Source organism: Diabrotica undecimpunctata, chromosome 7, assembly GCF_040954645.1.
Source record: "Diabrotica undecimpunctata isolate CICGRU chromosome 7, icDiaUnde3, whole genome shotgun sequence".
In the NCBI taxonomy this organism is placed as follows: Eukaryota; Metazoa; Arthropoda; class Insecta; order Coleoptera; family Chrysomelidae; genus Diabrotica; species Diabrotica undecimpunctata.
In genome coordinates, this window is record NC_092809.1 from 1 (window position 1) to 55,964 (window position 55,964).

Genomic DNA, 55,964 nt, shown 5'->3' on the forward strand with positions numbered 1-55,964 from the left:
ACACTTTTAATTTTCACGAAATTTTCAGCAAATACAGACATCCATTTGGAAATTTTTCTCACGAACCGTTAGATGTAGGAAAATTCTGGGTATGGTAGAAGAACGAGCGGCCCATTTTATCTAGGAAATGTTCATTCGCTTGACTCTCGGACCAAAATTGACGCCAATATAGCCGATTAACGAAATTGATAAAAATCCATTAATCTAGTTTTTTCGATTTTCCGGCAAAACGGTGCATAATTTCTGGTAACGTGTTTAGATTTTTTTAATCAGCAGGCCACCCTTAATCGAAATAATTAAAATTTTAAACAAAATATACACTTTTAATTTTCACGAAATTTTCAGCAAATACAGACATCCAAGTGGAAATTTTTCTCACGAACCGTTAGATGTAGGAAAATTCTGGGTATGGCAGAAGAACGAGCGGCCAATTTTATGTAGGAAATGTGTATTCGCTTGACTCTCGGACCAAAAGTGACGCCAATATGGCCGATTAACCAAATTCGATAAAATCCAAGGGTACCCCCTTTTAACATTTTTTCTAAATTTTCCAAAAAAAAAATTTTGTTTATTGTTTCGGTACATGCACTTGGTCCAGCTTATTGCAAGCATGTGATTTTTTCTGTTCCCTTAACCCCAGTTTGCCGGAAAAGAGGAAAAATCGAATTAAAAATCTACAGTTTTTTCCATTTTCCGGCAAAACGGTGCATAATTTTTAGCCACATGTGTAGATTTTTTTAATCAGCAGGTCACGCTTAATCGAAATAATTAAAATTTTAAACAAAATATACACTTTTAATTTTTACGAAATTTTCAGCAAATACAGACATCCAAGTGGAAATTTTTCTCACGAACCGTTAGATGTAGGAAAATTCTGGGTATGGCAGAAGAACGAGCGGCCAATTTTATGTAGGAAATGTGTATTCGCTTGACTCTCGGACCAAAATTGACGCCAATATGGCCGATTAACCAAATTCGATAAAAATCCAAGGGTACCCCCCTTTTAACATTTTTTCTAAATTTTCCAAAAAAAAAAATTTTGTTTATTGTTTCGATACATGCACTTGGTCCAGCTTATTGCAAGCATGTGATTTTTTCTGTACCCTTAACCCCAGTTTGCCGGAAAAGAGGAAAAATCGAATTAAAAAATCTACAGTTTTTTCCATTTTCCGGCAAAACGGTGCATAATTTTTAGCCACATGTGTAGATTTTTTTAATCAGCAGGTCACCCTTAATCGAAATAATTAAAATTTTAAACAAAATATACACTTTTAATTTTCACGAAATTTTCAGCAAATACAGACATCCAAGTGGAAATTTTTCTTACGAACCGTTAGTTGTAGGAAAATTCTGGGTATGGCAGAAGAACGAGCGGCCAATTTTATGTAGGAAATGTTCATTCGCTTGACTCTCGGACCAAAATTGACGCCAATATAGCCGATTAACGAAATTTGATAAAAATCCAATAATCTACAGTTTTTTCGATTTTCCGGCAAAACGGTGCATAATTTCTGGTAACGTGTTAGATTTTTTTAATCAGCAGGCCACCCTTAATCGAAATAAGTAAAATTTTAAACAAAATATACACTTTTAATTTTCACGAAATTTTCAGCAAATACAGACATCCAAGTGGAAATTTTTCTCACGAACCGTTAGATGTAGGAAAATTCTGGGTATGGTAGAAGAACGAGCGGCCCATTTTATCTAGGAAATGTTCATTCGCTTGACTCGCGGACCAAAATTGACGCCAATATAGCCGATTAACGAAATTTGATAAAAAATCCATTAATCTAGTTTTTTCGATTTTCCGGCAAAACGGTGCATAATTTCTGATAACGTGTTTAGATTTTTTTAATCAGCAGGCACCCTTAATCGAAATAATTAAAATTTTAAACAAAAATATACACTTTTAATTTTCACGAAATTTTCAGCAAATACAGACATCCAAGTGGAAATTTTTCTCACGAACCGTTAGATGTAGGAAAATTCTGGGTATGGCAGAAGAAACGAGCGGCCAATTTTATGTAGGAAATGTGTATTCGCTTGACTCTCGGACCAAAATTGACGCCAATATGGCCGATTAACTAAATTCGATAAAAATCCAAGGGTACCCCCTTTTAACATTTTTTCCAAATTTTCCAAAAAAAAAATTTTGTTTATTGTTTCGGTACATGCACTTGGTCCAGCTTATTCCAAGCATGTGATTTTTTCTGTTCCCTTAACCCCAGTTTGCCGGAAAAGAGGAAAAATCGATTTAAAAAATCTACAGTTTTTTCCATTTTCCGGCAAAAACGGTGCATAATTTTTAGCCACATGTGTAGATTTTTTTAATCAGCAGGTCACCCTTAATCGAAATAATTAAAATTTTAAACAAAATATACACTTTTAATTTTCACGAAATTTTCAGCAAATACAGACATCCATTTGGAAATTTTTCTCACGAACCGTTAGATGTAGGAAAATTCTGGGTATGGTAGGAGAACGAGCGGCCCATTTTATCTAGGAAATGTCATTCGCTTGACTCTCGGACCAAAATTGACGCCAATATAGCCGATTAACGAAATTTGATAAAAATCCATTAATCTAGTTTTTTCGATTTTCCGGCAAAACGGTGCATAATTTCTGGTAACGTGTTTAGATTTTTTTTAATCAGCAGGCCACCCTTAATCGAAATAATTAAAATTTTAAACAAAATATACACTTTTAATTTTCACGAAATTTTCAGCAAATACAGACATCCAAGTGGAAATTTTTCTCACGAACCGTTAGATGTAGGAAAATTCTGGGTATGGCAGAAGAACGAGCGGCCAATTTTATGTAGGAAATGTGTATTCGCTTGACTCTCGGACCAAAGTGACGCCAATATGGCCGATTAACCAAATTCGATAAAAATCCAAGGGTACCCCCTTTTAACATTTTTTCTAAATTTTCCAAAAAAAAAATTTTGTTTATTGTTTCGGTACATGCACTTGGTCCAGCTTATTGCAAGCATGTGATTTTTTCTGTTCCCTTAACCCCAGTTTGCCGGAAAAGAGGAAAAATCGAATTAAAAAATCTACAGTTTTTTCCATTTTCCGGCAAAACGGTGCATAATTTTTAGCCACATGTGTAGATTTTTTTAATCAGCAGGTCACGCTTAATCGAAATAATTAAAATTTTAAACAAAATATACACTTTTAATTTTTACGAAATTTTCAGCAAATACAGACATCCAAGTGGAAATTTTTCTCACGAACCGTTAGATGTAGGAAAATTCTGAGTATGGCAGAAGAACGAGCGGCCAATTTTATGTAGGAAATGTACATTGGCTTGACTCTCGGACCAAAATTGACGCCAATATAGCCGATTAACGAAATTTGATAAAAATCCAATAATCTACAGTTTTTTCGATTTTCCGGCAAAACGGTGCATAATTTCTGGTAACGTGTTTAGATTTTTTTAATCAGCAGGCCACCCTTAATCGAAATAAGTAAAATTTTAAACAAAATATACACTTTTAATTTTCACGAAATTTTCAGCAAATACAGACATCCAAGTGGAAATTTTTCTCACGAACCGTTAGATGTAGGAAAATTCTGGGTATGGCAGAAGAACGAGCGGCCAATTTTATGTAGGAAATGTGTATTCGCTTGACTCTCGGACCAAAATTGACGCCAATATGGCCGATTAACCAAATTCGATAAAAATCCAAGGGTACCCCCTTTTAACATTTTTTTCAAATTTTCCAAAAAAAAAATTTTGTTTATTGTTTCGGTACATGCACTTGGTCCAGCTTATTCCAAGCATGTGATTTTTTCTGTTCCCTTACCCCAGTTTGCCGGAAAACAGGAAAAATCGAATTAAAAAATCTACAGTTTTTTCCATTTTCCGGCAAAACGGTGCATAATTTTTAGCCACATGTGTAGATTTTTTTAATCAGCAGGTCACCCTTAATCGAAATAATTAAAATTTTAAACAAAATATACACTTTTAATTTTCACGAAATTTTCAGCAAATACAGACATCCATTTGGAAATTTTTCTCACGAACCGTTAGATGTAGGAAAATTCTGGGTATGGTAGAAGAACGAGCGGCCCATTTTATCTAGGAAATGTTCATTCGCTTGACTCTCGGACCAAAATTGACGCCAATATAGCCGATTAACGAAATTTGATAAAAATCCATTAATCTAGTTTTTTCGATTTTCCGGCAAAACGGTGCATAATTTCTGGTAACGTGTTTAGATTTTTTTAATCAGCAGGCCACCCTTAATCGAAATAATTAAAATTTTAAACAAAATATACACTTTTAATTTTCACGAAATTTTCAGCAATACAGAGATCCAAGTGGAAATTTTTCTCACGAACCGTTAGATGTAGGAAAATTCTGGTATGGCAGAAGAACGAGCGGCCAATTTTATGTAGGAAATGTGTATTCGCTTGACTCTCGGACCAAAATTGACGCCAATATGGCCGATTAACCAAATTCGATAAAAATCCAAGGGTACCCCCTTTTAACATTTTTTCTAAATTTTCCAAAAAAAAAAATTTTGTTTATTGTTTCGGTACATGCACTTGGTCCAGCTTATTGCAAGCATGTGATTTTTTCTGTTCCCTTAACCCCAGTTTGCCGAAAAGAGGAAAAATCGAATTAAAAAATCTACAGTTTTTTCCATTTTCCGGCAAAAACGGTGCATAATTTTTAGCCACATGTGTAGATTTTTTTAATCAGCAGGTCACCCTTAATCGAAATAATTAAAATTTTAAACAAAATATACACTTTTAATTTTCACGAAATTTTCAGCAAATACAGACATCCAAGTGGAAATTTTTCTTACGAACCGTTAGATGTAGGAAAATTCTGGGTATGGCAGAAGAACGAGCGGCCAATTTTATGTAGGAAATGTTCATTCGCTTGACTCTCGGACCAAAATTGACGCCAATATAGCCGATTAACGAAATTTGATAAAAATCCAATAATCTACAGTTTTTTCGATTTTCCGGCAAAACGGTGCATAATTTCTGGTAACGTGTTTAGATTTTTTTAATCAGCAGGCCACCCTTAATCGAAATAAGTAAAATTTTAAACAAAATATACACTTTTAATTTTCACGAAATTTTCAGCAAATACAGACATCCAAGTGGAAATTTTTCTCACGAACCGTTAGATGTAGGAAAAATTCTGGTTATGGCAGAAGAACGGCCAATTTTATGTAGGAAATGTGTATTCGCTTGACTCTCGGACCAAAATTGACGCCAATATGGCCGATTAACCAAATTCGATAAAAATCCAAGGTACCCCTTTTTACCATTTTTTCCAAATTTTCCAAAAAAAAAATTTTGTTTATTGTTTCGGTACATGCACTTGGTCCAGCTTATTGCAAGCATGTGATTTTTTCTGTTCCCTTAACCCCAGTTTGCCGGAAAAGAGGAAAAATCGAATTAAAAATCTACAGTTTTTTCCATTTTCCGGCAAAACGGTGCATAATTTTTAGCCACATGTGTAGATTTTTTTAATCAGCAGGTCACCCTTAATCGAAATAATTAAAATTTTAAACAAAATATACACTTTTAATTTTCACGAAATTTTCAGCAAATACAGACATCCAAGTGGAAATTTTTCTTACGAACCGTTAGATGTAGGAAAATTCTGGGTATGGCAGAAGAACGAGCGGCCAATTTATGTAGGAAATGTGTATTCGCTTGACTCTCGGACCAAAATTGACGCCAATATGGCCGATTAACCAAATTCGATAAAAATCCAAGGGCATTTTTTCTAAATTTTCCAAAAAAAAAAATTTTGTTTATTGTTTCGGTACATGCACTTGGTCCAGCTTATTGCAAGCATGTGATTTTTTCTGTTCCCTTAACCCCAGTTTGCCGGAAAAGAGGAAAAATCGAATTAAAAAATCTACAGTTTTTTCCATTTTCCGGCAAAACGGTGCATAATTTTTAGCCACATGTGTAGATTTTTTTAATCAGCAGGTCACCCTTAATCGAAATAATTAAAATTTTAAACAAAATATACACTTTTAATTTTCACGAAATTTTCAGCAAATACAGACATCCAAGTGGAAATTTTTCTTACGAACCGTTAGATGTAGGAAAATTCTGGGTATGGCAGAAGAACGAGCGGCCAATTTTATGTAGGAAATGTTCATTCGCTTGACTCTCGGACCAAATTGACGCCAATATAGCCGATTAACGAAATTTGATAAAAATCCAATAATCTACAGTTTTTCGATTTTCCGGCAAAACGGTGCATAATTTCTGGTAACGTGTTTAGATTTTTTTAATCAGCAGGCCACCCTTAATCGAAATAAGTAAAATTTTAAACAAAATATACACTTTTAATTTTCACGAAATTTTCAGCAAATACAGACATCCAAGTGGAAATTTTTCTCACGAACCGTTAGATGTAGGAAAATTCTGGTTATGGCAGAAGAACGGCCAATTTTATGTAGGAAATGTGTATTCGCTTGACTCTCGGACCAAAATTGACGCCAATATGGCCGATTAACCAAATTCGATAAAAATCCAAGGGTACCCCTTTTTACCATTTTTTCCAAATTTTCCAAAAAAAAAATTTTGTTTATTGTTTCGGTACATGCACTTGGTCCAGCTGATTCCAAGCATGTGATTTTTTCTGTTCCCTTAATCCAGTTTGCCGGAAAAGAGGAAAAATCGAATTAAAAAATTCTACAGTTTTTTCCATTTTCCCGGCAAAACGGTGCATAATTTTTAGCCACATGTGTAGATTTTTTTAATCAGCAGGTCACCCTTAATCGAATAATTAAAATTTTAAACAAAATATACACTTTTAGTTTTCACGAAATTTTCAGCAAATACAGACATCCATTTGGAAATTTTTTTCACGAACCGTTAGATGTAGGAAAATTCTGGGTATGGTAGAAGAACGAGCGGCCCATTTTATCTAGGAAATGTTCATTCGCTTGACTCTCGGACCAAAATTGACGCCAATATAGCCGATTAACGAAATTTGATAAAAATCCATTAATCTAGTTTTTTCGATTTTCCGGCAAAACGGTGCATAATTTCTGGTAACGTGTTTAGATTTTTTTAATCAGCAGGCCACCCTTAATCGAAATAATTAAAATTTTAAACAAAATATACACTTTTAATTTTCACGAAATTTTCAGCAAATACAGACATCCAAGTGGAAATTTTTCTCACGAACCGTTAGATGTAGGAAAATTCTGGGTATGGCAAAAGAACGAGCGGCCAATTTTATGTAGGAAATGTGTATTCGCTTGACTCTCGGACCAAAATTGACGCCAATATGGCCGATTAACCAAATTCGATAAAAATCCAAGGGTACCCCCTTTTAACATTTTTTCCAAATTTTCCAAAAAAAAAATTTTGTTTATTGTTTCGGTACATGCACTTGGTCCAGCTTATTCCAAGCATGTGATTTTTTCTGTTCCCTTAACCCCAGTTTGCCGGAAAAGAGGAAAAATCGAATTAAAAAATCTACAGTTTTTTCCATTTTCCGGCAAAACGGTGCATAATTTTTAGCCACATGTGTAGATTTTTTTAATCAGCAGGTCACCCTTAATCGAAATAATTAAAATTTTAAACAAAATATACACTTTTAATTTTTACGAAATTTTCAGCAAATACAGACATCCAAGTGGAAATTTTTCTCACGAACCGTTAGATGTAGGAAAATTCTGGGTATGGTAGAAGAACGAGCGGCCAATTTTATCTAGGAAATGTTCATTCGCTTGACTCTCGGACCAAAATTGACGCCAATATAGCCGATTAACGAAATTTGATAAAAATCCATTAATCTAGTTTTTTCGATTTTCCGGCAAAACGGTACATAATTTCTGGTAACGTGTTTAGATTTTTTTAATCAGCAGGCCACCCTTAATCGAAATAATTAAAATTTTAAACAAAATATACACTTTTAATTTTTACGAAATTTTCAGCAAATACAGACATCCAAGTGGAAATTTTTCTCACGAACCGTTAGATGTAGAAAAATTCTGAGTATGGCAGAAGAACAAGCGGCCAATTTTATGTAGGAAATGTGTATTTGCTTGACTCTCGGACCAAAATTGACGCCAATATAGCCGATTAACCAAATTTGATAAAAATCCAATGGTCTACAGTTTTTTCGGTTTTCCGGCAAAACGATGCATAATTTCTGGCAACGTGTTGAGATTTTTTTAATCAACAGGTCACCCTTAATCGAAATTATTCAAATTTTTAAATTACTTGTTTTAAAAAAAATTTGTTCTTGCCGAATAAACTAAGAAATTTTAAAGAATCGACCAAAAGAAATGGAACAACTTCTAGAACGAAATCCTACAACATACACAAGTTTAAACGATAGGAAATAAATTCACCATTTCAATAACAGTAGGCTAAGTAAGAAAAAACTAAAAAAATAATAAATTCAATAAAAGAGGAAAAAAGATTTGGACTATAAGGAAAAAAATACAAAAATTATCATGTTCAAAATAGTGTCAAAATTGACTTAAGTACCTGGGTGTAAAATTAGATAAAAAGGAAAATAAGGAACGGGGATTAGAGGCTACAATGGTAATAGGAAACAAATAGAATGAATTTGACATTGCTATCGTTAATAAAATCCAAATATGTCTACATACTATACAGCTATATATGGATGCGAAATATGGGTGCTTAATAAATCATAAATAGAGCTTTTAGAAGGATGGAGAAGGAAAATATAAAGCACAATATTTGGAGGTTTTAAAATAGATGATCTCGTTGTCAACCATTTTTCCATCCACTCCTGAATGTAGGTCTCTCCCAATTGCTTCCATCTTTCTCTAGCTTCTCTAGACAACGAACAATTTCAAATTCAATTAATTTCTTTTCGACATAAAAGAAAGCTATGTACCAAATTTCCACAGTCTACGAATACGAAAAAATTAAGGGGATTGAAAATGGAAGAAAATATCTTGTTCATACCAAAGAAATCAAATAGACTTCTTTCTGCATTAAGAGGATGTTTTGTACTAAATTTGAGGACTCTTTTATATTTTCTTCAGGACTTATCTTTCAAGGAAAACAAAGGACATGAGAATAAAATATTTACAAGAAGGAGAAACCGATCTATTGACCCCAAATTCAATAAAATTTGTTTCTTGCATTAAGAAAAATCTATATATTAAATTAGATTTTGAAGACTGTATTACTTTCCTTGAGAAACCTTCCTCTAATAAAATTAATTTGTAAGATAATATAATAAGGAGAACAAGAAAAAGAAAATACCGATGTGTTCCTTATGCAGTTAAGTCTCTTTCTACATTAAAAGGATATTTTGTACCAAATTTTAAGATTTTATGGCATTCTATAAGACTTATTTTTCAAGAAAAATAAATGACTTGGGGATATTAAGCAGCAGAAGACGATAAAAAGGACCTATAGAAAGACTTAAAATGTAACACATGTATTTCCTAGAATAAAAGGAAGTCATGTACTAAATTTCAAGACGGGAATTTTTTTGTTATGACAACCTTTAAGAAAAAGAAACTACATGAGAATATGAGAATGAAAAGGAGAAGATGAAGAGTTATTGTTCCTAAATTTAATTGAGTATTTCCTTTCACTAAAATAAAGTTTTGAACCAAATCTAAAGATTCCCGAATATTTCTTTAAACGTTAACTTTCGAAGAGAAGAAATAAAATGGAAAAATCAGAAGAATAAGATAAAAAAGAGAAGACTCCAAATTCAATACATTTATTTTCTAAATTAAAAGGAATACAAAAAGACTGCAGGACTTTTATTTTAGAGCTTTAAGAAACGAAAAACTGCATAAGAATATGAGAATCATACTACTTAAAACAACACCTGTTGACCTTATAATTTATGATATTGACGATAGTAAATCTGACAATATTAAAAACATTACAGGTGATCCAATTTGAATAATAGCTTATAAAGATTTGTATATCTTATAATAAAATAGCAATTTTTAAAACAGACATAAAATATATATGCAATATGTATAAATATCTATTTGTGTCACATTTTTAGTAGTAGTACAATTTCAAACATATTTACGTACTTTGATAATAAAAATGATACATTAATACTAGTTAAATTAAATAATTTACCTGATTTAAACTAAAAATTTACTTTTTAAACACTCACACACCTCTCTCACTTTCTTACAGCGTTATACAACCTATGCGTTTATTCGTATACTAATGACGAAAAAATTACAAAAAAACCTTTGCCCATCATTAGCATATTTTATGAGTGCCTCACAATACCAGGTTTTTGGAAATGGCGAGTGCGCGCGCATGATCTACCTTGACGTAACTGAAGCAGCCGTTGATTGTTCGATTTTAAATTGATTTTTATAATAATGTATTTAAATGGTATTTATGAATATGAACAGGGGCGTGACATAAATTATTTAATATTGGTATTTAGATACTTATTGGCGGCATTAAGTTATAGATAAAAAATAATATGAAATAACTATAATAATATAAAGTGTTTAATTGTTGGCGTTATTGTCACTTGAAAATAGACTATTATTCAATATCTTTAGATGTGTATTTCGTTAATATAATATGATTTTGCATAGATTTTAGTAATAAAATTAAAAATAAGACTGATACATAACACATAATTTTAGTTTTAATTTCTAATTGACACATCAACCATAAAAGATTATGGTTGATGTTACATTCGAAAATCTTGAATTTGTTTTAAAGTTAGGTTTCAAATGTAACACCATAGTATGCGGTGATTTTAATACTGATACAAAATAATAAGTTTCTGTTGTAAACAAACTAAAAAATGTCCTTCCTTCTTTTAATATAAAATTTTTAATCTGATAAAGTGACCCACTATGGTCACGGATACGAGCTTTACGGCGATTTAATATTGTTTTGAAATGTTAAATTAAGTTTGATTTGGGACAGGTGAGTCAAAAGTTGTGTACAAAAAAAAATTATTGGAATCCAGAGAGGACAGGAATCAAATGTCTGGTGTTTTAGTTACAAATATGACTTTTAACACTTTTTTAAAAATTTTATTTCTCCTTACATGACGCATAAATCTATACAAAGTAAAATATTAGATTTTTGATAACAGCTTGCAGTCTTTGAGAAAGGTGAAAATATTTTTAGTTTCACTGTCTTTTCCAAGAGCACTGTTTAATGTTGATGGTATTTTATATATTTTGCGTTGCACATCATACTTGGGGCACTGCTATAAACAATATTTTACCATTAAGAGACTTTTACACATGTCACACAGAGGTTTATTAGCATGTTTTAGTAGATAGTCGTGTGTCAACCGAGTATGACTAATCCGGAGGCGAGTGGAGGTTACTTGTTCTCTTCTATTGTTAAATTTTGGGAGTTTTTGATGATTAATATCAACTTCGTACAGCTTGATTGGGGAGTTCTTCCATGTATCCTGCCAGACTGAATTAATGTTTTCTTTAAAGAATGCTTTCATGTCGGTGTGAAGAGATTTCGTATTCTCTTCTGCGTTTGGGTTAGTAGGTGCATTTTTTACTATTTTGACTACAACCCCTTTTCCTTCGATTCCAGTATGTAACGGTACCTATATAAAATTACCTTTAATGTTCATATTTTCTACATATTTTAGTTCCTATTTAGTTCCTAACTATCAGAACTAATGCTTTTAGTATCGAATAGAGTTCAGCAGAGAACGTTGTTATATATGAAGGTAATTTGTAAGCTTCTGTATAATCTGATGAGTAGATTGCTGCCCCAGTTTCGTATTCCTTTTTAGTGGCATCGGTGTAAACTTTGAAACAGCTACCATATTTGCTTAATACGTTAAGAAATTCTTGATTCATTTGACTTGCTGGCGTTTCTGATTTGTTTAGGTGCAATAATCTGGTGTCAGTAGAGGGAAGTCGAATTGTCCAAGGAGAAGGGGTTTGAATTGAGGAGATATCGTAAGTGTCTGGAAATTGGATACCTATTGTTAACAAGTAGGTATGCAGGCGGTAATAGAAAGATAACTGGATTATCTTGATTAGACGATACTGCCGCGGCATACGAAAGACTTGGAGATTGTCTTCTAAACGCGAGTTGAATCTCTCTAGTTTCCCAGTATAGGGTTTGTATTGTAGTTGTGTGGTGTGTATCCCAGTTTGGGGCGTACTAGGACCTTGTAGATATGTAGTAATGTAGAAAAGTCGGCGCTCCATTTTTTGTTTGCGAGTGATCGTAAGAAGTTTATTCCAAGCTGACATGTCTCTTTTAAATATTCTAAATGTATCTTCCAAGTTAATTTTTGGTCAAAGATCATACCAAGGAATCTAACTTCGTCTAGATATTTAAGCTGTCCTCCATTTAAATATAAGTTCTTCGGTTGTATTTGGTGACTTTCCGTAAATCATACTGCTTTGGTTTTGAGGGTATTGAACTGAAGACCACTTGTGAATGACTATTCTTCAATATGATTTATGTCTTTTTGGACATGGTTATGGATGTTTGTTAGGTTCTTTCCTCTACAAAGAATAATTAAATTATCTGCATATAGCCTAGCTTTTATAAGATGTTTAATTTTTGCGGTAATAGAATTTATAGCAACAAGAAACAGAGTACTGCTAAGGTTTAAGCCCTGTGGTATACCATTTTCTTGATTTTTTGTTGAGGAATATACGCCGTCTACTCTGACTTGAAATTGTCTATTTTTTAATAATTTTGATATGTATTTGAGTATATTACCCCTTATTTTCCGTTCGCTGAGGATTTTTAAAATTGATTATTGCCATACTGAATCGTAGGCTATACTAATGTCGAAAAATATTCCAATACAGTGTTGTTTAATTGCGAAAGACTCATGTATTTCCGATTCTACATCAATAAGGTTGCCTAGAATAGAACGACGCTTTCAGAAGCCACTTTGTTCTGGTATAATTAATTTCTTTGATTCCAGATACCACATGAGTCTGATATTTGTTATGTTCTCTAGCATTTTGCCCATATTACAAGTAAGAGATATTGGCCTATATGTTTCGGGATCTGACTTTGATTTACTTTGTTTAGGAATAGGAAAATTTGAATAGAACTTTGAAATTTTAAATAGGAACTTTTATTTTTTGTTGCAGATTCTCTTTCCTCGTAAAAAAATAAATAACTTCATACGAATTTTTTTTCCAAATCGATGATAAACTGCGCTACAACCGGAAAAAAAAATTATCCTGTTACCATAGGAAAAGTATGAATAGGGTTTAAAATCTGGAGAAATACACTTCCCAATAAAAAATCAAAAAACACGTATTTAATATTGTTTAAAAATCTATCGAATGACATTAAACTCTATTCCCACCCCCACTCCCTAGGGGTGAAATGGGATGCAACTTTAAAATTTTAAATAGCAACCCCTATTTTTTATTGCATATTTTAATTCCTCATAAAAAAATTATTGACATTTGTACAAAACTTTTTTTCAAATTGTTAATAAATAACGTCTCAATTACAAAAAAACAAACATCGAATTGGAAATAATCTGATATTATAAATTAGTCTTTACAACCAATATTTGCCGAATGTTAAAAATTATGAATAGGGTTTGATATCTCAAGAAGTACACTTCCAAATAAAGAAACCAATAAAACACTTGTGAAATAATTTTTAAAGCTCTATCAAATGACACCAAAAACTACCACCCACCATCACCTCCTGTGGGTAAGAGGGGATGCAAATTTAAAATTTTAAATGGGAACCCCTATTTTTTGTTACAGATTATCTTTCCTCATAAAAAAATAAGTAAGTTCATACGAAATTTTTGTTCAAATCGTTGATAAACGAAGCTACAATCGAAAAAAAAGATTTATCCTGTTACCATATTAAAAGTATGAATAGGGTTTAAAATCTGGAGAAATACACCTCCCAATAAAAAACCAAAAAACACGAATTGAATATTGTTTAAAAAATCTATCGAATATTATTAGTCTCAATTACAAAAAATAAACATCGAATTGAAAATAATCTGATATAAATTAAACAAACATGGAATTGGAAGTAATCTGATATTATAAATTAGTTTTTAAACCCGATATTTGCAGAATGTGATCGGTGCTGGCGTCTAAAAATTATGAATAGGGTTTGATATCTCGGGAAATACACTTCCAAATGAAAAAACCAATAAAACACTTCTGTAATAGTTTTTAAAGCTCTATCGAATGACACCAAAAACTACCACACACCATCACGCCCTGGGGGTGAGATGGGGTGCAACTTTGAAATGTTAAATAGGAACCCCTATTTTTTGTTGCAAATTTTCTTTCCTCATAAAAAATAAGTAACCTCATACGAAAATTTTTTTCAAATCGTTGATAAACGGCGCTACAATCAGAACAAACAGATTTATCGTGTTACCATAAGAAAATTATGAATAGGGTTTGAAATCTGGAGAAATACACTTCCAAATAAAAAATCGAAAAACATGTATTTAAAATTGTTTAAAAATCTATCGAATGACATTAAAAACTATTTCCTACCCCCACCCCCTGGGGGTGAAGTGGGGTGCAACTTTGCAATTTTAAATAAAAACTCCTATTTTTTATTGCAGATTTTAATTCCTTATCGAAAAATAAGTGACTTTTGTACAAAACTTTTTTTCAAATTGTTAATAAATAACGTCTCAATTACAAAAAAACAAACATCGAATTGGAAATAATCTGATATTATAAATTAGTCTTTACAACCAATATTTGCCGAATGTTAAAAATTATGAATAGGGTTTGATATCTCAAGAAGTACACTTCCAAATAAAGAAACCAATAAAACACTTGTGAAATAATTTTTAAAGCTCTATCAAATGACACCAAAAACTACCACCCACCATCACCTCCTGTGGGTAAGAGGGGATGCAAATTTAAAATTTTAAATGGGAACCCCTATTTTTTGTTACAGATTATCTTTCCTCATAAAAAAATAAGTAAGTTCATACGAAATTTTTGTTCAAATCGTTGATAAACGAAGCTACAATCGAAAAAAAAGATTTATCCTGTTACCATAGGAAAAGTATGAATAGGGTTTAAAATCTGGAGAAATACACCTCCCAATAAAAAACCAAAAAACACGAATTGAATATTGTTTAAAAAATCTATCGAATATTATTAGTCTCAATTACAAAAAATAAACATCGAATTGAAAATAATTTGATATAAATTAAACAAACATGGAATTGGAAGTAATCTGATATTATAAATTAGTTTTTAAACCCGATATTTGCAGAATGTGATCGGTGCTGGCGTCTAAAAATTATGAATAGGGTTTGATATCTCGGGAAATACACTTCCAAATGAAAAAACCAATAAAACACTTCTGTAATAGTTTTTAAAGCTCTATCGAATGACACCAAAAACTACCACACACCATCACGCCCTGGGGGTGAGATGGGGTGCAACTTTGAAATGTTAAATAGGAACCCCTATTTTTTGTTGCAAATTTTCTTTCCTCATAAAAAATAAGTAACCTCATACGAAAATTTTTTTCAAATCGTTGATAAACGGCGCTACAATCAGAACAAACAGATTTATCGTGTTACCATAAGAAAATTATGAATAGGGTTTGAAATCTGGAGAAATACACTTCCAAATAAAAAATCGAAAAACATGTATTTAAAATTGTTTAAAAATCTATCGAATGACATTAAAAACTATTTCCTACCCCCACCCCCTGGGGGTGAAGTGGGGTGCAACTTTGCAATTTTAAATAAAAACTCCTATTTTTTATTGCAGATTTTAATTCCTTATCGAAAAATAAGTGACTTTTGTACAAAACTTTTTTTCAAATTGTTAATAAATAACGTCTCAATTACAAAAAAACAAACATCGAATTGGAAATAATCTGATATTATAAATTAGTCTTTACAACCAATATTTGCCGAATGTTAAAAATTATGAATAGGGTTTGATATCTCAAGAAGTACACTTCCAAATAAAGAAACCAATAAAACACTTGTGAAATAATTTTTAAAGCTCTATCAAATGACACCAAAAACTACCACCCACCATCACCTCCTGTGGGTAAGAGGGGATGCAAATTTAAAATTTTAAATGGGAACCCCTATTTTTTGTTACAGATTATCTTTCCTCATAAAAAAATAAGTAAGTTCATACGAAATTTTTGTTCAAATCGTTGATAAACGAAGCTACAATCGAAAAAAAAGATTTATCCTGTTACCATAGGAAAAGTATGAATAGGGTTTAAAATCTGGAGAAATACACCTCCCAATAAAAAACCAAAAAACACGAATTGAATATTGTTTAAAAAATCTATCGAATATTATTAGTCTCAATTACAAAAAATAAACATCGAATTGAAAATAATTTGATATAAATTAAACAAACATGGAATTGGAAGTAATCTGATATTATAAATTAGTTTTTAAACCCGATATTTGCAGAATGTGATCGGTGCTGGCGTCTAAAAATTATGAATAGGGTTTGATATCTCGGGAAATACACTTCCAAATGAAAAAACCAATAAAACACTTCTGTAATAGTTTTTAAAGCTCTATCGAATGACACCAAAAACTACCACACACCATCACGCCCTGGGGGTGAGATGGGGTGCAACTTTGAAATGTTAAATAGGAACCCCTATTTTTTGTTGCAAATTTTCTTTCCTCATAAAAAATAAGTAACCTCATACGAAAATTTTTTTCAAATCGTTGATAAACGGCGCTACAATCAGAACAAACAGATTTATCGTGTTACCATAAGAAAATTATGAATAGGGTTTGAAATCTGGAGAAATACACTTCCAAATAAAAAATCGAAAAACATGTATTTAAAATTGTTTAAAAATCTATCGAATGACATTAAAAACTATTTCCTACCCCCACCCCCTGGGGGTGAAGTGGGGTGCAACTTTGCAATTTTAAATAAAAACTCCTATTTTTTATTGCAGATTTTAATTCCTTATCGAAAAATAAGTGACTTTTGTACAAAACTTTTTTTCAAATTGTTAATAAATAACGTCTCAATTACAAAAAAACAAACATCGAATTGGAAATAATCTGATATTATAAATTAGTCTTTACAACCAATATTTGCCGAATGTTAAAAATTATGAATAGGGTTTGATATCTCAAGAAGTACACTTCCAAATAAAGAAACCAATAAAACACTTGTGAAATAATTTTTAAAGCTCTATCAAATGACACCAAAAACTACCACCCACCATCACCTCCTGTGGGTAAGAGGGGATGCAAATTTAAAATTTTAAATGGGAACCCCTATTTTTTGTTACAGATTATCTTTCCTCATAAAAAAATAAGTAAGTTCATACGAAATTTTTGTTCAAATCGTTGATAAACGAAGCTACAATCGAAAAAAAAGATTTATCCTGTTACCATAGGAAAAGTATGAATAGGGTTTAAAATCTGGAGAAATACACCTCCCAATAAAAAACCAAAAAACACGAATTGAATATTGTTTAAAAAATCTATCGAATATTATTAGTCTCAATTACAAAAAATAAACATCGAATTGAAAATAATTTGATATAAATTAAACAAACATGGAATTGGAAGTAATCTGATATTATAAATTAGTTTTTAAACCCGATATTTGCAGAATGTGATCGGTGCTGGCGTCTAAAAATTATGAATAGGGTTTGATATCTCGGGAAATACACTTCCAAATGAAAAAACCAATAAAACACTTCTGTAATAGTTTTTAAAGCTCTATCGAATGACACCAAAAACTACCACACACCATCACGCCCTGGGGGTGAGATGGGGTGCAACTTTGAAATGTTAAATAGGAACCCCTATTTTTTGTTGCAAATTTTCTTTCCTCATAAAAAATAAGTAACCTCATACGAAAATTTTTTTCAAATCGTTGATAAACGGCGCTACAATCAGAACAAACAGATTTATCGTGTTACCATAAGAAAATTATGAATAGGGTTTGAAATCTGGAGAAATACACTTCCAAATAAAAAATCGAAAAACATGTATTTAAAATTGTTTAAAAATCTATCGAATGACATTAAAAACTATTTCCTACCCCCACCCCCTGGGGGTGAAGTGGGGTGCAACTTTGCAATTTTAAATAAAACTCCTATTTTTTATTGCAGATTTTAATTCCTTATCGAAAAATAAGTGACTTTTGTACAAAACTTTTTTTCAAATTGTTAATAAATAACGTCTCAATTACAAAAAAACAAACATGGAATTGGAAATCATATATGATATTATAAATTAGTTTTTAAAACCGATATTTGCTTAATGTGGTCGGCATTGGACTTTAAAAATTATGAATAGGTTTTGATATCTTGAGAAATACACTTCCAACTGAAAAAACCGATACAACACATATGTAATAATTTTTAAAGCTCTATCGAATGACACCAAAAACTACCACCCACCATCACCCCCTAGGGGTGAGAGGGGGTGCAACTTTGAAATTTTAAATGGGAACCCCTATTTTTTGTTACAGATTATCTTTCCTCATAAAAAAATAAGTAACTTCATAGGAAAATTCTTTTCAAATCGTTGATAAACGAAGCTACAATCGAAAAAAAAAGATTTATCCTGTTACCATAGGAAAAGTATGAATAGGGTTTAAAATCTGGAGAAATACACGACCCAATAAAAAAACCAAAAAACACGTATTTAATATTGTTTAAAAATCTATCGAATGGCATTAAAAACTATTCCCCACCCACACCCCTGGGGTTGAAATGGGGTGCAACTTTGAAATTTTAAATATCAACCACTATTTTTTATTGTATATTTTAATTCCTCGTCAAAAAATAATTGACTTTTGTGTGAAACTTTTTTTCAAATTGTTAATAAATAACATTTCAATGACAAAAAAATAACATCGAATTGGAAATAATCTGATATTATAAATTAGTTTTTAAAACCGATTATGCCGAATGTGATCGGCATTGGACTTTAAAAATTATGAATAGGGTTTGATATCTCGAGAAATACACTTTCAAATGAAAAAACCGATAAAACACTTGAGTAATAATTTTTAAAGCTCTATCGAATAACACCAAAAACTACCACCCACCATCATCACCTAGGGGTGAGAGGAGGTGTATGAAATTTTAAATGGGAACCCCAATTTTTTTTACAGATTATCTTTCCTCATAAAAAAATAAGTAACTTTATACGAAAATTTATCTCAAATAGTTGTTAACGGAACTACATCGGAAAATAAAGATTTATGGTGTGACCATAGGAAAATTTTGAATAGGGTTTAAAATCTGGAGAAATACACTTCCCAATGAAAAACCAAAAAAGACGTTTTTTGTTGTGTTTTTAATGCCATTAAAAACTATTCTCCACCCCCACCCCATAGGGAAGAAATGGGGTGCAACTTTGAAATTTTAAATAGAAACCCCTATTTTTTAGTGCATGTTTTAATTCCTCATCAAAAAATAATTGACTTTTGTACGAAACTTTTTTTCAAATTGTTAATAAATAACGTCTCAATTACAAAAAACAAACATCGAATTGGAAATAATCTGATATTATACATTTTAGTCTTTAAAACAGATATTTGCTGAATGTGGTCGGCATTGGACTTTAAAAATTATTATAAAAAATTATAATAGGGTTTGATATCTGGAGAAATACACTTCGGAATGAAAAAACCGATAATACACTTCTGTAATAATTTTTAAAGCTCTATCGAAAGACACCAAAAACTACCACCCACCATCACGCCCTGGGGGGTTGCAACTTTGAAATTTTAAATGGGAACCCCTATTTTTTTGTTGCAGCTTTTCTTTCCTGATAAAAAAATAAGTAATAAAAATTTTTTTTTCATTTTTCTTGAGAGTCTGTAGTTTGAGTTTTGTGGACAGTTCTACTTTAAAACATATTTTCAACAAAACTTCTGAACTTGTCAACAAGTATATGCGAATTTGAAACTTATTTGTATATTAAATTGGGCTTTATTATATATTTCTTATTATCAGCAATAAATAATATTGATATGACTATATTTAAAAGAATTGTATAATAATATAAAGAATATTTTACAATAAATGTTAACCACTTACCTTTTAGAAGATCAGAAGAGTATTTAAATAAGAAAAATCACTCCAGTATTGATGCCATTTTGATACAGTTTTGTCTATATTTTCTGAAATAAAATAATTAATTATGATATTTAATTTATGACATTGTAATGAGAAGAATTGTATACAGAGAATACGGTTAACTTGAATTTTAGTGCAATGAACATAACCTATAGATATGTTTGACCTTAAATGTAAGCTTAATATACGGCAGTGTTGCCATATACTCAATTATTTCACACTCTCACATATAAAATTATGGGCAAGATTATTATATGAAATGAAAATTTAAAATTGAAAAATAGATATATAATTAAACAAAAACGTGAAATATATATATATATATATATATATATATATATATATATATATATATATATATATATATATATATATATATATATATATATAATTAAAAGCATTAAAATTAATTATACCTATAAATATTTACATTTAAAATACTTACATAATAAAAACCATTAAAAGTATGCTTAAGGTAAAAATTAATAGTTTGGAAACTTTAAAAACTACAGAATAAAGTAAAGTTAAATGAAAAAAAAATTAGGTTAAACAAAAGAATACACTAAATATTTAGCTATATTTAAAGTAAAAAAGGTATTTGTTTACATTAGTGAGGGTCCCTAAAAATGCGAATTTTTGTTGGACTTAGCCTGAAAAATAGAAAAAAGGCAAAATTTTCATGTTTACGTCTACGGAAACATACAAAAAGTGAAAAAATGTAACAAAAATTGAAAAAAAATCATAAAAAGTATAGGAAATCAAAAATTAACAAGAGAAAAATGTTATCAAAAGACGAAATAGCCTTAGTAGTTACATAAAATTTATAAATCAATTGTAAATACCAATCATTTTCCCCGTTAAATTATCCAAAAATATAAAATATTGTAAAATGGCCAAAATTCATTTATTTGGAAAAATAAGTCAAGCGCGTTTGCGCACAATATACAATATTCTGCGCAGGTTCAATGTTGCCACATATATATTTGTTTTTTTCGGAGTAAATATATTGAATTTAAATTTTAATAAGAGACTCCATATGACTTAATATTGTTTTTTTTTTGCAGAGTAAATATATTGGATTTAAGTTTTAATAAGAGTATACTACATATGAGTTAATATTGTTTTTTTGCGGAGTAAATATATTAAATTTTTAAGTTCTAATAAAAGTGTACCACATATGACTTAATATTGCTTTTTGTGGAGTAAATATATTGAAATTAAGTTTTAAACACTGTTGTCAGGTTGCAGAATTAGTGTTTTTGTAAAAATCATTATTGACTATTAAATAACAAAATAAAACCTAATCTAAACTAATCCAATCACATCTAAAACTTTAAATTAAAAAAGAAGTTAATAACTAATGCATCCAACAAAATACAAGATAAAACGAAATACTCACCAGTTTAATGGCAACGGCATGGGAAAACGGAAATTGGACTCATAAAGGCCGATTCACATTAGACGTTCAGGTCACGCTCCGCTCAAGTTCCGCTCACGATCAAGAATTGTGTACACTATTCACAGTAGGCGCTCAGGTGACGCTCCGCTCACGATCAAGAATTTCGGTATACTATTCAATTTGGCGGGACTCAGAGAATAGGCACAGTTCTTTGCATATATAAATTTGTTTAACATGTTTAAAGATTTTTCTAACAGTGATTTGGCTGTCATTGCTTTATGTTTGGACGAAGAAGAGGTTCAGTCAACCAATAAACAGCCAAGAATATGGGTGCACAATATTTTAAAAACAATGAAAACAGAAGGGAAGTTTTTTACTCTGTATAAAGATCTCTATGACGATGAAACTAAATTTTTTCAGTACTTTCGAATGACAAAACATAAATTTTATTGTACCGTATCAAAATACAGTCTATCTCCCTGTTTGTACAATTCCTTACAGCAGCGCACCAATTCAATCAACTGTTCGTCATCCATCGAGTTGCGAAAATCGTACCTTCACCTGACTGTTACTAATTCACACTTCCCTGCCGCTCCACTCCACTCAGATCATGTCACGATCAAACTATTCTCCTGGAGAATCGCCGCGGTCAAAAGAGCGGGACGGAACATGAGCGTTGTGTTTACTGTGAATAGCACCATTTAAGATGCGTGTAAGAATACTTGACCGAACCTTGAGCTGAGCGTGAGCGGAGCGTGACCTGAGCTATAATGTGAATCGGCCTTTAGTATTTTTGCAAAACTCGTTATCAGTATAGTATATTAAGTAAGTATAAGATTAAAAGATTGGGACAATAAGATTTAAAAATATTTGAATAAAGCTTTTGAAATATTTGTTACTAATATTTTATTCCTATATTATTTGTTTGACATTACAAGTTATGTACTTTTGTCAGGTCAGATAAATATTTAAAACTGATGATGTTGCCAGGGTAACTTTAAAACACACGCGTTTTTGAAAGTTGAATTTAAACACGCTACGGCGTACTTTAAATAAGCAAAATGGGGTACCAATAAAAAAAAAATTAAAACCCAATCTTAATTAATATAATCACATCTAACTATGTAAATTAATAAAGAAGTTAATAACTAATGCATCCAACTAAATACAACATAAAACGAAATAAACTATAATCTATATGTAATAACATAAGTGAATAACAAATGAAATACAGTTATACGAATCCCTTAGAAACAGAAAACGGAAATGATACTCATTATCATTATTCCTTTATTATTGTACTTGAGACGCTTGAGAAATAATATTTTCACAATAAACAAAATATTTAAAAAGTGTGGCAACATTGGATCAAGAAGTATGTACTACGCACACGCACATCATTGACAGCAGCTGTAATGGCGGCGGCATCTTGAAATCTATGTCAAAATATCAGTTTTTTAAATGCGAAATACAGAAAAACTATAGCTCAGCGTAAAAAAATGTATAGATTGAAAAGTGAATAAAAAATAAAACATAATCCACTGTCCAAATTTCAGACTAATCCGACTATCCTCACTAATGTAAGTAATTACCGTAAAAAATACTATTTTATGAATGCTTTTTATTATGAATTCAAAAATTGTGGCTTCTCATAACAAAACATTATATAAAAATTAATGGGAAAATCCCAGTAGTTGGCTGTATACCATCGTTTAAAAAACTTATACAGAAGTAAAACACTTCACATTTACCTAAGTATATACCTAAATACAAATGTGAAGCATTTTACTTCTGTATAAGTTTTTTAAAACATTATATTCGTCAAAGTATCTTTCTATTTTAAACACTCCTATACTTTATACAAAAAATGTGGCAACACTGTGACGCACAAACATATAGTTGGATGCCAAGGTTATGTTCATAGCACTAAAATTCAAGTTAACCGAGAATACTTTACAATAAATTTTCACCACTTACCTTTTAAAAGATCAGAAGAGTATTTAAATAATCACTCATTGTTAATGCTATTTTGTTAAAGTTTTGTCTTTTATAACTAGATGTTCCTAAATAAAATAATTATATGAAAAAACCGAAGCATATTATTAACTTTATAGTACATCTAATATAGTTTTATACCATAAAATAACTCCCATAATTTAAATTTAAAATAAAATTGAAAATTACCGGCCAGTGCAAGTCTCCGAAAGAAAACGAACTATATCTTAGCTTGTACGAGAAACGAATGCCTGTGCCCTGTGCCAAAACGCGCAAGTACAATTTCTTGAAATGTTACTGATACTGGATTGTTTTGACAGGTTTTAGGTCATGTGTACCGATTCATATTGCATATAAAAACGTGTTTTAAGTAAACAGGTAGTTGAAAAATATTATTTTTTATTTTGTAGAGTATTTATTATACATGGCGTCGTTAGATTGTTTTATTTAGGGAAATTTAGTGTTTTATTGTTAAAATAAATGAAAATAAATAAAAAAAGATAATTAAATACATATAAAAAATATGATTTTATATAAAACTATATTTTTATATTAGAATTATTGAATCTATTTTCTGTTTTGTACTTAGTGTATGATTTAATCATCCATACATGTATAATAATTATGTATATAATTTATATGCTAAACTATAGCCCACTGCTTTAACAGTTTTCTTTTGTTTCTTTCTGTCTTGTGCTAGTTTTTTTCAATATTATACCCTCAACAATTTCAGAGCTTCTTTTACTGCCTCCATTCATTTTATTCAGATGCGTCCTCTTTTTCTTTTAGATTCCAGTGTTTATTAATTCTTTGGGGATTTCTGTTTTCTTTCATTCTAGTTATGTGTCCGAACCATCTTAATCTTTTAATTTTAGCAAGTATCGGTTTTTGTGGTTGTCTATATTTGCGTTAAATACATTGATGTATTTGATGGTATATCGAATCTTTAGTGAGGATGTTACTTTCTCGTAAAATTTTCTCCAAGATTAGAAAATACAGTTTGTAGAGGACACATTTGTCGTAGACCTCTGTTAATATTACAACTGTTCGACGTATGTAACTTTACTTTTGGTATCTCTGAATAAGCATTTATTTAATCATGCTCTCGGAAATGTTGAACTGATTTAACCTTCCACGGCTGGCGCTTATAATCTGGACACTGCAGCTGGCGCGCGGAGTATTTGTCCACATATATTTTTGGCAAACCTTTCGGCTTAAATTTATTCTAGTATCTTCGGAAATGATTTAAGTAGATGTTAATCAACTATTTGAAAATGATAAAATACAGCTTGAGCATTTATTCTAAGTAAAATGTTTACAATTTCAAAAAATATGTAATATCGGGAACACATTCTGAAAAAAAATTATTAAAAATCACAACAACTGATTAGAACATAAGTTTTAATGTTTGTTAAGAAAATACATGTGTATATATATATATATACAAGGTGGTCCAGAATTATGTACATTAATTTCTAGAGCTCATAGTACGTCCAAAAATAAGGGTACTTCTTTATGTACACTTTTTTATAAAACTGAATAATAAGGGAGATACAACCCTTTAAAGGGGTGAATTGAAATTCTTATTTTTTCAAATATCTTCCAAACGGTTTTGAATACGGAGTTCATATTTTGGGAGTGATTATAAGACATTAGGATAATTAAACTCATGTCACCACCTACCACATCCTATATTAATACAGGGTAGTTTTGGAGGGTAAGTGGGGGTTATTGCGTCACATGTTTTTTAATTTTTACATATTTTAAAAATTGTTTCCTTAGACTTTTTTACGCAAAAAAGGTGCTCTTGTAATATTTCGATAGATATCACTGTTTTCGATTTATTTAAACTCGAAGGTATACATGTATTTTATTGTAATCGTTACATTTCTTAATATTCATCAAGTATGCTTTGGAATTGACACTCGTGTTAGCAACAACACTTTAATCTCAAGTAATCTATGAATTGTCAGTGACGTTTAATAACAATTAAATTATTTTATCTACACTTTTATTGTACTCGACAGTGAAATTTGTTTAACACGTCTCTTTTGCTATATTTTTAAATTTGTTTGCCCGCAATATGGCACACTATTCAAATTCTGAGATGACAGACATACTTTTAGTATTAGGGGAATGTTCGGGAAATGCTGCTGCCGCTGTAAGACGCTACAGAGAAAAGTATCCGAACAGAAATATTCCCAATGCCAGGACTTTTGTAAGTACTGAACGACGACTGAGAGAAACCGGTTGTCTTCAAAGAAGGAATACAGATGCTGGTCGTCGTAGAGAAGCAAGAAATGTTCGCGTTGAACAGCAAATATTAAATGCTGTAATAAATGACCCCACAATAAGTACACGCAGGTTAGGATTAAGAACGAATATTTCCCATCAAAGTGTTTTAAGAGTTCTGCATGAAGAGCAATTACATCCTTACCACTATCGACAAGTGCAAGAATTTTTACCTGACGATATGTCACTTAGAGTTGATTTTTGTGAAGTATTGCAAAATAAAGTTCAAACTGCACCAAATTTTTTAAGCAACATTCTGTTTACAGACGAGGCCACATTTACAAGACAAGGTATGTTCAATTCTAGAAAAATATGCACTTCTGGGCTGAAGAAAATCCAAGGGCTACAATGGAAACTCACTTCCAACACACGTTCGAGATAAACGTTTGGGCAGCTACTTTAGGAAATAGTTTCATAGGATACCACATCTTTCCCGGAAATTTAAATGGTTACAATTTTCTAGACAATATTTTACATGATATTTTGGAATATATTCCATTACAAATACGAAGAAACATGTTTTTCATGCATGATGGTGCTACACCACATTACAAAAGAATTTGTAGAAGGTGGTTACATGAACATTTCCAAGATAGGTGGATAGGCCGGGGTGAGGATGCACCGATTCATTGGCCTGCTCGTAGCTGTGATCTTAATCCAATGGACTTTACAGTATGGAGTTATTTGAAATCAAAAGTGTATAACACTCCAATTAATACAGTAAATGAGTTAAGAGACAAAATTGAACAAGTATTTACCGATTTACAAAACGATCCATTAACATTAAATGGATTAATGCGTTCGCTAAATAAAAGAATTAGATGATGTATTCAACAAAATGGAGGACATTTTGAACAGTTGTTGTGAAATATTATTTTCGCCATTAATTAAATGTTAAGTATTAATTAAGTTTTCCATTAATTTGTAATATTATTGCTAACACAAGTGTCAATTCCAAAGTATACTTGATGAATATTAAGAAATGTAACGATTACAATAAAATACATGTATACCTTCGAGTTTAAATAAATCGAAAACGGTGATATCTATCGAAATATTACAAGAGCACCTTTTTTGCGTAGAAAAGTCTAAGGAAACAATTTTTAAACTATTTTTTCAAAATATGTAAAAATTAAAAAACATGTGACGCAATAACCCTCACTTACCCTCCAAAACTACCCTGTATTAATATAGGATGTGATAGTTGGTGACATGAAATTAATTATCCTAATGTCTTATAATCACTCCCAAAATATGAATTCCGTATTCAAAACCGTTTGGAAGATATTTGAAAAAATAAGAATTTCAATTCACCCCTTTAAAGGGTCGTATCTCACTTATTATTCAGTTTTATAAAAAAGTGTACATAAAGAAGTACCCTTATTTTGTATATATATATATATATATATATATATATATATATATATATATATATATATATATATATATATATATATATATATATATAATGGTTGTAGGGATCGCCCAACAATGTAGCAAAGACATAACATAAATTTTGTTGGAAAGAAAGCCATAAACCTTGTAACTAGAATTAGAAGCAAAAGAGGTGAGGAATGTAACAGGTACAAGTTAAACGCAAGGAACTTGAAAGAATATAGTTATCTGAAAAGAGAAACCATACAAACACATATATAGAAAATGTAAAGTATAGTAGACATATATACACAGAAGATAAGAATGAAGCAGTGATAAAAAATGAATAAAAAAAAAGAACAACAGGAAAGAATGGTTTACCGAAGCTGTAAAGGCTAAGACTATGTATAACAAGTATGTTATAAAATACTAGTCGAATGCATAAATGCATATGAAGAGAACAAAAAGAAATACCCTGGAATGGCTAAGTTTTGAAGTAATAAATCAGTTACAGACCAATTTTGTTTTCTTTTCAAAAGAAATCCAAACTACCTGTTATGATTAGAAAATTCCTTTGTATGCCGTTTTTATAGATTTCAAGCAATTCTATGACACAATAAAAATAAGACAAATTAATCCAAAGATAGAATTCGGCATACCAACAAAGCTTATGCGGTTAGTTAAAATAACGTTCAGGAACCCCTATTTTTTGTTTCAGATTTTCTTGCCTCATAAAAAAATAAATAACTTCATATGAATTTTTTTTTCAAATCGTTGATAAACGGCGCTACAATCGGAAAAAAAAGTTTTTTTTGCAACCCATTTCACCCCCAGTGGGTGGGGGTGGAGAATAGTTTTTAATGTCATTGGATAGATTTTTAAACAATATTAAAAATTTGTTTTTTGGATTTTTATTTGGAAGTGTATTTCTCCAGATGTCAAACCCTATTCATAATTTTCCTATGGTAACACAATAAATCTTTTTTTTCCGATTGTAGCGCCGTTTATCAAGGATTTGAAAACAATTTTCGTATGCGGCTACTTATTTTTTTATGATGAAAAAAAATCTGCAACAAAAAATAGAGGTTCCTATTTAACATTCCAAAGTTGCACCCCCTCTCACCCCCAGGGGGTGATGGTGGGTGGTAGTTTTTGGTGTCATTCGATAGAGTTTTAAAAACTATTACAAAAGTGTTTTATTGGTTTTTTCATCTGGAAGTGTATTTCTCGAGATATCAAACTCTATTCATAATTTTTAAACTCCAATGCCGATAACATTCGGCAAATATCGGTTTTAAAAACTAATTTCTAATATGAGATTATTTCCAATTAGATGTTTGTTTTGTGTAATTTAGGCGTTATTTATTAACAATTTGAAAAAAAGTTTCTTACAAAAGTCAATTATTTTTTGATGAATTAAAATCTGCAATAAAAAATAGGGGTTGTTATTTAAAATTTCAAAGATTCACCCCATTTCACCCCTAGGGGAAAGAGAGTCTAAGAAGCCTTTTATTATACTTTTTAGGAAAGAAAAGCCTACTTACCATCCAGCAGGAAGATTCTTGTAAACGGTGTCCAAATTTAAATAGTTTAGGAACCTTCTTGTATTGTTTTGCCCAGGAAATCTATGTAAGTACTTTTTTAATTTTCTTCCTTTGTAGTTGCCCCTTTCCAGTGTCTTTTATTCACGACCCAGCTCTCCAACCAAACCAAGAGTAGCTGTTCGCAAACGTTTCGGTTTGTTTGCTTACCCTATCTCCAGCCCAGTTATTTCTGTCCCCAGTTTCAATCCCCTATAAATGATACCCAATGTGGTATGCAAATATAACCGCTACAATCTTGCCGTTTCCACATTAGTTTGGAGCAACCTCAGCTCCCGAGTCTTGTTTCTTGTTTGCCATGTCTAAGCCTTGGACTTTTTCACGTTCTCTTTCGTACTGTTTTCACTCGCGCACTCTTCTTGGAACTAGTATTCGTGATTCCTACTGTCAACCAGTCGGTTGAACTTTGGGCATATTCTTGATTTTTGCTACATTCCCGATCACGTCGCAGTTAAGACATCTGGTTGTTTCTTCCTTGCACTCCAGCGCTATGTGACCCTCTTTGCCACATCGGAAGAAACAGCCTCTTCTGTTCTGCTCCTTGCAGTGCCATTGTTTGTTTCTAAAGGCGAGACATCACAGGCACCTCGGTATTTCTACCCTCAATTCTATTACCCGGCAGGATTTATAGTCTACCTTTATTCTTTTTATTTTCAGGGTCTTTTCAGCCGCGTCTTCATCCACGTTCATCACGACAATCATCATCCCTCTTACTCCGCCTCGTGTCTCGGTCCAAATTTTGAATGATGTCACAGGCCCGCTATTTGCCAGCTGCTTCTTATATGGCCTTTTGGATCTCCTCCTCCGTTGCATTGGGTGGATTTCCTGTACCAAGATTCTTCTCTTCACGGTGTCCCCTTTTGCCATCGCTCTCGACACGAATGTATTATCAGAGATGAGTTTCTTCACTTCTTCCGCCTTTTTATGTCGATGTCCTTTCTTCCCGTCACTTTGTTACTTCTGTCATTAGATCCACAAATGATTTTTCTTTGCTTTTGCTAATGATTACCACTCCATTTTGTTCATTGAGCTTGGTGTTGATGTTAGCCCACCTTCTTGTTGTTTGTTTACCTATCATCACATTCCTTCCTCTTGCAGCCCACTCCAGAATTCTCCTCGAGGCCTCAACTCTGTGCTATCGGCGTGTGGATTCACACATTTTCTCTTCCTAGCTCCTCCATCTTCTGTACTAGTCTTCTTCGCGTTTTCAGGAACTTCATCTGCTCAGGTTCTTCCTTTATTTTATTTCTTCCGTCCTTCTGTCTGTTTTCTCCTCCCTTCATTTCTTCCTCTCTCTTGATTTGCCGTTTCTCTCTTTCTTCCCTATCCTTCCCGCTGCTTCTGCTTGCACTTTTTTATCTCCAATTTCTTCCTTTTTTCCACTTCGCTCCTCCAGCTTTTCTTCCTCGAGTTTCATCGCTTTCTTTCTCTCCCCCTCTTCTACTGTCTCCCTCATTCCCGCTGCTCTCTCTTCCGTCTCTTCCCACGAGTTGGGTCATGCTGATCGGTTCAGTGGGGCAGTGCGTGCTTAACAAGCCAAGGCTATATTCCCCTCGGGTTTGCCATCTCCCTTGGGCATCCCTTGTAGCCCACTATGTTACCCCTGGGCCATACACCCCTTTGTAACGATGTGTATATTAGGATTATGCATAGCCGCCTGCTCTACGCATATACGTTTGGCTCTCAGGACGTATAGGACGGGTAGGGGGAGTGTCATATGATAGTTGGGAGTATTTACTACCACACAGGGACAAGATAGGACTTGGTAATGGTCAGCGGACAGCTGCTCCAATTTGTCGCCTTTTACGATGAGCAGTAGAAACTGTGAAGGTATTCTACTAGAACGGCCCGCCTTCACACGAGGAATCAAACTCAGACTGCTTTCCCAAAAACAACTTTTAGTACCTAAATTAAAATAAAAAGTAGTATGGTTGGTTTTAAACACTTAATATTTATTATTATTTTAGCCTAAGAATGTATATATATTTAGCGGCATAAAGTTGCATCAATTTGTGTTAAAGAAGGCGCGATCATCTTCAGCTTTCTTCTGTACATTGGATCTTCGGCAACTGGATTCTTTTCCAAATATACTGTCGCCAGGTTCTTTAGTGCTGACATTTTCTCCACTGTTGTCCAATCAGATACTTCATTATTGTTCATCTGAAATTTAAAAAAAAATGGTTTATGGAAAATGGAATTCAGTGCCCTTGTCTGCGAGAATTGTGAAAGAACAAATTTCTATATTAGCAGAAAATGTGAAGGAACAGGTTATTGTTGCATTAAAACAGGCTAAATATTTTGCTATTCAGCTTAAGGTGCAGATAATTTTAAAGAGGAATTGCTGTTTTGTTCTCCTCTCGAGTTGAGAACTCGTGGAATTAATGTCTACAATAAAGTAAATGAATACTTCAATGTACAAAGTTTAAAATAGGAAAACTGTATTTCTGTATTTTTGGATGGAGCTCTAGCTATGCTGGGTCATATTAATGGTTTTTCAGCTTTCGTAAAAAAAATAACCCAAATATTGAAGTTATTCACTGTATGATCCATCGACAGGCCCTTATGGTCAAATATTTAGAACCTACACTGAAAGCCGTCGTGCATGATGCCAACAAGATTGTAAATTTTATCAAGGTACATGCACTAAACACGCAGCTATTTCGTGAATTATGTCAGGACGGTGAAGCTGAATATACGGACCTACTTTATTATACAGAAGTAATGGATGGACTACAGATAAATATATGGACTCTCAAAACTAAAGAAATTTTTATGATTGATCAAAAAAATATTCTTGCAGATAAGTTTAAAAACTCTTCCTGGGTTGCATGTCTCGCATATTTAGCGGACATTTTTGAGAGTATAAATATATTAAACAAAGAATTTTATTATCATTTCAGCCAAAGAAATAGTGTCAGCGTTTGGATTAAACCTGCAATATTGGAGACAGAAAGTAGAACAGAACAAGATAGCTTCTTTTTCAAGGTTAGCTTTGTTTTGGAAGATAACGAAAATATTACTTTTGCTGATATCAAGGATACAATTGTAAGACATCTTATCAAACTCAGAAAGCGGTTTTCAGAGTTACTTTCCAGATCTTGATACACGTACTGTCAGTTGGATTGTACATCCTTTTGAATGTAAAATTGCTATGATACTAGAAGAACCTTCAGGTTTGGCAGAAACAATTCTTGAACTTCGATCTAATACTGAAGCATATATTCAATTTGAGAGTAAACCAAATCTGTCGTCTTTTTGGATGTCAAAAGCTGCAAATGCTTTCAAAATTGCACATGAAGAGGCGGTTAAAAAACTGTTGGCTTTTGGAACAACATATTTAAGAAGAGAAATCGATTAAACGCCGAAGACTGTATTCAAATCGCTCTTACATCAAAAAGTCCTAATTTTGAAGCAATTGTATCGAACATGAACAACATCATTTCTCCAAAGCGTGAAGGAAGAATGTTTTCAATTATTCTTTTTTTTTCTAATTTTTTTAATTCTAATTTTTGTTTGTACCACCAATATTATTATTATCATAATTTGTTACAGTATCCCAAATTGTCAACCCTCAATTGTACCGCAATGGGTTTCAATTTGTTATATACAGTGTATATTAAAAATATTTTATTATAGTTTTTTACAACCAAAACTTTACATGTATATCTAAAAGTATAAACGCAGCGATTTTGACACTTGCATGTGTATACTTTTGGATGCACACGGCGGTCAAAGTGTTAAGTAATAACCAATAAAGTTCTAGTGTACTCCTGCGTAGTCAATGCTATTAAAACAATAACCCGTCAATCCTATTGAATTTCGAGAATATTAAAAAATTGAGAAATATCTAAGCACTGTTAATAGAAATGTTAAATGCCACAATAAAACTTACCCAAAATTCGGCCAATTCAGTCAAGTGTGAAATATTGTCAATCGACTTGATCTTATTTTGGGCCAAATCTAATGTTTCTAATTTTGTATTTGCGTCAAGATTTTCTATTTTTTCAATACCATTTTCGGATAAATACAGTTCAGACAACTCTTTTAAGTTTTCCAAATTTTCTATAGCAGTTAGTCGATTGCTCTGAAGACTTAAGCATGTCAAGTTCTTAAGGCTGTCCAGGTTTTTAATTTTAGTAATTTTATTTTTGCCAAGATATAGCTGCCGAAGCGAAGTCAATTCATCAAGATTTTCAATGTCCTACAAATATATTGTTTAAAAAGAAAATGTAATAATAGAAATTAAAAACTATACCAAAATTTGACTACATCTATATAACTTTTTGATGATTTTTTAATAACTTTTTCCTCGAAAATATAGTAGAAATAAGTAATCATAAGTATGGCAATTAAATGTACACTCTGGCAAGATGTAAACTTCTAATAAAAACTAGTGATAATGCTAAAGAAACTCTAGATCGGTCATACAGAGTGTCCCATTACTAACTGAATATTTGCTAAGGAGTGATAGGTGACATCAAAACACAAATTTTGAGTTTAAAATACTTTTGCATTATAGAAGTCAGGCCATGTATTCTGTGGCACTATGAATACAAAGCCATTTAGAAAAGGAAGAACTATCAGCTGTCACTAATTTTGATGTGAATGAAGGAGAATTTTTTTTTCCACCATACAGTATGTGCTCTCTTAATTGAATTAATGGTTCACATACAACTTGGAAGGTGAGTTGATCATGGGCAGTGTCTTTTGTTACCAGATATAAAAGGTAACGGATGTATCTTGGAATTTCACAGGTATTCCAGGTGGACATTCGATGTAAATATCAGGATCGAATTGTTTTCTAATGCCCCTTTGTCCGATTCTTCTCGATCGACGATGATAAATGGTTGAAGTGTGGAGTAAAAATTATAGTTTTACTGACAGCTACTGATAAGTACACTCTAGTTGTTGATTAGGTAATAGACTGTGCTCAAACGAGCTCAAATCCACAATTTATAATTTCACAAATAATGTATACCTCAGGTTAATGCTTCTATCATACTAACAAACTTTGAACTATGAGCTTGCAATACAATTCAATATAGGTCGTTTGTCGTACGATCGTAGCGTCCTCCAGGTTCTCTGGGGTCTCTGGACGCTCTATGGCCGCCGCTCTTGAGGAGGATCTTAAATTCTTTGGTTCCATTCTCGTGTTCGTGGAAAATGACACCTGAACTAATTTTCTCATCTATGAAGTGACAGCCGAACTAATTTCTCACTACCAAAATGACAACGTGTTACGGTAATATAACAAAATCACTAGTTTACAGATTTTAATTGTAATTGTATCTTTAGGTACAGTTAATTTAAAGATTACGGAAGTGTGGATAATGAACGTTTGCTTAAAATAAATCTTTTTGGATAGTTAATCATTTAACTTAGTTATTTTGTACTTAACTTCAAAAATTATTAGGCAATACCAGAATTTAGGCAGGTTATCAAGTAAGTTATGACATGGATTCATTTAAGTACAATTATGAATAATGTACTACTTTCTTTGAGAATTTTAACTAGATATCATTAAAATAGAATGATTACAGTTCAAGTACATAATCATAAGTTGAAGGTTTAAATAGTTATGATAACTGTACCTAAAAAGTATAATATATGAATATTATGAATTTTAACATCGTGACATACCACCTTAAATTTTACTTATTTCCCTGGAGTAGTAAGCCGTCTCCGAATGAATGCGAGTCCAATATTGCAGTGCATTGGGTATACATATTACTGTTTTCGCCTGAGCGTAGCTCTAGCAACGTAATCTACGCTGATTTATTATCAGGTTTAACTTGATATGTAAAAAATAATTTATGTGAGAACAAATACTTACTCTTATTTTGTTATCTCCTAACTCCAGCAAATCCAAACTTGAAATGTTACTTAAATTTTCAATTTTTGCGATCTTATTTGATGAAAGAAAGAGTTTCTTCAACTTGGCCAAATTTTCTAATCCCTCTATGGCTTTTATCCTGTTGAAGGATAAATCGAGAATTCTGAAAATGCAAAATTTAATATTTTACTCAAATATGTATCAACAGTATTAAAAATGAATTAGTGATTGCAAATAAAATACCGGTTATTTATAACGCAGCTTTTGCTTACCGCAAAATTAAATTTTTGTAAAAATGTATCTATAATTTGTTGTTGTTTATAACTATCTTCTTCTTCTTCCTTCTTGTATGTAGGCTTTAAAGCCTATTTCTTCTTCTATATTAACCTCCTAAATTGTTTAAATTATCGCACCATCTACTTCTTGGTCTGGCAATACTTCTTCGTTCATTTGGTGATTTATCCCGTGCTATTCGTACTAACATATCCTCTGCCATTCTACTAATGTTTTATGTAAGTATTTTCATACCTGTTATTACTAGTAGTCGTCTCGTTTTAGATGTGTCAGGTCTTGTCTCCGCCGTGTATGTTAATATAGATCTAATTGCTGCTTTATAGATTCTTGTTTTTGTGTCTTGTCTGAGGTGTTTGTTCTTCCAGATTGTGTCATTAAGAGATCCCACCGCTAGACTTGCTTTTAAGCTTTTTTGTCGTACTTCTTCAACATCTTCGTAACTATTATATCTATTCCCAGATATCTAAACCTTGCTTCCTGCTTTATATCTTTCCCATCAATTTCGATTTTACATCGTAGTGGTTATTTAGATGTTGTCATACATTTGGTTTTTTCTGCTGATATTATCATATTGTATTTCTTGGCTGTTATATTGAAGATGTGTGTTAATCTTTGGAACTCGTCGTCTGTCTCGGCGATTAATGCGGCGTCGTCTGCGTAACATAATATTTGGATTTCTTTGTTCGCCTTTCTGTAACCATAACCTTTACTTACTGCTTGTATTATTTCGTCCATTATTATATTAAAGAGAAGTGGGCTTAACGAGTCACCCTGTCTGACTCCGCTTTATACTGGTATACACTGTGTTACTTTTCCATTTATCTTTGCCTGTATTCGATTAGGGAAGTAGATGTTTTCGATGGTTTGTATAATATTGATTGGTATGTTTTTTTATACAGTAGGTGTAAGACGTCTTCGACTTAAATGTTATCGAAAGCCTTTGTCAGGTCTGTAAAACATAGATACGCTGGTTTATTGTACTCGATGGTCTTTTCTGTGATTTGTCTTAGTACAAATACGGCGTATAGTTCATAACTATAATTTGAATATTCTCCAGTTGAAAAAGTTCTGGAAAATCCAGGAATCCTTTTAGAATGAAAAATAGACGTTGAAAATCCCCTATTTTTCAACATTTTATCCTAAATATCTCTAATACAAGTCTCATACAAACGACCAAAATAGATACAAGAAAAATTGTTTGTAAAAAAATTCTTATCAAAATTTGCTGTGCAATTAGTTAAGAAATTTTCCAGGTCGTAGAAATGAAAATACGATAAAAATATAAAAACGACATTTTAGAAATTTGCTTATGGTGTCTTTAGTGTCAAAAAAATGGGTAAAGTTAAAGCCACGTACGAACACCGCTTTGCCATTTAATGCTGATAATTTTACATATTACTAGTAGACCAACTAAGCGAAGATATCGTTTACAACATCTTTATGTATAAAATTTGAATATAACATATAACATAAATAGAACCTACGGAATATAATATATCGTATTCATACAGTGAATTTACTAACAAATATGTTTTAATGATCTTTGTTTAATTTTTTGTGTTTTAGTCCAGTCACAGTATATTGCTAAAGAATAAAACAATATACTGTGGTCCAGTCGTCAGAGATTTGACCCCTAAAAATCATAAGCACAAGCTGAATTTTGCAGAGAATATCAATTTTGGGACCCCAAAAAAGATGCAAAAAAGTTTCCCTTGGGCTTCCCTCAAGAACCCCCCTCTTAGGGGGGTAATAACGCAAAAAAAATCGATTTACCAATAATCTGTACGCCATAGAACAAAATGTTTAAAAAAAATGTGGTTGAGATGGTTGTGAACAAAAATGTTTATTAGCACTTTTTGCGTAGAATGAGCCGTTCTGTCAGAAACAACGCTTGAACCGACCGACGAGTTTTTGAATGTGTCAGTTCCTCGCGAGAAATCAACATTAGATATTTTTCTTATAAACAATTTATATATATATATATATATATATATATATATATATATAAACTTTGTGACCATTGCCTGCAAGATAATTATTTTGCATATTCAGAAAGCCTGCATTTTTTTACAAGTTTAAAAGAAAAAGTTGACCTAGGAAAATTTGGGACGGAGTTAGTCCCTTTTTTTAATTGATAGCAGCTGTGTTTATAACAACTAAGAGATCTTATTACGGTCATCTGAAAGAACATACCTTAAAGTATTCATGTGCAAAATTCGAATAATATTGCATTTAAATGGAATTGTCCACAAAGCTTCAAAAATGTGGTCCTCAAAATCGACCAGTTTTGAAAATCGGGGAGCGGCGAAGGGGGAAGGAACTGTTCACTGCATCTCTGGTTCTTGCTTATACACACTTTACACTACATGATTTATCATGTGATTTGTCATATGATTTGGTCATAAAGTGAAATTTACATGTTTACACTGTGTGATTTGTTATATGATTTTGTCATAAGCATTGTCATGTGGCTCGTCATAGCTTGTCACAGGAGAATAGGACGGTGCCTATTCCGCATGATAAAATCATATGATTTTCGGTAATAATACGGGTAACACCAACATATTTAAATATCGCGCCTTATTCTTATGTCAATTCAGTAACATTCCCTTACCCAGAGACAACATTATTTATTTATTTTTTGTTTGTTGCATTGATATTGAACCTGTTATCGAATGTATGCTATTGTGTCGTATTTTTCCTTTATGATTTATTTAGTTTATGTTATTCTTAGTTTATGTTATTGTTAGTTTAGTGTTTGATAGTCTTCTTAGTCATAATTTTAGTTTAGTTTCTTTATTATTTTTTTTTAATTTAATTTAATTCGACACTAAATTTGATATACCCTGTCCACGATTTTTTTGTAAGAGCCACTTGCAAGCCCAAAGGCGTCTGATCTTTTTCTTCTTACTGCTGTACACTGTACGCAGTTGTTGCCGGTGTATTATTATTAAAAGTCGGGAAGCCAATGCAATCAAAGATTTATTTTCCATTATAATGGTTTCAAAATCTAATAGTTGATACCTATACTGTGTCTAATATCTCTATGACCATAAACAAAAAAAAATCAATAAAACCTCACTCATTGTCACTCATATAAGTCATAACTTATCATGTAATGTAAACACGATTTTTTAAAACATCATAGAAACGAGGAATCATAACAAATCTCAAATGATATTGTCATATGATAAAATCATGTAGTGTAAAGTCTACTTTAATGATTTCGACATTCCTTTTTTTAATGTGTATGTACTTTTTGCATACATTACGAATATGTATAAACAATTTTTTTTGTTTTTTATTTCTTTTTTTTTTTTTCATTAATATTTGAGTTAATTTTATTGTAAAATATAAATATTTATGATTAATATATACTTCTTAAATAAACTTTGTAAATAATTTAATAATAATAGACTTTATGAAAAAAAAAACAAATTATTACAGAAACAGAAACTGAGTATTACCCAATTAAAATCTTATTATGTAGTAACAACAACATTACAATTTATTAAGTACAGTTCACATTATATTTACTAACTGCCTTGTTATTGCCTACGTACTGAATCTACTTGTAACTTTCATAAATTTCAGATTTACCTAATGAATAAAACACTTCAACTCAAATTAACACTTTAAAATCACTTTTTTTAATCTCTATTTTAGTTTAACAAATTGTAGCAATTTTTAAATATTAAAGAGAAAGATGAGTCACTAACCTTTCACTAATGGAAATACCATTTAAAATTTTGCAAAAACTGATGCAATATCAACTAACTCATAACAAATATCATGTTATTAATTTCTATTAAGTAATTATTACACAAAAAACTACTTACTCCAAATTTACTAAACATCCCAAATTCTCAATTTTTGTGATTTGATTGTCATATAACTCCAGCTCAATTAGAGTTGTAAGGGTATCCAGGTTTTCAATCTTTGTAATTAGGTTCCATCTTAAATACAGCCTTTCAATGCATGTAAGTGGTTCAAAGTTTTGAAGTTTATCAACCCTGCCATGATTTAAGTCTAATTCTAAACAGTCTGGGTCAATTATTGTTATATCATTCACTGTTGGACCTCTATTACCTTCATTGTGATCTCCATCTGCTGCATTGTTTGAAGTGGTAGCTGAAACAAATCCAAATAATCGATGAGTGTTACTGAAGTTTAGTACACATTCCACAATATTTTATCTTCCTACTACAATCTACTTCATAGAATATAACATGTTTTCTTATTGTAGCTACTACCTTGATTGCCTTCTGGTTGGTTTACATTTGTTTCTTCTTGACTAGGTACAGGCATAATTAAAAAATAAGTTGTATATCTGGATACCTGATTTTTTTACTTTTGATTGTATAACAGCATTTGATCACTCATAACCTGAACTTGAATATTCTGTCAATTTAATTAAAAATTCAATCCAATAAATTTCTACCTTATTAATCTGCATAAACGATTTTCGTAAATACAGATGAATTTGTTAGAATTAGAATCGATAAATCGAATACACACCCTGGTTCATGAAATCGAGAATTACTATTCGTTTATGTATAATTGTGTATATTCTTTGGTAGAGGAGAGAGAGGATGCAGTGCAAATAAATAAATAAGTATCTACATAATAAAATATTGGAAAATGGTAAGAAAAACTATTTGGACGAATAATATGCGAAATTAAAATTCTTATCTCGCCAGAGTTAACGGAATTTTAAAAAGCTACTAAATAAACTGCTACCTAAATCTAAATCTTAAATTATTTTGTTGGTGTATTAATAGTTGCATAACTAAAAGCAGAATATATTTCACTACCCGTGTACCCATTCATATTATTTTCTTTAAAGATTTATAAATCATTAATTTTTTAATTTATATAAACATATTTGTGTTTAATAAGTTAAATTTTTAAAATGTGTCATTTTGAATAACATCAGTTCAGCTGACTATAAATACTGATTTAACAAATTTAGTCTACTGCATGTGCATATTGTATATGTGCAAGACCCAATGAATCAAAGTGTATCCATAACATAATTACCTATCCTATCTTTTTGCTCGATGCCTAAGTTGGGATGGTGTATTCTGTGCCTCTAAATCTCAACATCACCAAAAATATCTTTTACTCCCAAATTTGACTTAAATATCGCTCTAGCCTACCCATCTCTAAAAATATTTCGATTTATGAAAGTATAATCGAGTAAGTAAGGTAGAGAACAAAGAATCAAGAATCAAGTACATTTCTTTTTCTTGGCCTCTGGCTAATCGTTGCTTGGTCACTTGGCCGCTCCCTCGGCCAGGGACCATAATAAAATGAAAAAAGAATAAGATATCTTGTGTATTGTGATTTACTGTTAATTTAAGGTTAATTCTTTTACATGGGTGGATGTGGATATCTATTCTGATTAAAGAAAAAATGGAAAAAACTCGTTCTGTTATTGTTAAAAATTATGGAGGATATGATTCCTTATCGGTAAGTTGCTTTTAGAAATATATTTGTAGATGATTTATATATTTTACTATAACACAAATTCCCATGTCGACTATACAATTAAGAAAAAAATAGTGAAAGTTTTTTTTTAAACACTAGTTCTAGTTGCACTCGGAACATCAAATGGGCAATAGCATTGGCGCTTTTGTTCCTACTATATCCTTCCTGTATTTTATTTAATTATCAACAAAAGCTTTTGTTTCGTTGCCAGTATCATAAACATTGTTCACATTATCATTCCAAAGATGAACACTGATAGTGCTACATTAACTATCATAACTTGATTTTGCCAATTTTGTAGTTAGGTCATTATAGTTCTAAGTCATCGAATAGTTTCTAATATCTAAACTTTAGCTATTAGTTTTGTGTTACTCCCAGAAATTATTAAAGATATTTCTTCAAAAAATTAATGTTTCATACAACACCTTTGGTATTTGTGTACTAAGGGAAAACAAATTTTTGAGAAGTAACTGTTTTAGATTGAACCATTTGATCTATGTCCATTAGATGGAAATATAGAAGTTAAAGTTGAATATGGAGGCCTGAATTTTGCTGATATATATACAAGAAGAGGATTGGTTGCTGACAAAGAACTGCCTTTTGTTTTGGGCATTGAATGTACAGGAGTGATAACTGCTATAGGAGAAGATGTAAAAGACACCGGTTTTGAGGTTGGTAAATAATAATTATATGTGAAATTTATTCAGAATGATTGATGTATGTATTTATTTAAAAATATATATATGATTAAAAGACAAGCCAAATGCATTTAAAAGTAGTTGTAAATATATCAAATAGTATTAGAATGTGTACAATAAATACTAGGAAGTTATATGTGACATTAAATTATTTTAAATATTGATAGATATTCAACTTTATATAAATCTGGAATATAATTGAATTATATAATATATATTTACCAAGTCTACTTTAGCCAACATATGATGAAATAAATAAATAAACTAATAGGATAACAATTATAAGTCGTACAAAATCTCATTCTATTTTTTCCCGTTTTGGCTAAAAGAGCTAAAATAAAAGTATTATGTTTAGGGATATGTGATGGAAAAAGTCTGCTTATAGATGGAATACTAAATGATGCATGAACAAAAATAAATGTTTTTATTTAACACAAATTCCTGATTAAAATCTCTCTAGTCTAATCACTTGTTGATGTTGACACTACTCTCACTTACAAGTGGTGCCAACACATAAAAATATACAATACAAGATTATATGGACTGTATTCTTTTTTGTGTAACCATCAATACTATTTTTATAACATCAACATAGGATCCATTTGAAAGTTTACCATTTAATAACATTAACTAAATTCTTTATGACCTTTTTCGGGTGCATTGATGCAGTACTACCTGTTATACACCAAGTACATGGTTCAATTGAAAATAAAACTCTAATATTAGCAAAAACTTATATGAACTAAAAGAAAAAACAGTTTCAAAAATAAAATATAATACACTCAGTAAACAACAAAAATCTTGTTCAAAAATCAAAATAGCGGCACAGTATGTAATCTGTTTGTGCTCCGTCAAGCTGAACTCTCTCAATCATAGGCGTGGCCAGGGATTTTAGTGTGAGTTCCAATGCTGAAAATTGCTCCCCCTCCCATATATTTTTTAATTTCCAACAATGATATTTTCCTGTATGAAAAACAGTTTACAATTTTTTAAAATAAGTTTTTAAAAAATTAATCGTTAGAACAGTAAATTTTTGAAACAAGTTACATTTGTTTTTATATTAAATTATTGAGGGACCATAGGAAAAATTTGGGTGGCCACAGTCACATATATAAAAAATATTTTAAAAAATCAGATTAACATTAAAAAATTTATTATGACAACACATTACAATACTATTTGTTGCTGCTGGAATGGTATGATTTTTTTAATTATTCAACTACACTATATTTAGAGCAAGTTCTTTTTCAACTAAAGGCACTATTAGATATTCCAAACAGTCTTGTAGTAGTGTCAATCAAAATATCAATTTTCTATTAGGCTAAGACATCGAATCGAGCCAGTCAAGAGCTTTTGAAGGTGGAATTTTTTTACTTTGTCTTGTTTTTAAAAGTCTTACTTCAGTTTCTAGTTCATCTATATTTAACGATATGATTTTGACTACTGGATATATTTTTTTTATTCTTTCAGTCTAAAAGCGGATAAAATACTTTCACTTTTTAGTTTCACTTTTTCTTTTTTCATCATTGACTGTAAATGCATTTCCTGCATTACTATCTAATCTAGTATAAACTTTATGTTTTTCTCAGAGTAGGAATGTCAATTTGAAGCTTATCACATGTGTCTTTTACTTTGGAATAAATATCAAATATGGATGTTTTGATCCTTAATTCTTCCAAAAAAAGCGCTAAGTTTGAAACTTATTGTATAGCTTAACAAATATCTATGACTAGTGATTGAAGTAATTTGCTAATTTTGACAACCATTGGATTTTATTTGATGTAGTATCCCTTTACTGTTACCTCTAGTTGTTACATCAGTTGCATCAGCAACTGTCACTTCAATAGCTTCTATAATTGCTTCAAGCTAATCTTTGACCACAGCAACTGCCTCAGCCCGACAAGCCCAATGTGTTTAAGGTAAAGATTTCAAAGTTTTTAACTTAACTTCATAATCTCTTTAAAAATAGCATGTCGTTTTGGACTGCCTTCAATACAAGAATAAAACAATTGTGTTACACCAACAAAATCGAAAATCTTTGGATTTTCAATATGATTGGCTTAAGTGGCTACCAATGCTAAAGAAAGGCAATGAGCATAGCTCATCAACAATTGTCACTTTTAAATTTACACTACTATTAAAAGGTTATAATAATAAAATTTTGAGCAGCTCGCCATGGCAATTCACTGAGTTAACATGTAAGATTTCTTAAAAAAAAGGTAAGAAAAAAAGTTGAAATGGGAAAATGATGACAATTCAAATATTTGTTATATAAGTTACATATGACTTCCTTCTAACATATATAATGTGGAATTGTAATTATTATTCCAGTATGAATAAAATCTTAAATTTATCGATATCTAATTTGTAGGTAGGTCAAAAGGTTATATGCTATGATTACCATGGAGGCATGTACAGAGATACCATAAGACTGAACCCTAACAATTGCTTTCTATTACCAGATTTTATTGATACCAAGTTTGGGGCAGCTATTTTCGTCAATTATTTGACAGCATATATTTCTTTGTTAAATTTAGGAAATCTAAGAGAAAATGAATCAGTACTTGTTTTGTCATGTACAGGTAAAGTTTTAGTGATCAGTTTGGAAAATAGTTTAATTAACATCTCTAATTTGTTTAACAGAATATCGTAATTTCATTTTCATTCATTTTTTAACCATTAAAGTAGTGTTGGTAGCAGCTTTTGCATGAAACAGGGTATTCCATATATCTAATTTTTTCACAGCCGCAGTTTACTTTTATGGAAAGTATTTGACTTCATGAGAATATTGTGTAATATATTTTTGAGATCTCAGTATACTTTTTTATTGCTTGGTTGTATTTACTTGATATCAACTGACAACTAATCCCTCTAGACGCTTTGTCTCACGACTAGCAACCTCCAGTGGAGTCTTACTTTGCCATGTTATTAATTCCTGTTGTAACTTAAACATCCTAGTTTATAAGATCAAATAATGTAACCTAAATTCAATTTAACAAATGTACATGTGGCTCAAAAACAAATGTACTAGTGGCTCAAAACATGTACATCTAGATAACACTGATGATCGAATATTAATTCCGAAAACGTTTTGTGATGTAGCCCGAAAGGGTGTTTTAACCATATACCTTTTATATAATTTAAAATTAAATTTTTATTTAAATAATTTGTTTGTGATACATGGTATACAGCCAGCTATAGGAACTTAGTTTCCTTGTGGAAAAATGCAAAACTACCGAATAATCCGTCTATCGAAACATCGGGATAGTAAGTTTTGATGAAAAAACTCTTTTCTCCAAAGATAATAACCATTTTTACTCGAAAATATTATCAACTCAATGACAAAACTCAGCGGAATTGATAATAAGCTGTTTGGCCTATCTGCTACTTCTGGACATACTGTAGAGCTGTTGTCGATACAAAATATGTTCTCTCTCTCTCTCTCTATGTCTCTCTATGTGTGTGTATGTTGTAGTTAAAAGAATAGCTCCTAATACCATTTTAATTTTACCTTCTACTTGAATGCTGCTTTTTTGTATTTGTATTTAATCGATTAGAAATTCTAGTCCTACTAACAACTCATTTCATACACATTTAAAAAATTCTGATATAATTAAACCTTTTTATTTTAATACATTTGAAGACCACAGGAAAAGAACTTCATAAGTACAACTTTTGACATTTCTCGTTTTTAATACCACTTTGTAGGTTTAATTACATGGTTTCTAAGAGTAACACAATACTCTTAAAAGATCAAAATATATAGGTGTTTGAAAAAAACCTTGTACAGGGAAAGAACTTAACATGTCCATTCCAAACAGGGAAAAACGTTGATAAGTCCAGGTAATACTAGTAGTTGGCAACAATGGCTGCAACATGGAAAACTGGAATTATATTCTAAAATGTTTTTTGTGACAATGTTTCATTTGATACTTTTTGCATTCAAAATATATTTGCTTATAAGTATTTCTGTTTTATTTTTGTCAAAAAATAGACAGCCTATGATTTTGTAGGGAAATAATGTGATAAGTCCTTCTTTACATGGAAAAAACTTGTTAAATCCATGTAGATGAATAAAAAACAATTAATACTATGAATATGTGATGTAAGCAAATATATCAAATTTTTATATTTTTATTACTGATTAATGGTAAGATGCATTTTAACATAATCACAGAGTTTTAAATTTTAAAAATGTTCTCCTGAACAAAACAAAAAATGTGACTTATCAAGTTATTTTCCTGTGGTCTTCATTTACGTACTTAAATTCGTTGTATAAATGTATTTTTATATTGTTAGGTGGTGTTGGATCCGCAGCAGTCCAAATAGCTAGGACTGTGGAAGGAGTACACATAGTTGGTACTGGATCACTGAACAAAGAAGAACACGCCATAAAAAATGGCGTTGACACATTTTTATGCAACGATACTTTTTTGGAAGATGTTCAAGAGTACAAATTCGATGTAATACTTTCTAATGAAAGTGGGCCCACTTTTACTTTCTTACAAAGTCTTTTGAGACCGCTGGGAAGGATTATTTTAATAGGTAGAACTTTTTTAAAACATTTTATGGATAAGTTTTCCATTTTATTTGATTTTTCCACTTTTCCTCGCGATTTAAAATGTAATTAATAATTTTACAGATTTGAGATTTTTTTTACTTAATTAAATGGCTTTGGTAAAGACTAATTAGCCAGACAAATGTCAGTTTTGAGGATTAAAATTATTAATATTAAAGCCATATTTTGTGAATATCTATTAAAACGTTGTTCAAATAATAGACCAGGGCGGATCTGTGAAAAAACGACTAAATTTGGATTAGAGGTGGCATTCGGATTTTTGCAGAAATAGTGAGGTGTTAACTTTAGTAATAATTTACTAATTCTTCCTCCCAAATAGGTCGGGAACAAGTTGTTTTGAAGATATTAATAATGAGTTTCCTGGACTATGTACCTTGAACAATATATCTTCCACAGGCATCTGTAGTTTCGTCCACAATAATATAAAAGTAATTATCACGAATGACTTCCCGTATTTGTTAATTTATATATAGAGTCGACACTTGATTTCCTCAATTTGGATTCATTCGGGATATTACTTGCAATAGTTTTCCAAAAACAAACTTAGATTAACGTTATTCAATTGTTTGAATGAAATGTTAGAAGCGACCATTGACTTGTACAGATCTTCATTAAATTATGTTTAATCGTTGCTTAATGAACCCGAATTAAAACAGTTTTTCAATGATTGTTGACTTTTTTCCCCATTTCTTATCCTTTTTATATTTGCACTACGTTTGGCTGTTTTGACATGCTAATGCACGTGAAATTTTGTATCGACGTTAATCTGAAGCAAGGAGAAATTGAATAAATAGAGTGATGTATGTTTAATAAATAGGCGAATTAAAAATAAATGAAATGCGAACTTTTGTTTCATTAGAAGGTACTTAAAATTTTTAAACATGCCTTGCAGAACACATTTTCACCATCCATTTGAAGTTGTGTGTACGGTTTAATCCACATCACATTAAATTTCACTGTGAGCATTTTCTTAACAATTTTATAAACAGGTTTACACTCAACTAAAAGCAGCGCTGAACTGAACTCCAGGAAAGCAATACGGTCTGCTTGAAGTTTAGATAGGTGTACGATCGAAGACAGCGTTTGTCATCGGCCAGGAATCGTTCTGGGAGCTGTAAGTCTATTAAAATTATAAATGAAAAATAATTAATAGTTAATTTTATGATTATTTCTGGTTAATGCCAGGCCCCACACCCAAGTCGGTCAACTCAATTTGCGGAGATTAGGAGTTGTTAAGAACTAAGTTAAATAGTACTTAGAAATAAACGGACAGTGCCTGTCTAATTACATCTTAATGGTTTTCGGGTTTTCCATTGCAGAGTAAAGTGACGAAAATATGTAAATATATGTAGTTACCACTTAAATATGCATTTTTCTTTTAAATCTATAAATGTATGTAAAATGTAAAAATATGTAACTTACATATAATTCACGAACTAGTTATAAGCAAAGAAAGTAAAAAAAATCGATGTTTTTTTACAGATCCGCCTAGGGCCGTATTCGGCATCTGCTTGCCACAGATATATTGTATTTAATATATCAGATTAACTTCACGATATAAAAAGCCACAACGTTAAAGAAATATTTTATTTTCATAAAAAAATTTTATCATCCGGGGTTTCTTATTATAAAATTACCTGGCGTTGTAACGATTATTTTTAACACAATTACTAAAATAGTTTCAATTGTTTACCAGGTGCTAACAATGCAGTAACAAACTTACACGAAGTTGCTTCTCCCACCATAGAAGAATCTCCAACTGTAGATCATGATAACGTTCCTTTACTTTCGCTATTGATTAATAACCGAGTTGTGTCGGGATTACATTTGGGTATTCTTCTGGCAACTGATCCAGAGAAGATCGAACATACTCTCGACGTTATCTTCAGCATGATAGAGGATAAACAAATCAGTCCCATCATACATTCTGTTTGGAAAATGTCTGAATTTGTGGAGGCTACCAAACTGCTGGAGGAACGAAAAAACGTCGGAAAAGTTTTAATTAGCATGTTAGAATAAAAATATGTTTACATTTTTTACATTAAGAAATATTTTATAAAAGACAATATATGCATTTACAAAATGTTTTATTCTTTTTTTTTTTTTTGTCTACTAATTTAGCCCCACGCGATCAATTTGAAACTGATGTTATAAGCCCTTCAGAAATTCAGTAAAGTTGATGAATACTTATCGAGAGCAAATGTTCATTGAGATTATACTTATCTCTCTTTCGTATAATATAGATTACCTAAGTCCTGTTACCTCATATCCTGATACCTCAAAGAAATTTTTATTCAATCAAGATTATTGGACAAATTGACACTAAATGAGGACGCTATAATGGTAGATAAGGGCTTTTTGATAGAAAATGAATGCATTGGAAAGAAAATCGCATTAATAAGGCCGCCATTTTTGTGAAAAAGAAAACAATTATCAATGCAAGATGCTGTTTATATTACTGAAATTGCTTCAGCAAGAGTAAACGTTGAAAGAACTATACAAGGGCTAAAAATCTTTAAGATTCTTAAAGCAAGAGTTAATTATATTATTCCTAGTTAAACTTTCTGCACCAATACTTAGTAATGATAAATATTAATTTATATTTGTATATACCTAAATAAGGATGTGAGTAGTGAAGTGTAAATATTTTTTCAAAGTAAAAGTATATATAAGAAATACAACAAGTTTTTTATTTATATAATTGGAATAAAACTGGTAATGCATTGTAAAAATATACGCCTACCAAAACTTTTAACATGTTTTGTATAAATTCTACATAAAATGGTACTTTGATAATAAGTTGTGGACTTATCGAATGGAGAAAACACTACAAAATGGCATATTTCTAGTCCGGTAAGTAAAATTTGCAATTGTACTTGTCCATAATACAAATGGTTTTTCTTTAAAGTAATATTTTCCTCAAGTATGCATAAATAAGGTCATGTAAAATTGATTGCACAGATTTTGTTTTGCCTGCCAGAGGGCACTTTATTTCTACACATTTTCCTGAAACAATTCCATCGACATTTACGGCCAGCCATGGGACATCATATGAGATAAGAATTCCCAAATGTTCAACTTTACTTCGAGTTATTTTTTCATGCATTTTTAAAGCAACTGATTCATACTTTTTCCCATGTAATGTTGCAGTATTTCCTTTAAAATTGGAATTACACTTACACAATTGGTTGATTTTTAAGTGGCCAATTTGGGTTTTAATTTTACTATGTAAATAAATGGTAACAAGCGATTCCAGGTTACTCGCGCATTTTGAAAAAGGTACAAAACCAGATATACAGCAAATAAAAACTTTTAGTTTTACAAAAAAAATTTTATACAGTATAATAAACTAAACACCTTAAAAACAGTGTCTTAAAAAGGTACTTTTTAAGTAACATCACAGTATAGACAACTGTTGTTTTTATTTATAGTGTGGTAACATATTTTCTTGTAAATAAAGGTTTTCTATATTTTATTCTTTAATTTTTTAATCACGTTGGCATTTTAATACAATGTGAAATAAATATAACCTAAACATAACAAGAAAACCCAAATAGTATATGAAAATATATAATTGATATAATTATCGTATACAATAAGACTTTTTTGTTATACGGATTATATTGAGGTTGAGGCAGAGAATAACCGAACACGTGTGTGTGTGTAGTGTGTGTGTTCGGTTATTCTCTGGTGGAAGTGTGATGTGAAGAAGAAGGTTCAGGTTAGGTTAGGTTGGTTGTAAGTGGTTGTAACTTGTAATCTAAATTGAATTTTGGATTAATTATTATATTATGATGCTTGTTTATATTTCAGTCAAGACTTAACGTTTTTTGTGCCGGTTCATTTTTTCTTACCAAAACTGTTGGAAATATTTGAGTATATAATAACAACGCCGTTAAGATTTGTTTGACAACAAAAGTATAACCTTATAAAATGATAACTGTTTAAATCTAAACAAAAAAAAATGGATTTCAAAATAATAAGCAGTCATGGAATGTCATTAAAAATTAGAAGTAGTTTAGTAGGAGGAACATGTTTAAACCAAGAAGTACGCTTGTTCGATTTTGGAAATGTTGTAGTTCGAAAGGATTATATGGAAGATGACGGCGTTCGTGTTTTATCAGGAGGCCCATATTACATTGGAGATTTCGTTGGAAAAGGAATGCTTACAGCAGCCATTCAAGGTACTTTTATTTCATTCTAATCATATACCTTTCTAGACTATTCTTTTTCTGCAGTGAATATTTGTGTTTTCTGAATGTTGGTATACTTAATTGTTGTTAAACTGAAAATTCTGATAACTATTAGATCATTAGAAGAATAAACCTTTTAACTTGCTACTTGTGGAAAAGTACGTGGCATATTCTCAAAATAAATAAAAAAACAGAGAAAAAATAATTTTAATACATTACAGTACTACATTATATTATTATTACATTAAAAACTTTTTTACCTATAAACATTTAGAATAACTTTTCAATTTCCTGGGGGGAAAATCTTTTTTTTTATTTGAAAAGCTGACATTTTTGGCCCAAAAGCTATTTGGGATGAAGTTTAAATAATACATTACACCATTAATCTCTTGAAGTGGATATTTTTATTATTCTTATTATAAATTTATTCTGATTGATGAATTCGACTTTTTAAAACAATAACATAACTCTAAGAATTTATGAATATATGCAAATCTGCTTTCTCCTTTCACAATGTTTCAAAACAGCACTTGTTCGGATTTTCGCCACAAATCAAATCTCTGACTTAGTGCTATCACTGAATTAACCACACAAAAACACAACCTGTAACACACTGCTTTTAACTGGACTGCTTGTCTATATGGTAAAAACATGATGACTAAAACCTTCTTGTTCAATTTTACATCCACTCTATTCTCCTCCCATCTTTTCCCACAGCCAATCACACAACATTCATCCTCACAATACCACTTTCCATAAAATCCCTACTTTATTATTTTTTTAAGAAATCAACAATATTGTATACAAGTTGGTTTTTCTCAACTTTCTAGGAGACAATCAGAATAAAAATTCTTTTTTATTTACTAGCACAAAACCTTATCTCTAAATAAATCATTAAAAGTTTCTCCAACTAATCTCTTTTTTGAATTTGTTATCTGAAACAACTAATATCTCTGATAAAACCCAACGCTTTCTTTATTTAACCCCAAATTTCCAGGGCATATGATTAAAATGTCCAGGTCTAATTACTTATAAGCTTCTAAACAGTATTTAACTAACTTTCTAATGTTTACCATTACAAATTGTTCTTATAACTTAAATCACCATAAAAAAGTTCACTCTTCTTCAAACACTTCTTAATGCTAAATTATTATATTTATAAATTTATCATATACAGGGCATTGAAAATTTATAGTAACGTGGTTTGTTTCATAAAAAATTATTTTATTTTTAAGGTAATTTTGAGCTACAATAGTTATATTCTTAACTATTTAATTTTTAGGAGACAATTTCACAGCTCCAACTTCCAATCTAATTTTACGTACATTGAGGGAGTTGTCATATAATCACATTATGGGCACTCTTGTGATTATACCTGCTTCATCAGGATGTACATTAAATTTTGGTCTTGCTATAGAAAGAGCTATTAATGATGAATTGGCAGTAAAGATGTTGACTGTTTCTGACGATTTATTTAATGATAAACACCAACAAATATCCCAAAGAACTTTAAGTGCCATTATTTTACTATATAAGATAGCTGGGGCAATGTCTGCTGCCAAAAAATCTCTTATGGAAATATATGAGTATTGTCAGAAAATGTGTCAGCAAGTACAAAGTATGGAAGTGAATTTACCCAATCCATATGTGACACCAAATTCCACATGTATGTGTATTGATGGGACATTTAGTAGTATTAAGGCAACGCTATCACAAATGGATCATACAGTGGCAACTATTAAGGTTAGATCATATATTTGGTAAGGCATGCTCACAAACTTTTTTAAGACATGTTTGATATGTATTGTAGATCTTTGAAATTTTATTATATTTTATAGGTACCTTTGGCTACCATGATCCACATAATACAAGACACTAATAGTTTCAGAATTGACCACTCAAAAGTTGTTGATACAGCAAGGTTAACACTCTGTGGCGGTGATAATCTGGTGATCTTATTAAATAACAATGCAGTAATCACTACAACTGAACAAAATATTTGTGTTAAAGATGTGCTGGATTATTTAACAGCTTTTAATATCAATGTAGTAAGATTTTATGTTGGAAATTTTATTAAATGTTCTGATAATCCATCATTAACAATAACTTTGTTGAAAGTGGATGATAGCAGTGTGTTGACCTATTTGGATGCTAACTACGGCAATGTTCCAGGCGAGTATATTTTTTTCTTGTAAAAACAAATTTATTTTATTTATTTATTATGAGCTGCTATTTTACACAAAATATTACCCATGAAGTTATTTCATTTAATATGAAAGTTAGATTATAGAATCAATTGTTTGACAATTCATATCAGTTTCTAATATGGAAGTGAATCCCAGATACCATAATCGTATATCATATTGCTCTTTTTGTGTTCTTCCTAGTGCATTCTTTAATGTCTTTTACTTGAATATAACACTGTAGCAGATCGTTAGCAATTTCCAAAACTACAGAATCAGCACTAACCTCTTCCTTTAATTGTGTACCCATAAATTTAATATTGCATGAGATTATGTCCCACTCTAAATCATTTATTTTTTCTTCAAGTATTTTGACTTTGGATTTTAGCTGCATATTTCCATTTCAGCCAGGCAAGTTCGATTTTCAGAAATTAGTTGATCAAATTTTTCGGACATAAAGTCAACAGATTCCTGAAAATTTTCCACAAATCGCTTCTTCTTCTTAGCAATCATAACGGCTATTTTTATTTTTGAACTTGCTGCTCCAACAAATCAATCAATCTGCATTGATACCAATCAGGTAGATTCTTCAACCATGAGTTAGTTCTGCCTTCGGCCAACAGATCTTCTTCCTTGAATCTTTCCCTGTATTATGAGTCTCAAAATTTTATATTTTGGTCCCCTTATCATGTGGCTTAGGTATTCCAGTTTTCTGGTTTGTATAGTGGTGATTAGTTCTGTTTCTTTACCAACCCTCTCCATAAATCGCTGTAATGAGTCATTAATAACAGGGATTTTATAATTTTTTTCACTATTACTCTTTCCAGAAGCAAGTTTTACACTGTTTTCAGGTACCATAACCTCGCTTTGTTTACAATTTGAACATCAGGTAATATTATTGGTTATTTGACATACCCTTTCAGCACAGCTTTTATGGAAAGCACTTTTCTTGCAAATATTATATAATATAGCTTTTAATATTGATTTATTGCAATAATCACACACTAAAGTTGTCTTCCTAAAAAGTCTTCTTCTCTTTTTTGAATTATTATCATAACTATTAAAAAAATAATAAATGAAGTCAAACGTCTGAATTTGTTATATACTTTAACTTGTCCCATTATATAGTTGTTAGAGCCCATATAGCAAACAAATATATATTTTTATTTGTAGGATGGAGGGCCGTAAATCAAAGTATTGGACCTTCACTGACAACAGCAGTAACAATGCCAGGTAACCTAAGAAGAAAAGAGCGACTTACACCACCCATTAGAGGACCGAAACTTAGTGATGAAGCTTCAAACATTATGTACTTTGCTATGCAATTTGCCTGTGATGCTTTAATTTCATGTGAGAAGCAGCTCAATGTTATTGACTCCGAGAAAGGTTAGCGTTAAAAGACTTAATTAATGTTTTACCATCCGATTTACAAGTAGATCCACTGGATCTTTGCCCATTGTCATCATTAGAGAGTTTTTAAGCCCCTTATTTCAGTAACGTTAAACGTTATACGTTATTCTGCTCATGCGCATTAACAGAAAAATAACGGATTACTTTATTAGCGGATAAGGTATTCCCTTATTTAGGTAAAGATAAGGTTAACGTTATTAAGGGATTACGTGTTTGTAATGTTGTCAAATGCCATATATCTAAATCGTAAAAAAACGAAAAAAAGTCATATGAGCTAAATGTCATATGATTTGGAATACGTAAGGACCGAGTTAGTCGAGGAATATCCCTTTTCTTAAATCGAAAATTTAATTCACCATATTTGTCTTTAAATATTTCCATCACAAAATGTGGTCTTGATGCAAAAGGTATTACAGGATCAAAAATATTGTGAAGAATTAAGTTTCTTATAAAATTGTGATTTATTAGTTCTCCGTGTTTTCGTCGTCTTAATTTATATTTTTAATATATTCTTTCAATATGGCAAATACTTCAAATAAAATAGGTTATCGAACTGCCGTTTTATAGGTTACGTTAGCCAAATGTCAATTAACGTTAATTTGTGTTAGCGTAATTTCTGAAAGCATTCAAAAACGATTTTAAGTAAAAACGATATCCCTTATTTCCTACTTAAAGCGCATGACAAGTATAACGTTTTACGTTTAACGTACATCAAAAAGTAGAGGGCCTAAAAACTCTCTATTCATATTTAGGCCAATTAACTTAAGAAATTATTTTTTTAACAAAACAATTTTTTAATACTAAAAAACTGATTTGTTTAAATTTAATGAGAATATATGTAAAAGTCATAAACTGGTATCTATACTCATTTTTTTGTTTGCAGGAGATGGAGATACTGGAACACGAATGAAAACGGTGGCAGAGCTTTTAATCAAACGAATGCGTCAAGACAAAGTCATTCTTAACTACCCTTTCACATTTTTCGAAACAATGAGCAGATTTCTGGAGAAAAGTCTGGGAGGTACTAGTGGCTGCATATACAGTATTCTTTTTGAAGCCGCGGCCAAAAGATTCGCTGGTTTTAAGGATTCGTTAGATGTGACTACGGATATGTGGCTCGAATCTTTCAAGGCTGCTGCTGATGCATTGCAGAAATACGGGAATACGAGATTCGGAGAAGGGACACTCTACGATCCTATTTACATCTTTTGTGTGACTGCCAAAGAAGAGTTGGGGAACGGCGCTGATATTTTAATAGCTTTTGAAAAAGCAGTACGCAAGTCCGAAGAGGCTATCAGTATGACAAAGAGAGATAAAAAATATCCCGATCCTGGAGCTCATGCAGTGGGTATATGGATTCGCGCAATATTTGAAGGAGTAAAATTAAGATGGCCAGTAGATGTAGCTTGTATGTAAAAAGGAAAGACTGAATAAATGTTTTCATATAAGTAAATGCTTTAATATGTTGAAGTGAATATTTCTTATCTTCCTCATCGTGAATGGTGCAACCCTAATAGAATACGAGTTGGTCATGGAGTTTGTAACAAGTATCTGAACCAGTAGGGTATAAATGCCAGTCCGGGATGTGACAAATGCAGCGCTGTTGAACAAACAATTAACCACATCGTCTTCGAGGCTGTAACCTTCGACTTTAATAATTTTTATTTTATATGTTCTATGTTTGTGTTTTCTTATTTATTATTGTTAGTATCATTATTTTTTTTTAATGTAACACTTCAATGTGTACAGTTCATACGAATATATATATATATAGTTGGAAAAATATAATAATTACATTTTTTAAAAATGTCTGCGGATGAAAATGGGCAACTGTTACCAATAAGTCCTCCTAGGAAAAGAGCTAAAAAGAATCACATAGATATAAGAACCAAGGAAATAATGGTTAATACATATAAATGTGAATTACAAGATAATCCTACTTTAGCCTTAACGGACATACAACAAAAGGTTGCATATAAAGTTGGGGTTTATTCGAAAAGTGTCTTCAATGTCATTAAAGAGTATAAAAGTACCCACACATTATCTGCACCTATGTAAAACAAATCAAAACCGTTCAAAATCAATAGATGCTGTAAATGATTTTGATAAGTCTGCTACAAGAAGAAAGGTTCATCAATATTTCTTCCGTAATGAAGTTCCTACAATTGACAAAGTTCTAAGAGATGTAAATAATGATAATGACTTAGCAAATTTTAAGAGAACCACGTTTTACAAACTCTTACGAAAACTAAATTTTAAATTTCAAAAACGTGGAAGAAACAGTTTGCTACTTGACAGAAATGAAATTTGGCTACGGCGAAGAAATTATTTGCAAAATATAAGTTAATATAGAGCTGAAAATAGGACAATTTATAACTTGGACGAAACATGGATAAATGTTTCATACAAAATCAAAAGTTTGGGTGGATGCTTCTGTGACTTTTGTAAGACGTGCATTTTTGGATGGGCTGTCGACAGGCTTAAAAAATCCGTTAGGTAATTCAAATAACCTTTGAATTTTTTTATTATCGTTAATATCACTTTTAGGAAATGGTAAAAGATTGATAATCTGTCACAT

At 31.2% G+C, this 55,964-nt stretch overlaps 3 protein-coding genes across 4 annotated transcripts; 2 read left to right on the forward strand and 1 right to left on the reverse strand.

Moving 5' to 3' along the window:
- Nucleotides 1-30,637: 30,637 nt before the first annotated feature.
- LOC140444884 (uncharacterized) lies at nt 30,638-39,334 on the reverse strand. Its single transcript, XM_072536556.1, has 5 exons — nt 39,087-39,334; nt 38,673-38,964; nt 34,540-34,702; nt 32,599-32,907; nt 30,638-30,866 (listed from the first exon to the last, which is right to left on the reverse strand). Exons 1-5 carry the CDS (start codon nt 39,139-39,141, stop codon nt 30,693-30,695), a joined length of 993 nt encoding a protein of 330 aa, XP_072392657.1. The 5' UTR covers nt 39,142-39,334; the 3' UTR covers nt 30,638-30,692.
- Nucleotides 39,335-40,073: 739 nt separating this feature from the next.
- On the forward strand, nt 40,074-47,685 carry LOC140444885 (synaptic vesicle membrane protein VAT-1 homolog). The gene is made up of 5 exons (XM_072536558.1): nt 40,074-40,305; nt 40,803-40,994; nt 43,393-43,603; nt 45,321-45,566; nt 47,297-47,685. Exons 1-5 carry the CDS (start codon nt 40,219-40,221, stop codon nt 47,617-47,619), a joined length of 1,059 nt encoding a protein of 352 aa, XP_072392659.1. The 5' UTR covers nt 40,074-40,218; the 3' UTR covers nt 47,620-47,685.
- Nucleotides 47,686-49,202: 1,517 nt separating this feature from the next.
- Nucleotides 49,203-55,146, forward strand: LOC140444886 (triokinase/FMN cyclase-like). Of its 2 annotated transcripts, none has more exons than XM_072536560.1 (6): nt 49,203-49,338; nt 49,414-49,784; nt 51,076-51,536; nt 51,632-51,965; nt 53,150-53,362; nt 54,270-55,146. In XM_072536560.1, exons 2-6 carry the CDS (start codon nt 49,565-49,567, stop codon nt 54,800-54,802), a joined length of 1,761 nt encoding a protein of 586 aa, XP_072392661.1. In that variant the 5' UTR covers nt 49,203-49,338; nt 49,414-49,564; the 3' UTR covers nt 54,803-55,146. The 2 variants fall into 2 exon arrangements, with proteins under 2 accessions (XP_072392661.1, XP_072392660.1); XM_072536559.1 differs by having other exon boundaries at nt 49,276-49,331.
- Nucleotides 55,147-55,964: the final 818 nt, after the last annotated feature.

Coding starts and splice junctions, on each gene's coding strand:
- LOC140444885 (XM_072536558.1), top strand. CDS start 40,219: ATGTGGATATCTATTCTGATTAAAGAAAAAATGGAAAAAACTCGTTCT. Junction 40,995..43,392: donor TAAAAGACACCGGTTTTGAG/GTTGGTAAATAA, acceptor TCTAATTTGTAG/GTAGGTCAAAAGGTTATATG. Junction 45,567..47,296: donor GGGAAGGATTATTTTAATAG/GTAGAACTTTTT, acceptor ATTGTTTACCAG/GTGCTAACAATGCAGTAACA.
- LOC140444886 (XM_072536560.1), top strand. CDS start 49,565: ATGGATTTCAAAATAATAAGCAGTCATGGAATGTCATTAAAAATTAGA. Junction 49,785..51,075: donor GCTTACAGCAGCCATTCAAG/GTACTTTTATTT, acceptor TTTAATTTTTAG/GAGACAATTTCACAGCTCCA. Junction 53,363..54,269: donor TGTTATTGACTCCGAGAAAG/GTTAGCGTTAAA, acceptor TTTTGTTTGCAG/GAGATGGAGATACTGGAACA.
- LOC140444884 (XM_072536556.1), bottom strand. CDS start 39,141: ATGCCTGTACCTAGTCAAGAAGAAACAAATGTAAACCAACCAGAAGGC. Junction 38,965..39,086: donor CCAACCAGAAGGCAATCAAG/GTAGTAGCTACA, acceptor GATTTGTTTCAG/CTACCACTTCAAACAATGCA. Junction 30,867..32,598: donor CTGAATTGGCCGAATTTTGG/GTAAGTTTTATT, acceptor TTTAAATTTCAG/ATGAACAATAATGAAGTATC.